A 72,089-nucleotide genomic window follows, 5' to 3' on the forward strand; every position below is an offset into this window, starting at 1 on the left:
AACGTTTTCCAGCAGACTGTCGTCGCTTAGTGAGCGAAAAGATGGTCATTTCTCGGAGCCGCCTGCCACACTTCGCGCCCCTGGTTGTCCCTCCGAAAGCTCCTTGAGTCCTAAAAGGCTCTCGTGAAACGGGCGCTTGATGAGGCCTCGTCATGCAGTGTCCCGGACTAGGGACGCCGAAAATGTTGCGGGGCCACTCCCAACAGATCACCCGCCTCGGTGGCTCAGTAGTTAGGGCGCTCGGCTGCTGATCCGGAGTTCCCGGGTTCGAACCCGACCGCGGTAGGTAGGTACGTAAAAACTCTATTGGTGGACCAATTAAGGCAAGGTGATCGGGGAGGTTTGGTTGGCTTGGTTCTTAGTCTCGGTAGGCATTCACCAGTCCATGACTTATGGCGACCTTTTCCGCCAGTTCCACCAGCCTCTTCTCTGAGGCCAGCTCTGAGCTAGAGATCGCGATCTCCCAACCCAGTAGGTCGTTGAGGTTGCAGCGAGATTTTTGTTGGAGTTCTCAGAATATGAAGACAATGTGTTCGAAGTTTGCTCTCGGAGCCCCAGAAAGCGAGCATTCGGCTTGTATTGACGCGGGTGTATTTGTGCCAGATAGGCCGGTGAAGGGAACGTTCTGGACTGGAGTTGCATCCATATGGCCTGTTGTTCCTTCGTGAGGGTGTGGTGTGGTGGCGGATATGTGAGCCCTTCCTCCCTTTAGCGTAGCGGGATTTCATTCTAGGTGATTAGTCTGTACCGCGCGCAGTCCCTCTCGACTGTTTTCCTGCTCAGTTGATGCACGCTCGAGCAGTATAGTACGCCTCCTCGTTTCCGGGGGTGCCTGCGTGGGCTGGCACCTAAACTAGTTTAATTGCTCTGGGTTCGGGAGGGGGGCTTTATTGGAGAATATTGTAGGTGGCAGAATGGATCTCTCCCTTCGCAAAATTCCTCATTGCGGTATTGGAGTCGCTCATTATGAGTGTGGCAGTGGAAGATGTTATGGCCAGTGCTATGACCGCCTCTTCCGCTTCGAGGGAGGTGGTTGCCCTAATCGAGCCCGAAGCCTTGCGTTTGAGGCCATGTGACACCAAGCGCAGGGCTTTAGGCTGGGTTGCTTGAATATTCTGCCGCGCCTACGTAGACTGCGTGTCGTTGTCCGCGTGGTTTTCTACAGGGCTATTGCGCGTGCTTCGCGTATTTCCAGGTTGAGGGTTGGGTGTACGTTATGGGGTAGTGGGTGGACGATTAGCTTTTCCTTGACTTGTTTAGGAATGCTGTGTGTGTTGTCCGGAGGGGGACCCATTGGTTGAATCTTTAATGCGGCTAGGATGAGTCTTCCCGTGTGCTGTGCGGTGGGCTTCAGTCAGTTCCTTTACAGTATTGCGGACCCCCATGCGGAGGAGTCTGTTGTTTAGGTTCCTTGTGGGAGGTTTACGGCCGGTTTGTAGGCCTGTATAATTAGCGAGTTTACTCTGTTTCTGCCTTAGTGAGGTGAAGATAGGGGAGTGAGTATACCATCCTGCTAATCACGAATGCAGCACTATCTGCCTGAGGTCGTGTTTTTTGCATGCATCGGTGCTTGTTTGCTATTCTTTCGTTTAGCCTGATGGTTTTATATGTCATGACCACGAGTTTGGACATGGTCTCTGTATTGAGGCCGTTGCTTTGGATAAATATTATCAGAATGCGGAGTTTTGATACCTCCGGTACAGGGAGGCCGTCTCCCTTCAATTTTATAGAGGGTTTCCCCTTTTTGTGACGCTCTGCGGTCGGATGCATAAGCAGGATTTCGGATTTGGTCGGCGAGCATCGAGACCTATAGAGGCCGCGTACGCGACTACAGCATTCGCTCCCGCTTGGATGGTTTGCTCCATTTCGCCGACATTTCCCGTGTTCGTCCGCAGAGTGATGTCATCTGTAAACAAGGAATGGCATAGATGTGGGATAGATGTGAAAGCGCAGCCGACCGCGGCGGCTTCGTTTCGATGGACGTGAAACGCTAAGGCGCCCGTGTGCTGTGTGATGTCAGTGCAAGTTAAAGATCCCCAGGTCCTCGAAATTATTCCTGAGCCCCTCACTACGACGCCTCTTTCTTCCTTTCGTCTTTCACTACCTTCTGTGTCCCTTCCCTTAAGGCGCTGTTCAGGTGCCCGCTGTTATGTGAGACAGATACTGCGCCATTTCCTTTCCCCAAAAACGAATTTTCATTTTTTTTCAACCCGATACAGTGGCTTATTGGTTAGGGCGCTCGGCTACTAATACGGAGTTCCAAGGTTCGAACACGACCGCAGCGGCTGCGTTTTTATGGAGGCAAAATGCTAAACCGTAAGTGTGCTGTGCGATTTCAGTGCACGTTAAAGAACCCCACGTGGTCGGGATTATTCCGGAGCCCTCAACTACGGCACCCCTTTCTTTCTTTATACTTTCACTCCCTCCTTTATCCCGTTCCTTAGGCGCGGTTCAGGTTTCCGTCGATATATGAGACAGTTACTGCGCCATTGCCTTTCCCCCCAAACCAATTATTTTTTTTTCATTTTCCAAACAGATCCTCTTCCATGCTTCTTGACCCGCTCTCTGTCATCCCCTCAGCAGTTATCCCACTATTGTGGCACCTCCCCTGCATGTTCCCTATGCGTTGACCCTCACGGCACACTCTCCCACCTTTTCTGCTGCCCTGCTGATTCTCATCCGTAGGGACAGCACGCCAAATCGAGCCGTGAGGACAGGGAGGTCCTGCTCACGTCTTCAGACCCGACATGGTAGCTTGCTGCGGTGACGGGCTCCCGATGTCATGTCCCGAAATGACCTACATGACGCAGTGCGGGACTGCGGAGAGCCCCAGAAACCCAGCAGCGTCTAAAACTCACTTGCAGAAATGAAGTTTTTCTGCCTGTCTGTCTCTGCCTGTGGCTTGCTAACTCTATTCCACCAAATAAGAGCTTTCCCCACCACCACATCCCTTTCTCACCATGGCCACGTACCTGAAGGCTAGATTGAGGCGTCCACTGACCCAGCAAGCCAGTTAAGCTCTTCCTCTCCTCAAAATCATCAGAATCTAGGACGTTGTCCACGCCAAAGTTTATGAACAACCTGAGCGCCGAAAGTGTTTGCTTTGTATATCTTGGATTAGCTGAAATAATCGATGGCCTCAGGATGACTACGCAATTCCTACATAAATAGTCAACAAACAGCTGCCACTCTTCCAGTGCTGTGTCAAGCGTGGAGATGAATTTATTACCGATTATATTTTGCAACTAGTTTAGAAATTCTTTCTAGTTCAATAGCTGCAGATTTCCGCGCTGTCTGCGAAGACATGATGTAGCAAATTGCAGTAGCAGTGCCGCCTACATATCTCCATTCAGTATTATTTGGCTCCTGTGCTCTATTTAGCAGTCTCCGCAAGTTTTTGACTACTGCGTGCAAACAGAACGGTTGGCGCATCATTTCTCATGAAACTTAATGAACTTCACAGCACGAACTCACCGCATTAAGACCACAGATACCCTCTCCCGTTCAAGTGGTTGCTTCGAGCTTGCATTGCTTCCGAACACGGTGCTTCAGCTTCTCTCGAACGCACCGTTGTCCGCGTTCTTAAAGCGTCTCCTCCTCTCCGATATTGGTATGTTTAAAGCGAAAATCTTCGCTTCTGGCAAGCAAAGCTTAAGGTCAAATGACGCTTAGATTTCACCGCTTACCGGAGGCTCACCACAGGTGTGGATGTGACGTCATACCACGTGACTTAGCGCTAGTTATCACTAGTTGTGTCACATGACTAACGACATCAATAATGCCATCGCTCGCCACTTAGACACCGCAGACGTGGACCCAAGTATGGTCACCGGAAGGAGCTCTTCCACAGAGCATTAGAAGCGCTGGGATGCTGCTTTCTATCCCTGTGACAGAGAGCGTCACGAAGCCGCGTTGGCTAGATAGGTCACGATAACGGGCTCGTCGTGTTGGTGAAACCGATGCAGAGCTGAAGGCAGGTATAGAGAAGCAGCGGCACAGGCCACAAGATTCCCTCAGGTGGAAAAGGGCAGCGGATGCTGCCAACATCTCTGCGTCCACATCGGTTGCCTTTCGATGTGGAGCTCAGCAGCCGTTCTGCACACACGGGCTAATCGCTGTGCTGCTGAATCCCACCATCGTCTCACCACCTGCCTGGCTTCTGTACGGTGGCAATTCTCTACTCTTACTGAGTGAAGTTCCTACCCAATAGCCAGCTAGTTATGGCGAGCTTGTCAATGATACTGACCTTCGTAAAGGTACATGCTTGGGCTCGCTGGCTCCTTAGCGTATCCCGTCTCTTTCGATTAAAACCATGTTTTGAAGGTTTAATTCCGTGTACTTTCATTGCATTGCATTCTTTGGATTACACCGAATCAATCGTTTGACATACAGCTGTAAACTTATGCTTGTGTTTGTTTCGAACAAAATATGCTGCATTGTATATTCTGTGCATATTTTTTGTCCCCTTCCTTCAAGTATGTCATATCATTATGTTGTAACTCTCCCCACAACTGCAGTGTCAAACAGGCGCTGAGGGTGATAACATAAATAAGGAAATAAAAGTCCAAACCTCTATTTATGGTGAAGTTTTAAGCCTCCGGTAGAAGTAGTCGCTATCAAGAGCGAGTAGCCGCGGTGACGAGACCGCCTCGCACTAGGAACAAAGATTGCAGGACACGATGCAGAAGAGAACTAGTCCCGACACAACAGATACGATAAAAGAGATATAATACCTCTGTTTATTAAACAAAATAAAATAACTGAAGATGGCGATCACAGGTCATCTATGAAGACACGGTTTGTGTGCCTGATGTATTGACAGTAATTGCTTACATTACAGATAATAAAGCAAAGCGCTCGTTTGTTCAAATGCCCAATAAGCCTCTTTTATGGCTCCACTTCAAGTCTGCGGTCTTCAAGAGATAAAATTTAGCTCTATATCAACATCGCTTCTATGAAAACAAAAATAAACGTAACCAATGCGTTTAGACGTTTGTAGCAGTTTGTAAAAACAATTTTTCGCTAGTTTCATGGGCAAACCTTCCAAATGATAGCAGTCTTGAAACACAATCAACTGTCAGTTCGCTATCTAGTAAGCTCGCAATTTTGTTGTTTGCAGTGAATCTCAAAATACTTCCAATTTTTTTTCTTCCAGTGTGCATTTGGACAACCTTGTCCCTTCAACATCGGATTTACAGAGCATTTAGGCATAGTAACAGGGCTGCGTCGACTCGCAGAACCGCCGATGGCAGCAACAGCGCCCCCTTGAGCACGATGTTCCGCAGCACTAACATTGCCTCGTCGTTGTCCATGATGCCCCACGTGACCGGCCCCCTGATGAAGTCCTCGGCGGTCATCGTCAGGAAGCGCAGCTTGGAAAACAAAGGACGCATCATCACTTTCGGCAGCAGCGGGGAACCCGTGCCCCGGCTCCTGACGCACTGCTCCTGGGCGCAGCGCTCGGCGAGTTCTGCCATCACTATATCTGGAAAGTACCTAATGTGGCCACAGGAAACATCACAGAAAGAATGAGTGTTTTTGTAGCGATGGCTACATTACGGTAGCATTTCGAGCCTTCAGCGTGGCGGCGCCGTGGCGGTGGCTACGCCGCCACGCTGTGGCTGCTCTGGCACGCTGTAGCGTGGTTGGTCACGTGGTGCGGAGCGGCTGCCGGCTGCGCGGCGCCGTGGCTGATCACGAGGTTCGCCACGTGATTGGGCACGTGACCAGACTAGTGGTGCGGAGCACCTGTTGCTGCCGGCGGCGCGGCGCGTCGGCGAAACCGAGCTGCCACAGCTTTGCGCATGCCCGTTGTCAAGTGGGATGAACATGAAGGAGGAACGCCCAGCGAAATGGTGCGACGAAAGACTGACTTTGCAATTCAACTGATCAAGTTCCACTCGGCCAGCTGTAGCTGTCGCGTCACTCCAGGATGAACCAGAGCGAAATCACCGCCAATTTTTTCTCCAAACGAGGACGGGGAAAGCAGTGAAGTTCGCAAAACGCATGGCGCCGACGAGGAGACTGCGCTACATATGTGTTGCCAGTTTTCAAGTGCAATGATTTACAGCCCTTCAACTTTCGACAACAAGCGCACAAAACCGTGCAAGAGACACCAATGTGTACCCGCCGCAGTGGCTCAGTAGTTAGGGTGCTCGTCTACTCAGCCGGATTAGCCGGGTTTAGAACCCGACTGTGGTGGCCTCGTTTCGAAGGAGGCGAAACCTAAAAGGCGCCCGTGCGCTGTGCGATGTCAGGGTGCGTTAAAGATCCCTAGGTGGTCGGAATTATTCCGCATACCGGATCAAATACGACACCACTTACTTCCTTTCTTCCTTCACTCTCTTCCTTACGGCGCGGTTAGGGTGTCAACCGAAATATCGGAGAGTGTTACTGCGTAAATTACCTTCCTCAAAATAACAATAATTCGTTTTGGGGGAAAGGAAATAACGCACTATATGCTTCATATATCGTTGGACACCTGAACCGCGCCTTAAGGGAAGGGATAAAGGAGGGAATGAAAGAAGGAAGGAAGAAAGTGGTGTCGTAGTGGAGGGCTCCGGAATAAATTCGACCACCTGGGGATCTTTAACGTGCACTGACATCTTACTGCACACGGGCGCCTTAGCGTTTTTCTTCCCTAAAAACGCAGCCGCCGCGGTCGGGCTCGAACCCGGGAACTCCGGATCAGTGCCCCGCCGCGGTGGCTCAGTGGTTAGGGCGCTCGACTACTGATCCGGAGTTCCCAGGTTCGAACCCGACCGCGGCGGCTGCGTTTTTATGGAGAAAAAGCGCTAAGGCGCCCGTGTACTGTGCGATGTCAGTGCATGTTAAAGATCCCCAGGTGGTCGAAATTATTCCGGAGCCCTCCACTACGGCACCTCTCTCTTCCTTTCTTCTTTCACTCCCTCCTTTATCCCTTCCTTGACGGCGCGGTTCAGGTGCCCAACGTTATATGAGACAGATAATGCGTCATTTCCTTTCCCCAAAAACCAAATATTATTATTATTATTACTCGTAAAAAATTGGACCGACGATCAGACAACACATCCTCGATTTCCTGGAATGCAGTGTCGCCTCGCAGGCCATAAAATCGAGCATGCTTGCGCTGGCGTGGAAGAAGGCCTCTTTCAACTCTCCAGAAAGAAGGCAGGCCCGCAACTGCAAAACTAAATGCGCTTTAGTATTCAGCGTCCGCACGCCATCGCCGCCACTGCCAAAGTCACACAGGTATTATTACTTCTTATTACTATTATTACTTCTTACGCTCGTTGCTAGCAACCTTTCTATGATCGTATATAATTGGTTTCTGCGCCATTTCCTTTCCCCAAAAACCAATTATATACGATCAGAGAATGGTTGCTAGCAACGAGCCTAAGAAGTATTAATAATAATAAGAAGAAGTAATAATACCTGTGAGACTTTGGCAGTGGCGGCGACGGCGTGCGGACGCTGAATACTCAAGCGCATTTATTTTTGCAGGTTGGTGAATATTTTCTTTGTCTTCTTGTAAACGGCGTCATCGCATCGCCGTCGCTGTAGCTGCCGAGTGTGTTGGGGTTTGCTGGTTGTGGTTGGAACTGGGCTGTTGTTCGATTGTCTTGGCCGAGTTACTAAGCGCTAAAATGGGGGACCGTAACACGGGACCACTGAATGAGGTCACTAAGGCTCTTGCAGAGAAACCTCCAAGTAGCATTAAAGAAGTTGTGAAAGTGCTAAATGAACTAGTAGCTAAGCTGAACGCGTTTGCCTTTGACTAATGTAGAAAAATGGGAACACCACTAGAGGAATTTGCGCAGAACCCGCGGGCATAAGGCAATCGATCGATTTCATGAATGAAGGGTTCGAGTGTTTTAAGGGTGATGTTGAAACATTTCGTCGTGAGCTTGCTGAGGTGAAAGCGCAAAATGTTCAGTGCCAAAACAGAAATGAACTGCTCCGCACAGAACTAAAAGAAGCTAGGAAAGAAATCCTGGAATTAATGCAGCTCAGTCGAAACTCAAACCTCGAGATCAAGGGTCTCCCAGTTGTTCAGGGTGAAAACCTTTTAAATGCTGTACAGAAAGTGTCTACTTCCCTGGGCGTTGAGATTGCCGAATCAGATATAACATTGTGCATAGAGTTCGCTCTAAAGATAAAGACAAGCCGAATGTCGTGGTCAAGTTTGCAACCAGGTCATCCCGGGACAGGGTGCTGAATGCCGCTAAAAAGACTCCACTGAACGTAGACCTTCTTGGTTTTGATGGGGAGCAGCCACTGTATGTCAATGAGCATCTTTGCTTAGAAACTAAGGTACGTACTCCTCACTAAAGCGAAACAAGCAAAGCGGTACAAAGGATGGAAATTTGTTTGAGTGACGCAGGGGAAGGTTCTGATGCGCAGAACAGGAAATTCTACTATATTAACACGTGTATTTATCTTTATCGGGCGACCACGTTTCGCCGCCTAACAAGTGTTATCGCACAGCGCGGGACGCGCCTGCATCTATCTGAAGTTTCTGGCAAGTCATCGATGCTTCTATTCGCTGTCATTTGTAGAAGAACCTTATGTTATCTGATTTCATCGACTGACGCGAATGGTGTAGAACTTTGTGGAAGACACGCAGGTCCCAACTATTAGTCTGGAACATTCGACGAGTGCTATATAACAGCTGATGCGCTTGACCTGCGGATCAGATTTTCGACGATCGCCGACCGTGTTCGCCGCTACCGTTATTCTGTAATAAGGTGCCGGTGATAAGGTGCCGGTGCTGTGTCACGCGGCGGGCCATAGACGACTGTGAAGATGTGGCCCTGCTGCATGTGTTTTCGCCACAAGTTCATCGGTTGGTGCAAGCACTGTTGGTGGCGGCAAGCCCAGGTGTGAGTGGTATGTGTTGTGTGTTCACCATGAACCAGAGCGCCCTGCGCTCCACACGAACCATGCGTGCCACGGACGCCTTTTACGGCAGAGTCAGGGAAAGACACTTCGCGGACCACAACCACGTAGCCTGTGCTATAGCGTCTACAGGGACTTACCTACTATGGCAGCATCCTCGAGCCACCCAGGTCCATCGCCCGTTCTGCGACCACCACCGCACCACACGACTTGTGAGTCGGTCAACGCTGCACTTTTGTTGGTTGTACTATTTCCCAAATGTTAATGGTTTTGTTCTTTTGGCAAAATATGGCTGAGATTCATTTCATTACCTTCAATGTCAGAGGTTTTCGAGCTCTAGCCAAGCAGCTAGAAGTTATGCACCTCGCTCGCTCAGTAGGCGCAGATTTACTTTTCTTGCAAGAATGCAATTTTTGTACCCCAGCAGATGTGTCAGCATTTCGTAGGAGATTCCATGTCGACGCTTTTTTTTCGTTGACCACCTCTCAACCATGTGGGATTGGTGTGGTTTCTATTACAAACACCTACAGGACGAGCGCACATTGCACTTTCGGTCCTTATGGTCGCGCCATAATTACTGATATATTCATGGACAATCAGAAAACTCGTTTCATTAACGTATACGCGCCGGCCAGACGCAGTCTGACGAATGATTTTTTTAAAACAATTGGTACCTATATCGACCAGAACGTGCAGTGTGTGCTCATCGGCGACTTTAATTGTGTACTAGATTCTTGGCGACATCTACGCGGCCCAGGCCAAGGTTCCTCAAACTACAATGCCAGGGAACTCGAGGGTTTAATGAGACGCTTTAAGCTAACAGATGCGTGGGTTGCCCTTAATGACGATGACTTCGTGGCCACGTGGAAGCGAGGCCGCTCTGCTAGCCGTCTTGGTCGAGTTTATCTCCCTCCTGCCCTCGTACCACTTCTCCGCGCGTGCGAGACTGTAAGCCCGCCGCCAGGCGTCCAGGGCATCAGCGACCACGCATTTGTGTCAGTACGCTTGAACGCATCGCCCGGAAGGTCGGCCGACCAGAGTAGGTAGAGAATGGACCCCGCGCTTCTGGACGATGAAGTTAGCTTGGCCTCCATTCGCCAAGTACTAGCAGAGACCCTCCCAAAGGTCGAAGACCTGACTCCGGACGAGTGGGATGAACTAAAAACCAGTTGGCGTGAGATTCTAGTAAGGGAAGGCAAAGCCAGGCGCGTTAGTATAACTGCCGAACTTAACGACTTGATGCGGCGCATTCGCATCGTTGAGGCCGGAGGCACTCTGACGCTCTTCATGAGCGAGTACCTTGAATCGCAGCGCGTGCGATATTACAGGCTCCTAGCTCGGAGCTCGTGTAATTCGCCCGACCCAACAACGTCCCCTCGAGTAGCAGCAGAAGAACTCCGTCGCGCCCGAGAGGGGGAACACGACAACAAAGGACTTTCACGAATTGAAGGCGTGATCTTGCCAGACGGCCGGCGCTCCAGTGCCCATTCAGATATTGATCAAGTTTTCACGGCCCACTACGCCTCGTTGTTCTCCTCTGAGCACACCAGCAGAAATGCGGATTTAAGAAGCAGGGTTCGGGACTTGTGTGGGCGATACACGTGCGCGGAAATAAATGAAGCAGCGCTCTGCGGCCCAGCCAGTATGGAAGAAATGCGAGCGGCGCTAGCTCGTATGAGGGCGTCCGCAGCTCCCGCCCAGGCGGAATTCTTGCCGGGTTTTACTCGACATTCTTCGAGATTCTGGGCGAGCACTTGACAGCCATAGTGAATTCAGTGCTTCTGGAGGGTGTGAAGCCGTCGTTCTTTTTTATTGGGGCACGTGTTTCTCATCCCCAAGCCAGATGAGCCCCTCTCAGACCCAAGTTCGTGGAGACCAATAACGCTCATCAACAAAGACTACAAAGTTGTCGCTACGGTTTTAACAGACCGCTTGAAGCCGTGCTTAGGCGATGTGGTCAGCCCTCTCCAGAGCTCGTCAGTCTTGGGTAGATCAATCTTCACTTTACTGGCTCTCACACGTGACCTTTTTGCGTACGCTCAGTCAAAAAAACTGAACGGTTGTTTCATCTGCCTCGATCAAAGCAAAGCCTTCGATAGAGTCGAGCATGACTACTTGTTGACAGTCTTGTCATGTCTGGGCCTTCCGGACAAATTTACTAACTTAGTAGGTGCTCTATATTCGGGGCTGTCTAGTCAGCTGGTTTTAAATGGGGCGTTGAGCGGGGAAATTTGTGTGACACGAGGAGTTCGACAAGGTTGTCCCCTCTCTCCCGCTCTCTTCATGCTCTCGCTGGACCCCCTGCTCCGTGCAGTTGAAGACCACCCATCTATCCGAGGTTTTCCCCTTCCGGGGCAGGAAAGAGTTTCTGTGTATGCTTATGCGGACGACATCTCGCTTTTCTTGCGAGATGCGAACAGTTTCCTTGCTTTCTGGCAAGTTTTCAACGAGTATGCAGCCCTCTCAGGGGCGCAATTGAACACCACAAAGAGCGAAGCCCTGAGCTTTGGCGCGTTTCAGGACCCCTTGCCCGGTGTAATCCAGTTCGTCGATGGTGTGCGAGTTTTAGGAATCGTGTTCACGCCAGCAGGTGTGTCACCGAGAACGGGGGACGACACTATCACTCGAGCGCGACGGGCCATAGATTCGATTACACACCTAGAACTAACTTTGAACGCCAAGGCACTATTCTACCGTACGTGCGCATCTGCGTACGCTTGCTTCGTTGCGCGTGTTGCTCCACTGCCGCGTCGCGTGGCAGGGAAGCTGAACTCGCTCGCAGGACAAGTCCTGTGGAACGGAAAGCCGGCCCCAGTGTCCCCGTCAAATGTTGGCCGCGGAACGCGATAGAGGAGGTTTGAACCTGCCCTCCTGACAGGCAACAGCGCGAGCTTTCGCCACCAAGGCAGTTCTCGACCTACTAGCGGCCCAAATGTACAGAGGTCGATCACTAGTCCTGTATTGGTTTGGTACTGGGAGTCAACTGTTCCTAACGCAGCGACACACGGGGCCTCAAGCAGAGCAACCTTTGCCCATTTACAAAGCGGCAACTGACTTTTTCCGGTTCTGGCTAAGCCAGTTCCCGGACACGGATATACGGGAAACACCAGTGGCACGCGTTAGTGCGGCGGTTGCTGTTTTGGATTTCAGTATTGATCAGGCAGAAAAAACTTCTCCTAGAAAATGGCAGGCCTTTGCATCGAGCCTGTTGCCAAAAGAAGTACAAGACTTCGAATGGCGTCGCCATTGGCAAGCACTGCCGACGAGAGAGCGTCTCGAAAGATGGGGCATCGTGCCAAACGCGCGCTGCACCAACTGCGGCGCTGTTGAGACACAGCGGCATGTGTACCGCCGATGCCCATACCGCGACCTGCGATTGCGAGGGTTCGCCGTGGACGCACCGCGCCCTCGGGGAGGCGAACGCCCTCGTGACATCGCCGACTACCTCGCCGCTACTCAGTGGAGCTCTCGACGGCCGTCCCGGTCGCCGTCACCAGGCCGCTACCTGTCGCCGAAGCGCCGTCCATACACTGGCCCAGCACGGGGCCGCTCTGCGAGCCCATATCCGGAAAACTAAAAGCAGCAACCGGTGGAGGTGCAGTTGCCGTTCGTCGAACTGACGAAGATCCTCCGCCGCCGACGAAGACGACGCAGAGACCATCTCGACGACATAATAACGACACGCCGCCGTCCCGACGAAGTCAAGAAGCCAGGACTACACCGACGAAAGAAGACGTGACGACGCGACGTTCCAACTTCAGTTCAACACGACGCAGACGTGATCCGGCACCAGGATGTAACTGCAACGCCAGTCAAAGAACCACCGACCTCGACGTGCTTCTCGACGGCCACGCAGTTACCGCCTTAGTGGACACATGGGCTGATTACTCCGTAATAAGTGGACACATCGCCGCCCAGTTGAAGAAAGTTAAGACCGCATGGGAATGCCCTCAAATTCGGACCGCTGGAGGACACCTCATGACGCCGACTGGAATCAGCACGGCAAGAATAACCATTCATGACCGCACTTACCCTGCCACCTTCGTTATCCTCCAACAGTGTTCACGAGACGTCATTCTCGGTATGGACTGCCTGAACCAACACGGCGTGTCATCGACCTGAAGTCGAAGTCAATAACGCTGTCGGAAGATAAAGCAATACCGCCGGAGAGCCCTCGTAGTCACCACGCCTTGAGTCTGCTCGAAGATCAAGTGAGCATCCCGCCTCGCTCCAGCACTGTTGCTTCGTTCGGCACCGAAATACCGGCATACGTATATGTAATCGAAGGCAACCAACGTCTACTGCTAGACCATAAAATTTGCTTCGCAAGAGGGATCGCTCGACTGCATGGACGGAAAACTGAAGTGTTGCTGACAAACTTCAGCCAGGAGTTAAAGCACATCAACAAGGGCACGACGATCGCGTACTTCGAGGAAATTCTGGAAACCAGCAATCCGTTTGTCCTCTCGGATTCCGCCGCATCTACTCCGACTACCATGGTTCCCAAACCAGACTCCGACATTAATCCAAGTCTCCCCGTGATTAAGCAACAGCAGCTCAGAAGTCTGCTCTGACGACACAAAAGCTGCTTTTCGACGTCGAGGATTCGACAAACACCAGTCGCCGAGCATTGCATAATCACTGAGGAGTGCGCTCGACCACTCCGACAGAGCCCTTACCGAATTTCGCCGCGAGAACGTGAAGCTATAAGAGGACAAGTCGACGAAATGCTGCGCGACGACATCATCCAGCCATCGAAAAGCCCGTGGGCATCCCCTGTTGTCCTGGTGAAGAAAAAGGACGAACCCTCCGTTTCTGCGTCGATTATCGTCGTCTGAACCAGATCACGAAGAAGGACGTATAACCCCTCCCACGGATAGGCGACGCATTCGATCAGCTCTGTAACGCAAAATACTCCTCGTCGATGGACCTCAAGTCTGGATATTGGCAAATAGTAGTCGACGAAAAAGATCGCAAAAAGACCGCCTTCATCACCCCAGACGGCCTCTACGAATTCAAGGTTATGCCATTTGGACTGTGCTCGCCGCCTGCAACGTTCCAGCGCGTGATGGACACGGTTTAGCAGGATTGAAGTGGCAGAGCTGTCTCGTTTACTTCGATGACGTCGTTGTCTTCGCCGCAAATTTCGATGATCACCTTAGGCGACTTCCCACGGTACTAGAGGCCATCAAGTCATCAGGGCTCACTCTGAAGCCAGAAAAGTGCCGCTTCGCTTACGATGAGCTTCTGTTCCTAGGCCACATCATCTGGAGTCTGGAGTCCGCCCTGACCCGCAGAAGACAGCTGCCATCGCACAGTTCCCGCAGCCCACCGACAAGAAGGCAGTGCGTAGATTTCTTTATATGTGTGCCTACTACAGGCGATTTGTCAAGGATTTTTCACGCATCGCTGAGCTGCTGACCGAGCTAACTAAATGTGACGTCGAGTTCAAGTGGGAAACGCCGCAGGCCGACGCATTTGAAGAACTCAAACGATGCATGCAGACGCCACCCGTTCTTGCGTACTTCGACGAGCACGACGATACCGAAATCCACACTGACGCCAGTAGCCTAGGCCTCAGTGCCGTCCTAGTCCAGAGAAAAGATGGGCATGAACACGTGATAGCTTACGCTAGCCGGTCGTTATCAAAAGCGGAAGGCAATTATTCTACAACCGAAAAGGAATGCCTCGCCATCGTTTGGACCACAGCGAAATTTCACCCTTTATATGGCAGGCCATTCAAAGTGGTCAGCGACCATCACGCATTGTGTTGGCTAGCTAACTTAAAGGACCCTTCAGGACGGCTGGCACGGTGGAGCCTCAGTCTACAAGAATACGACATCACTGTAACCTACAAGTCCGGAAGAAAACACTCAGATGCCGATTGCCTATCACGCGCCCCCATTGACCCGCCGCCGCAAGATGACGAGGATGACGACGCCTACCTTGGAATAATAAGCGCGGAAGACTTCGCCGAACAGCAACGAAGAGACCCGGAGCTAAAAACCCTAGTCGATTAATTGGAAGGGCACACCGACGTTGTCCCTAGGGCATTTAAGCGTGGATTGTCTTCGTTCACGCTTCAAAACAACCTACTCGTGAAGAACTTCTCATCAGTCCGCGCCAACTATCTTCTTGTTGTTCCGTCGGCGCTGCGTCCTGAAGTACTGCACGCCCTACATGACGATCCGACCGCTGGGCACCTCGGATTCTCCCGAACGCTATCAGGGATACAAGAAAGATATTACTGGCCGCACCTAACCGCCGATGTCGCCCGTTTCGTCAAGACATGCCGAGACTCTCAGCGACGCAAGACACTACCGACAAGGCCAGCGGGATTACTACAGCCGATGGAGCCTCCTTACCCACCTTTTGAGCGGATCGGGATGGACTTGTTGGGACCGTTTCCGACATCAACTTCCGGAAATAAGTGGATCGTTCTGGCAACGGACTATCTCAGCCGCTTCGATGAAACTTAAGCTCTGCCGAAAGGCAGCGCAGCCGAAGTGGCGAAATGTTTTGTCGAGAACATCCTGCTACGACATGGTGCTCCAGAAGTCCTCATCACCGACAGAGGAACGGCTTTTACAGCAGAGCTCATGCAAGCCATTCTGCAATACAGCCAGACAAGTCACAGGAGGACAACTGCCTACCATCCGCAGACGAATGGTCTCAAGGAGCGCCTAAACAAGACCCTCGCATGCTAGCAATGTACGTCGACGTCGAGCACAAGACATGGGATGCGGTCCTGCCGTACGTAACATTCGGTTACAACACAGTGGTGCAAGAAACAACACAGATCACGCCATTTAAGCTGGTTTACGGCAGGAACCCGACGACGATGCTCGACGCCATGCTGCCGCACGTCACTGACGAGGAAAATCTTGACGTCGCTCCCTATCTCCATCGTGCCGAAGAAGCCCGACAGCTCGCCCGCCTACGGATCAAGAACCAGCAGCGTACCGACAGCCGACACTACAACCTGCGACGACGCTTCGTCGAGTACCAGCCCGGCGACCGTGTTTGGGTATGGACCCCGATACGCCGACGAGGACTGAGTGAGAAACTATTGCGACGCTATTTCGGACCTTACAAGGTCATTCGACGTATTGGCTCACTGGACTATGAGGTCGTGCCAGACGGCATTTCCCATTCACAGCGGCGCCGCGCACAATCTGAAGTGGTCCACGTGGTGCGCCTTAAACCCTTTTACGGACGCTGACGAAATTCCATATTTTCGTTGTTCTCTTTGGTACGAGTGCATTTTTTTTTTATTTCGTTTGTTTGCAGCATCCGGTCGATGCTTTCCAAGACGGGGTAATGACACGTGTATTCATCTTTATCGGGCGACCACGTTTCGCTGCCTAACAAGTGTTATCGCACAGCGCGGGACGCGCCTGCATATATCTGATGTTTCTGGCAAGGCATCGATGCTTCTATTCGCTGTCTGTTGTAGACGAACCTTATGTTATCTGATTTCATCGCCTGACGCGAATGGTGTAGAACTTTGTGGAAGACACGCGGGTCCCAACGATTAGTCTGGAACATTCGACGACTGCTATATACCAGCCGACGCGCTTGACCTGCGGATCAGATTTTCGACGATCGCCGACCGTGTTCGCCGCTGCCGTTGTGCTGTAAGTTTAGCCTCTTTGGTGGGCACAGGTTCGCCCAATAAATGTTTTGTCTTTCACAGTATTGCTACTGTGTTCTTTAACGTCACCGCCACGTGACAATATTGCACGTCACATGTGAGGATGTTCTACTGAATCTTGTGTGAGTCTGCTTTTCCTATTTTTTTGCTGATGTGGAATTTTCTTGTCCTTCACCATGGCTTTTTCATTTTCTGAAGTTGAGGCATTGATGCGCGATAAAAAGTTCTTTTCAGTTTTTCATTGCAACGTACGCAGCGTTAGAAAAACCTCAATGATTTTGTTGCACATTTGTCAAGGTGTGAATAATCTTTTGATGTCATTGCATTGAGTGAAACGTGGCTCAATGATGATGAATCAGTCTGTCTTCCTGGTTATAAATTCTTGTCTTGACCTCGTGAGTCGCATACGAGAGTAGGCGGGGTTGCACTCTTTGTTAAAGTAACCTTGTCTACAGGTGTGAAAGCTGGTATTTGTGTTGATGTGATTGCTGACCACCTGCCGATTTTTGTCTTATTTGAAACAGAACTACGTAAGCAAAAACATACACCACTCAGCAAAATGTGTACTAAACTCAATTACGTTTTACTGCGGAAAATGCTTAAGCAAACCACTTTTACTTCTGCCTATGACAAGGATGTTAATGTTGAGTACACACAATTCGTAGCGCTTCTGAAAACCGCTATTACCCGGAGCTCTACAGTGTCCACTAAAAAATACAGCCAGCCAACATGTCACTGGATGACAACTGAGATCTTAAACATACTAAAGGAAAAGGACAAATGATACCATAAATCGAAGCAACTAAGAACAAACGACTATTATCTAAGCCAGGTTAAACGCTACCGCAACCTATCTGTGTCTCTTATGAGGAAGAGGAAAAACGAATATTTTTCGTCACTTGTAGAGTAGACTCTGGGTAATACGAAAAAAATGTGGGACATAGTTAATGAGGCAATTGGCCTTCGTTCAAGAGAAGATGTTTGGCCTGAATCAGCTAACGAGCACACGGCTGAATTATTTAATTCCCATTTTGCCTCCATAGGACCTTCGCTGACTTCACGGATTAATACTGATGTAGCCTCGTTGAGAATGCCTGAGCGTGTTCCCAATACTTTCGCATTACCTGACTTATCACTAGAGGAAGTGATAGCAGCAGTCTCTCAATAGGCAAAGCAGTAGGGTTAGACGCAATAACTGTGAGACTTATCAAAAACAATATTGATATTCTGGGTACTGATTTGTTGCCTCTTTTTAATAATTCTCTGAGAAGTGGAGTGTATCCTGATGAGCTCAAAGCCGCTAAGGTCACGGCTGTCTTTAAATGTGGTGAGCGGTCCATTCCATCAAACTATAGGCCAATTTCGGTATTAAGTGTAATTAATACAGTATTCGAAAAGCTGCTCTGCAAGTGAATACAGAGCTTTTTAACTAAGTACAATCTCCTCTGTCCAAATCAGCACGGCTTCCGACCCCAAAGATCCACTTCCTCGGCAATTCAGGTCCTTACACAGCTGACGCCCAGAACTGTGGGACTGAATGCGTTTGTGCTTAGTTTTGTACATTCGTAAACCTATTTTGTGTTGTTTTTCAGAATATGTATGTGCTTAACATATTTGCAATGCCTCTATTGTAGCATCTCACGTCTTTTTGTACATGTATTTTGAATGTCTGCCAATCTTTAGTGAATATTACGTATTTGGACCTTTCACTAGCCGAGCTGGCTATTGGCCCAATTAAGGTTTGATGTATTGGTTTTATAAAATAAAATGATGATGAGAAAAATATTAATCCTTGTTTTTTGGGGAACGCAAATGGCGCAGCATCTGTCTCATATATCGGCGGACTTCTGAACCTCGCCGTAAGGCAAGGGATAAAGGAGGGAGTGATAGAAGAGATGAAGAAAGAGGTGCCGTAGTGGAGGACTTCGGAATAATTTCGGTCACCCGGGGGTCTTTAACGTGCACTGACATTGCACAGCACATGGGCGCCTTATCGTTATGCCTCCATAAAAACGCAGCCGCCGCGGTCGGGTTCAAACCCGGGAACACCGGGAAGGAGTGTTGATTTTGTTATTATGCTTTTGATGACTTTTCCAAATGATGCTTTTGAAATCTTGCCACATCGAAATGCCTGTACATGCGTCATATCATTCGATATTTACTTTTGATTGTTTACCTAAACAGGCCGCAGTAATGCTTTGATTGGCAGGCTTCCCGTGTCTTGCCGCAATGTTGTTTGCGATGAAAGACTAACCGTAATGCCTACCGCTGTTCTTTTGCTGCTCGGTGGGGCGAGCACGCCGAACTGCCTCTGGATCCTCGCTGGCGTCTGGCATCGTTCCTCGCTGGAATGCTGGGGCTCGGCCCGGGGCGCGGGAGCTACGAGTAGAGAGGGCGCTTAACAGGAGCTCACAAAAGCGCGCGAGCACGCAGTTCTCGGGAGAGAAGAAACCCTTCCGCAAGCGAGCGACGTTCTTATAGCAAGAATGGCAAGAGACCTCGGCGCGGCCGCACCTCTTTATTGACGTTATCGATGGCACCAACGCCACCATACGTGAAATGCTAACAGGCGCAGCAGCTTTCCCCCTTGTCACCCTTGCTTCTCTCCACCAGTGTCTCTTGGGGCTCTCAAGTGATGTTATTGCAGACGACCACCAGAAGGTCAATTGTCATTCGATGTTTACTGCCCTCGTTAGCTATCGACGTGCACGAGGCTTCACTTCACCCTGACGTCAGATATTGTAAAGGGAGGGGGAAGTACAGTAACAGTGCTGCCGCACTAAAATGTATCGATGCCCGAAAAAAGCTCCTCACCGAGCTGGCTTCGAGCAAACGCCGGTACGGACAGAGCACCTTCCTGACATGTTAAAACACTCAGCCGAAGCCATAATTTTCTTAGCATGGATTGCTTTTAGCTCTCATTCTGGCGCACCGTCATTAAAACATCAATAGAGCCGCAAGATTCGAGAGCCAACCAGCCTCTTCAAGACCTGCGTGAAGCGAAACGCGTGTTTTAAGGCGGAGCAGATAAGCACTCCACTGTGTCAATAGCATCAACTTTAAGAGACAGCACGCAAATATCAGAAGGCAGTCAAAGAAGCCGAATGCTTAGATGTAAATGAAAGCGAGAAAAATTCGCTCTAAATATTATATCATCTCGCCGGTACTGCAATAATTAGGACAGATAGCATTCTCTGCGACCCGTACTGGCATGTGTCAGATTGTGGTCCTGTAAATAGTTTTACGCCGACCCCTGTACTCCCAGCGGCCAGGCAGACTACCTTTCTTACAGGCCTGAAGACGGTTACTTGCGCATTGAATAAATTTAAGCCGTCTTCGTTTTGGCTACAACCATGTTTGAACAGAGGAGAGGAACTGTGAGACACAGCCCCCTTGGCAAATTTCAGTATTATCGAAAACACTTCAAAGCAGACGAGCCTGTGAATCGCGCAGAGGGCCAATAGAAGCTAACAACGAAACGAGCAATTAAAGGGACACTGAGGAGAAATTGAAGTTGGCTTGTATCGATAGAATACCAGCTCCTGATCACAAAAACGCCGCTCTTACTGAAAACAAAGCTTTTGTAAGGTAGAAAATAGCAAGAACCAAAATACAGGTATCGCCACCACAGGCCAATCTCGCAGATACAAGCGTAGTGACGCCATAGGACAAGAGACGCCACCTTAGAGGAATTTTCCATCCTACTTGGCGTCGCGAATCTCTGAGGCTGACAAAGGTAGGTTGCGCATATCAATATTGAAGTAAGTTTTGTTTTAATACCAATAGTGCACTTTTATCACACAAGGAAGGAAGGCAAACGACAACCTGAATGTTGGAAGCAAAGAAAACGGATGCTTTGCGGCGCCACAGGCGGCCAGGAGAGTTTCGATTTTTTTATGGCGCTTCGCGTCTATGAGCTTTGCGTGCCCCGTGGTTTTGGTTTTGACGCGCTTCGATTTACAAGCGCCGAACAGCAGAGGAACTCCAAGTACCGCTTCAAGTGGTAGTTAAACTGTGAAGGAGCCCGTTAAGGCTTGTCAGATGATCGCCACTGTCGATGAAAAGCTATGATGGCACGATGGTCGGTGATCGTACAAGGCAGCACTTGTGTATTCGCACGCTTGCCCGGCAAAACATTCCCGTCTGTGCCAATCAAACTACTTAACGGAAATCGTTTATCAGGGACGGGAGACAAGGTACAAGGCAGTTCAGAAAATTGCTGATGGCCTAGCTCTGTTAGGCCAGGATATACCTAGCGAAAGCGCGGAGATTTCTGCATCAGAAGAGTGCATTCACTAGATGCGCCTTTATTGACTTGTGTAAGTTGAGCCGTCGTGGCGGAGCGGTAGCGTTTCCGCCTGAAACCTCGAAGGCCCTGGTTCTATTCCGAACCTCGGCACCGGACTTCTTTTCTTATATTTAGTCAGTGGGCGAGGTGTTTCAGTGGCTCCCATGGATGTCGCAGCTGAATACGTTGGTTAGCGGTTAAGCGCAGGCTCTGTTAAAGGGACACTGAGGAGAACCCTATCAGAATTTTTTTGTTAGCAATATCTGATAGTTCGGCATTTCATGGCTTTGTTGACGCTTGTCCGGGAGCGAAAGATGCATTTATTTCAAAGAAATTTGGATTTGAAGTTGAACACTTTTTCCCGCCGCTCAGATTCAAACTCGAGAACTCTTATGACGACACGGAGAACTCTTATGACGACACAGAACGGAGTGACGTGAAACGAGACGTAAACGGAGACTCCGTGATTTCTGGCGGCTAGCGGTGCGGTCTAGCAGCTGCCGAAATGAAAGCTACCGCCGCCGCACGTTGAAGGCATCTATCGGGGGTCGCCACCGTCGCTTCGTTTACGTTTGCACCGGCGTCTTGCCAGCGTTACGATGGATCCCGTTCCCGAACCCGACGACGTATTTCTCGCAAAAACTCTGGCCTGCATTTCAGCGACCTCATCCCCACAGAGCGTGCGATGCTTTTGAGGGAGCACGGTTAGGTTAGGCGCCGGCGGGTGGTTTCCCCCTTCCTCAGAGAGCAGCCGTTGCAAACTAAATATCATAACCCCAGTGCGGGGAGTCGCGAGGGGTGCGTTGCGCCCATCGGAGGCTGGCCGGGGCTATGGGGCCAACGGATTGTGATTCCTTGAACAGAGCGGTTGCACGGCGCAGCAAGCAGCGTCGAGGTGTCCCACGGTTGCAAGACCAAGTTATTTATTTTCTGCCACAAAAAACAAATGGGTGCTCGACGGCGGTCGCGTTTAAAGTCGGCGGCTTGAAACCAAAGCCGGCGCACGACCCTTCAACGGCTTCCGCTAGATCCAACGGGTCCACTGGATCTGGCTCTCTCGCCAACTTGCATGTACCTTCAGATATGTACTGTGAATGGATTAAAATAGCCGAACTCGAAAAGAACAGCTCCGCCGAACTGCCGCAGCTATTGAATATAACGCGCACCTCGCCGCGGAGCCAAATTAGTCTGGCTGGGCCGGCGGCGGCTGGCGCACTCGGCGCGAAATAGATACATGCTCCAATCTCCCCGCAAGTGACGTCAAGGTGCGCCGAAGCCGCCGAACGCGTCGGCGGTCAAGCGCAGTTGGAGTATAGAGGGTCTCGCTTTGACCGACGTGACTTCGCCGTGCAGGGTGCGCGCGCGCCTCGCAGCAGCTAAACGCGTGAGCGAAAATATATGCTAAGTTAGAAGACAAGGGACGGCGCCGGGATATTCAATTGGGTGGCACGAAGATACCTCCGGAACGGGGGAGGGGGGGGGGGGGGGGTGGAGGGCGAAAGGGTACAATTAAATTTTAGGTAGGCACGGCCGTTGGTTTTGGCATGAACGTCAACACGAGTTCAGGACGACGTTTGAGATTGCTTGTTCTTTGCCAAAAACAGGCGCTAAAAACATTTCATGCCTGATGCCCGAAAACCGAGAGTGTTTCTGTTACCTTTGAAGTTCCTTATTGAAGGACACCAAGCGGTATTTGCAACCACGTCATTTCGCTGCTAAATATTTACCACGGGGTAGTTTTGAATGTCGGTAGAACTCTGGGCAAGGTTTACGGATGCTGGTTATCTTTGAGGAGAATAAATACAGCTTTGATTATTGCCGTTATTGATGATTACTGTTATGATTATGATTTTGCCTTTATAACATTTTTAAATATACATAAAGAGCGCCTAAAAAGCAGAGGTTCACAAAAGTAACTGCCCAAAAAATAGTATATGCACAAAATAATGGGACCAAGATACGGCAAGAATTTCTCTCCAGTTCCTCACGGACGCTTGTTTAAGCGAGGCGATGAAGAGAATGAGCATATCATGCTTATTGCGCTCCAAAGAGCAACGAAAATTCTTTGCAGGCTAGCAATACCTGCCATACCTAACGTTCTCCAGTATGTAGTAGAAGGTGTACCGCTCTGCTAGCTCGAGGTCCTTGATCGACATCACTGGTATTGGTGTCAACAGTGGCCAGGATCGCATTATTTCTGGAACAAAGTCATCCATGTTTGGCTCGCCGGTCACCTCGTAGAAGTCTAGGTACGAGCACAGATTTACGGCACTCAGATGGTCTTGGACGTAGTCAGTCCATCCTTCCACCAGATACATTCTGAGCTGCTTTCTGGCCGCCGCTTTTGTATGTAGTGCATCGAGCACACTGTCCATGTGGGCACAGCCAGAGTACAGGTACCTGCATCATGTATGGATGGACGGATGGATGATAAGAGCGTTTCCTCTGAATAGGAACCATGGCAGGCGCCATCACTTTTTAATGCGTCCGCATTATAAGCCGCAGTTTGGGTACTCTCCGCTGTGGGCGTATGCCAGGATGTGTACGCAGAAGATTCCTCTATCATGGTTGGCTGATGGCATAGTGAAGAGAGAAATTGTCCTCTCCAGATTTAGAGAAAAGGACGGGATGATGCTTCCCAAAGAATGTTTAACTCATTAATGAAGAGAATTCGTAAAACGGATTATGACTAAGAATTCGTAAGAATGACTCAACAAAACATCAAAATGACTAAGAATGACTGAAAGATTAAGTAAATTGAGATCATGACTAAGAGGAAACCAGCTAAGAAGATGAATAAATAAGAGGCGATAGCATTCCCACAAATAGGCAAAATCCGCCCATAAACTTCGCAGATACACAAGTAGCTACGCGGTGCCCAAACGCCTCTAATAGAAACACACTGTAGCGGGGTAACGAAAGTAAGCTCCCTTAATTTTTTAGACCTAGTAAACGTTTGCCGGTGGTGTTGGTCCGGTGATTATCAGAAACTGGATACACCGCCTGAAGGCTTCTCGATGATATGACTTGCAGGCGAAGCGATTGAGTGAGAAACGAACTTTTATACAGGCTATTTACAGATGGGTACAAACAAAAGTCAATATACGGCAACAACTATCCGCGGCCGGCCTAGCCGACCGCCTGCACAGAGGCGAGGGACACCGCGTCCCAACAGCCAAACTGGTGCGTCTTGCACCAGCTCTCAACGGTCACTCCCTCCGCACTCGGCCAGACCGAGCGCCTGCGAGCTAGGAGTAGCTAGAGACAAAAGCACACGGGCGCGGCTCCCTTCGCTGGTACACCCCAAAGATGCCCGCGCCCCTTTCCACACGTAAAAATAAACTGCTAGCTGCGACTCATCCGTTTTGACGAATAATAAAGCTCAGAACTGATGTCAGCACTTTCCCTTACCCCCGAGTTCCTCCCTAGGTGGTCTCGCAATCCTTCTCCAATGGGACAAAGGTCCAAGGTCGAGGCCGGCAGATAGCCACGCTGTCCGGAGCGGCGAAGGAAACCGCAAGAACGAATGTGGAGACTAACCAAAAAGGCATGAGTCCACTTCTAACGGCGTGCACCAAAGCAATACAAAATAAAACAAAACCGGACGCGCAGCCTAGGTGACTGCCCTCTCGCGGAATATTCGCAACACATGTACAAAAAGATGCGACAGCGCGCCGCACCATACAGACCTCTTTATCAACCTTAAAACACAGCCTGGAAGTTCACGCTTCTTTCAGATACAGTCTAAGTAAACTTTCTGGCTATGCCAAATATGACTTCCAATTACGCGAAAGACAATGGAGGAAAAGCGCACCGGACCATCAGTCACTACTGTTCCAAGCCTGCGTTTAAGAGAGACACATTTATTCATAAGAATTGAAGGGCCCTTCACCTGTCGCAATGGAAATACTCTTCATCATTTTACATAGTGCCCAGCACATTTAATTGTCGGCGTCAAAAGGTGGCCTACAGGTGAAGATAAAGGCGACGAGGATCTACCGTTCAAATTTTTCGAAGGCAGGCTGAAAACCGTTCTAGAGCTGTCTTTCAGCGAATATCGAGTTAATAGTGACTGGTAGTGTCTGTTTCTAACAAGTTTACGTTATGAACTGTAGCCTTTCGCCGAATAAAAAGGGCTCTGTTAAGGCTGCACGATTGGAAGCACTTTGTATTCTTAGGTGGTTATGATAGTGTTCACAAGCGAGAGCACGACTGAGCTTTTTTTTTTACATCTCTCAATAAGCACGAAATTTCGAAGGTATCTGCTTTTCGTGACTTAGGCGCATTGCTGGATGCTAAGTGGTACTTGTAATTCTCCCATAGATAATGCCGTGCGTTCTCTGCGTGCCCGCTGAAGAAAGAGAAATTTCTCGAACGGACACGAAAGTGGCTGCCAGCTCGTCCCATCCCAAGGCCCAGGTCCTCCTCTCCCCGCGATCTTGAGCTATGTACTCAAGTGTTCCCGCTATCTGCGACCGACACTGTAGCGCGGACTTCCACAGACAGCCACCATCCCGTCAGGATATGACGTGACGGAGATGCGGCGGCGCTGGCGTGAGATGTGACTTTCGTAGTGTAGGCAAAAGGCAGGGCCGTCCGCCTTGGGTGTGCCGCGTTTTTTTGTTTTTGTGCATAATTCGCGGCGTGCTGGCAAGGTGTGGTACCGGTTGTTTGTGCCACAGGACAGGAAGCGGCATAATATTTCGCAATCTTCTTGCAGTCAAAGATGGGCGAAAGCGATGGGCAGCAACGTAGACGGGGGAAGTCTGCTTCGAGGCTAGCACTGCGCTTCTGAATTGAAATCTACCACAGTGGCAGGTGGCACTTCAATTAATAATTAGTCGCAGTAATTGGACCAAGAGGAGCAATCTGAGTCACCGAAGCCCCACCGATGGCAGCACCTGCCATCGCAGCGCCATCGCTTAACCGCTGTGCTATGAAGACTCCCGGAATTTATGATGTCGAGAAGTACCAATTCTGCATGCATGGGCGTTAACCGGCTAAAGCTATCGCGTCTTACCCTTAAGGCGGAACTTAAGTGTGCCTTCCAAATTTTTATCCGCTTGGTTTCTCTTCAGTAGCGTGATGCACGATTCAAGAATTAACGTCTACACCTCGTTCGCCTTCTGTTATGCTGTGAGCACGAGAAGTTTAGACACGATATTCCGGGTCTGTTGTCGGGTCCCAGTTACTCTCACTACGTGCCGAACACATCTTCGCGCAAAAAAAAGAAAGATAAAGCGCTGCTGTGAGTTACATTCAGTGATCGCAGTGGCGGCAGCAGGGACACGTCGACATTCCTTCTGAACCTCTGGTTTCAATTCGCAGTTCCCTGTTCGTGCCGCGGCAACGATACATCGGACCACGCCATAGCACCGATCTTCAGGGAACGTGCGGTTCAAGAAAGTCGTCTACGTGAACACCGCTACAAGGAAATCACCGCGGCATACGACGCTTATCTTGGTGGCGTCACTTACTACAGCGCTGGAGTGGCCGGACTGCCTATAAAAGCAAGACGAAAATCCTGCGGCGCTCATTTTGGCAGCAGCGGGGACACGTCGACATTCCTTCTGAACCTCTGGTTTCAATTCGCAGGTTAGTCTTTGGAAATTATTTTTCAATTTAGCTTGTAACCACTGTCCTTGCTGCTGCCAAATGAGTGTCCAATGAGTGTCTAGTGAACATGAGTGACAGTGACGGTGTCTCAGAGTGTATAGTTTGTGCATCTGAAATAGATGCCGGCGATATATATCTGAATTGTAGTGAATGTAATTTCAGATATCATATAGGAAAATGCTCTGGTATGACCGAATCTCAGTTTACTTCTATGAGAGAAACAACTAAGAAAGCATGGCGTTGCCAAACGTGCCGTGTCGGTAAGACTCGAGGTGGGCAGAAAGAAAAGCCTAAATCGGACGTTTCATCGAATACTGCAGCTGGCAAGTGTAGTGAGGAAACGGCTAATTTGGCCATCGCACTTGCAGACATTCAGGCTAAACTTTCAGTCCTTCTAAGTCTAAAGGACACTGTTGACAACATTGACCAGGCCATTCAACTAATGTCTGAGAAGTATGACAAAGTCCTTGCTGACACGGCACGCCACGAAGAAAAAATTAAAGGGCTGAAAAAGAAAGTGCACAAACTTGAGCTTCAAGATCACTCAGGGCTGGACTCGGTGAAAGAACAACTAAATGACCTAGAATGGCGCAACCGAAAGCTAAATCTCGAATTCCATGGAATCGAACAAACGGACCAAGAAAATTTATTGCAAAAAGTAAACGATGTGGCGAACACGCTAAAGGTACCAGCACTTGATAAAGATGACCTACTTGCTATTCACCGCCTCCCGACGAAACCCGATAAGATTCCAGGCATCATAGTCCGCTTTGCTAGGCAAGAAACAAGAGACGTCTGGTTTTAAAAGCGAAAGGTTCTTCGTGATGCTGAAACTGCTATCTATCTTCAAGAAAACATAACCAAACAGTGCAGGGAACTACTCATGGCAACAAAAAAATATGCAAAAGACCACAACTTCAAGTTTGTTTGGCACCGTAATGCTAAAATCTACGTCCGGCGGAAAGAGGGAGATAGCGCTTTGCGTATCGTCTCTGAATGACCTGCATATGATAGAATCTGCCACAGAGTAAAAGGCCCATCAGCGATGTATTCTAGTTTCCTCGCTTATGCACTATGGCTCGTCACAGTTACATTTTGCCCAATGAGGCAATCAAGTTCACTGGTTCTGATTTTAAATCGTCTTTCAAGGTGTTTCATGCAAATTTGCAGTCCGCCAGAAATAAGAGCACTTCTCTAGAATCCCTCTTGAGTCAAATAAATGTTCAGTTTGATGTACTCATGTTAACAGAAACATGGTATGACACTGCAGATTACCCTTTTTGCTTGCCCGAGTATGACTCTTGTACTCTCAATCGAGAGTACGGCCGAGGAGGTGGTGTTATGATGTTAATAAGAAAGGATATAAAGTATGAAAGACTACCTGTATATACACGTTCTTCAAGCGACTTTGAAGTTTTGTCTGTTCTCTCGCACCGTAAACTTTTTGTTACGATATATCGCCCACCAGCAGGCAACCTTGGCACATTCTTCAACTTCCTGGAGTCCCTTTTTTCATACACAAATGACAACGACCTAAGTCTCGTTTGCGGAGGAGATTTTAACATAAACTAGCTTGACTCGTCTAGTCCTGTTAAACACTTTAACCTAATGCTAGAAATGTATTATATTAGAAATACGATCAGTTTGCCAACAAGAGTCACGTTACAATCATCTACACTAATTGATATTTTTCTAACTAATTACCAGTCGAATGAGCTTAAATCTGGTGTCTTAGCTTACGATATTAGCGACCACCTGCCGATTATTCTATGTGTCAAATCTCATAATAAAGAAAAATTAGCACAGCGTAAAGTTACGTTCCAATGGATTTTGCCCAACCAGCTGGAAGCATTTCGCAGGGATGTCATGAGAGTTGACTGGTCAGATGTTTTTAACCCTTTCGGCCCTGGTGTCCTAAATATAGGACACAATGCAAAACACGCGACACGAGGCTAGAAACCAACCAAAACTACCGAAACAAGAACCGAAACAGAACTTGGGACATCGCTGTTGACATGGGCATCAATGCCGATGTTGTTGTGGCGTTTGCAACGACGGGAGACGACGACGAAAATGGCGGACGGCGCGGGCGACGGCAGTGAAGGTAAGCGAGATTTTGCGATTGGTTTACTCAACGACTAATTTTGCATGCTGCCCCTGAGAATTATATACGTTCTTTTTAAGACCTTCGAGATGCTAAAATCATAGAGCAGCTTCTACATTGGGCTGTATGTCGGTCACAAGAGGCCACGAATGACGTGTCCTATATAAAGGACACCAGGGCTCAAGGGTTAGCGATCAGCGTGAGGTTTCACTGCGGGGCGTTCGGTGTTTACTTTTACGGGAGCAATAATTTCGCGTTGTTTTTTATGTAGGTGCGACAATACCTACTGCGTTGTTCTACTCGGCAAGGAGATTGCCTCGCTCAAGAAGGCCACGTCTCGAAGATCCGGATATTATCTTTGCTGCACTGGGCAGCGGCGATATATCGGACATCGACGATGACGAAGAAGAGGTAGACGAAGCAGGTGAGCTAGACGATGCAGTGGACGGCGACTGGGACAACCAGCAGGAGCTATCTGACTCGTCTGACGAGGAAGAGCCGGATAAAGAGAGCGCTCGAGAGTAAGGCTCCTGGTGCAGGAAACCATTTGAAAAGCCAGCTGCTGAATTCAAGCCGGTAGCTGACGAGAACGAAAGCTATCGCGATCCTCTTCTCACGCCTTACGAGTATTTTTCAAAGTATGTGCCCAAAAGCGTGTTTATTGAGTTAGCCGACAAGACCAACACATACTCAGTTTTCCAAGATGGAAAATCAGTGCTGACAAATGAAGAAGAAATCAGAAAACTTATTGCACTTCGTTTGACAATGGGTGTTCTGCGCTATCCATGGCTGCGCATGTATTGGAAGCCTTCAATGAAAACAGAACTTTTGGCATCTGTAAACATGTGCAGGAATCGCTTTGAAAAGCTCAGGAACTGTCTTCATATTGTAGATGTAAATGGAGATCACAACAATAATGACCGCTTGTGGAAAGTGAGGCCACTTCTGAATTCATTTTAAGAAAGATGCCATAATCTTCCTTTGGAGGAGCGCCTATGCATTGATGAACAGATCATTCCGTTCAAAGGGAAGCTTGATATCAAGCAATACATCAAAGGCAAGCCAAACCCCTGGGGCGTCAAAGTGTTCATGTTGTGTGGTGCGTCGGGAATAATTTATGATTTTCTCGTCTACCAAGGCTCCACAACAGAACTTAGCTCAGAAATCAAGAAAACGTTCGGAGTAACAGGCGCCTTTGTTCTCCATTTAGCATCCAGGATACCTGATGGCATCGGGCACAACTTGTTTTTTGATAACTATTTCACCTCCCTGCCTGTGCTCCGTGTGCTGCTTGAGAAAACAATTTATGCTGCTGGCACTATTCGCCAGAAGAGAGCTGAAAAATGCCCTTTGAAGACGGAAAAACAACTGAAAAAAGAAGGAAGAGGGTCATCAGACTACCTCGTGAGCAGCGACGGAAAAATTGTGATCACACGATGGATGGACAATCGAGCAGTAAACCTGGCATCGAATTTTGTTGGCGTTGATGATCTAGGCGATGTGACAAGGTGGAGCAAAGCAGACGGGGCTTTCATAAATGTGAAACGCCCAGCAGTTGTGCAGCAGTACAAAGAAAGCATGGGGGGAGTAGACAAGACAGATTTTTTGGTGTCCCTCTACAGGACCTCAATTCGATCGAAGAAATGGACACTGCGTGTAATAACGCACTTTTTCAATTTGTGCGTCACAAACTCGTGGTTGGAATACAGGCGCCATGCCGAGCACCAAAAAATCAAGATGAAGGATCAAATGGATTTACTAGAGTTCACTCTGAATGTAATAGAGAGCTTGGCAAAAGCTTGCTCTGCCGAGTTGCCACGGAAGCGCGGACGGCCATTTTCCTCTCCACTTCAGCCGCTGAAGAGGCCGAACTTGATTGAAGTGAGGCCAATCCAAGACATTCGGTACGACCAAACTGGTCACTGGCCTTCAGTAGAGGAAGAGCAGCAGCGATGCAAGCTTGAAGGATGCAAAGGCAAGCCCAAGGTGAAGTGCCAAAAGTGCAATGTGCACCTTTGCTTATCTGCAGCAAAGAACTGCTTTCGAGCCTTCCATACGCAATAGCCTAAGCCTTTGCTAGAAAAAGCTCCAAACAACTGTTTCTCTTTGAAAATAAACTTCAGATTGCAACTTTGTGTTTTGATTTCTGACAACCTCCAAGCCCTGATGTCCTATATATAGGACATGATCCAATCTCGAACACCAATGAGTCCAAAAGGTAATATTTGATTGTAACATGCTTTTTGTTGGGTAATTAGAGTACTTAAGGCAAAAAAAAAAATTTTCCGCGCCATAAAAATAATTCAGGGCTGAAAGGGTTAACAGTTCGGATGTAAATTCTGCTTATGATTGTTTCATTCAAAAGTTCACTGACATTTATATATCTTGTTTTCCTTTTGTTACTATCAATTTATCCAGAAAAATAAGAAAGCCATGGATTAATGGCGATCTAATGGCAAGAATAAAAATAAAGAACGACATGTTCCACGGGTTCATTCAGACCAAAGATATCATCCTCCTGAGAGAATTCAAGAAGTATCGGAATAAGCTAAAAAAAGATATTAAGAAAGCTAAAGCACATTACCTAGAAAAGTCTTTAAGTGCAGTTAAAAATAATAGTAAATCAACATGGAGGAAACTAAATGAAGTTCTGTGCCGCTCACAAAGAACTAGCCCAGTGGAAGAACTTATGATAAATGGAATAATAGTTAATGGGGCTTCCCTAGCCGACGCATTTAATGATCACTTCGCTAGCCTCCCAACCCCTCAGCTATCTAGACATACAAAGCTCTCTAATAACCCTCCTTGCCCACACAGCTTATTTCTTCCACCTACTTCAGACGAAGAAATTTCTTCTATATTCTTGAATCTCAAGAATTCACGCAGCGTGACACTCAAGGTATGCAAATCGGGCCATTAAAATACGTTATTGATTGTATAGCACCTGTACTAACGCACATTTTCAATCTGAGTTTTACTACAGGTACCTTCCCGAAACAGCTTCAAGTCGCGAAAGTGAAACCAATTTATAAAAAAGGAGATCACAATGACCTCGGCAATTACCGTCCCATATCAATTCTGCCAGCGTTCTCTAAAGGATTAGAAAAACTTCTTCTGGTTCGCCTTGTTTCCTTTTTAGATACATTAGATGCATTGTCGAGCGCACAGTACGTGTTTCGGAAACATCGGTCTACCCAATTAGCTCTACTTGATCAAAAGGAGTATATTTTACATAATATCGAAGCAAAAATACCTGTGTTGGGTGTTTTCATTGATTTCACTAAAGCTTTTGATTACCTGAACAGAACCTTACTCCTCGAAAAGTTGGAATCTTATGGCATTCGCGAAAATGCATGGGAATTAATTAAATCATACCTCTCTCATCGTTGTCAATTTGTTGAGGTCAATGGTCACCCTTCACATATAATACACTCACACTGGAGTTCCTCAAGGGAGTATTCCTGGCCCCCTTTTGTCTAATCTATACTTAAATGATATTGACAGTCTTGATGATCGAGCTAAGTTTGTAATTTACGCCGATGATACTAGCATATTCTTTTCTTCCGATGACAGCACTGAATTGTTTATGATAGCCAACTCTGTACTCGCTAAGGTAGCTGCTTGGGCACAGGAAAATGGCTTGGTAATCAGCATTCCTAAAACAAAAGCGATTGTTTTCCGTCCTAAGACACGACAGATTCCACCTAATTTAACGCTTAGTTTAAATAATACGGAGATAGAAATAGTGAGTGAATTTAAAACGTTGGGAGTGATCTTCACGGAACATATGTCCTGGGTCAGACACGTCGATTACATCTCAAGTAAGCTCGCCTCGATTAACGGCATTTTGTACAGACATAGAGATTTCCTCCCTAAAAATATTTTGTTACTACTATATAATTCCATGTTTGTCTCTCATTTACAATATTGTAGTCTGGTCTGGGGTACTACTACCCTAACTAACATAAACAAGTTGAGTATATTACAGCGAAGGGTTCTTAGAATTATTACACGCTCTCAATACGATTGTGATATATACTCTGTAATGCAAAACCTTGGCATAATAAGTTTTGAAAACATGTGCAATTATCACCTGTGCCTTGGGCTTATCAGGCAAAAGAAAGCTAAATGCAATAGTTTAATAAGGTTTGCCGAATTAGCCACAAAAGGTCCATCACGCTACCCCACACGCAATCTCGAGTTTTGGAAAGTGCATTCCTTCCGGACTAATTATGGATTTCAGACACTAAAATATCGAATTCCTAATATACTAAACACATACCTAAAGGATAACATTGATATTCTTGATCTTAAGCCACGTGAACTGAAATCTTTATTCCTGTAATGTTACCTTTGTGTGTCCTATATATTTTTTACTTATACTTAGGCTTTGCCTAATTCAGTTGTCATGAATGCATACATTTGTGAATGCTTTCTTTGTTATGAACTATCAACCAATGTCGCCTTTATGTTGCTGTATTACATTTGTGCGCTCCTTTTTACCATTACATTTTTCTTAGATATTACTATCTAATCTTCCTCCCACTTAGAAACTTGTACGAGCAGTACATCCCATACTTTATTATGTATTATGTTTTTCATGTACGAGTAGTACATTCTATACTTTATTATGTATTATTATGTTTTTCTTCGATGAAAGATGTGTCGGGTTGTCGGCGTGTACTGCTGCTGCTTTGTAGGGGACGAGGACTTGTCAAGCTGCTATCGCAGCTTTTTGCCTCGCCTCCCCCATCTTTGATGGAAATAAATGGAAATGGAGCCGCCAGTCGCGATGTTGCCAAAGCAGCTCCAAACTCTGGAAGTAGTGCGACACGTAGATTCCATCTCTTTTCACTTTCACGAGCTAACAAGTGTCCCCTTCTAACATTGGTAACAGAAAGCAATTAAACGACTATAGGATCTAGGATCAAGTTGACTAGCGTTATTTCCAAGATTATCTCGATTTCATAATTTAAGCTCCCTCAGAGGCTGGTGGACGCAGCAAAAATACCGCACCAAAGCCAACTTTCATCAAGAAGAATGTGTAGTGCTGTTGAATGCATATCTTTAAAATAAAAACTTAATTACTTCAGACATTCAACTCAGCGCATTGAGCCGTATTTTCTATTAAAGCTTGAGCAAAACGGTGCATGCACGTGCTTGCTCAGCCCGCCTAAAGTCGAGAGAGTAAAAAGCGATCCTTTATGCTGACCTCCGTACATTGCCTGTGCAGAGAGTCCTCGACTCTCGTCACAAACGTGTGCAGGCAGAATTTAGCGCAGGTTAGCTGTGCACTCGATCGATAAAGTTCCAAAGAAAACAGAGACCACACTTGCGTCATTCAACGCACCTGTATCAGTAGTTTCCCACGTGCTCCGAAGCGAAGGTTTGTCATTTGAATCTGGGGGCAAAGCTGATTCGCGTCGTTCCTGGGTTTGTACTAGTAGCAGTCGGGTAAGTGTGCTGTATCGACCCGGAAGTTGCGGTCTGTAGACGATCCCTTTATCAGTACGCCGCGAGATTTCTCGGTTTCATCATTCATTGTCATTTATTATAACTTTAAGGGCACCCAAAGGGAGAGGATGCGAGCACAATGTAAGGAGAGGGGGGCGAGTATCACGTTAAAATAATGCCAGAACGGATGGCCAGAACGAAATCTGTCGACTGGTGTCATTTAATTAGTCGACGACACAGTCCCCCGCCACAGCCACGCTTTAATTTGCTGGAAAATAGGAGTGGAGAAGGAAGCCGAAGCAGCACCTCGATTGGTAATTTCGCCTGGCGAACAGATTGAAAACGATCAAGATACTCTCCAGACAAAAACAAACGTTTGTAACGACAAGCTACGCGCGTACCTTCAACTATTCCCACACGCGAATTGGTTTCGACTGCAATATCGCTTGGCACGGTTGCACTGGCGTGTGTGCGTCCTGCCTTTCGCTTACGTCGTTGCCGAACGCTGCGCCGCCTTTCCATAAAAGCATGACGCTCGTCTACGCTATTTCAGCTGCTGAGGAGAAACCTGTGCCATAGAGCGGCGAAAGAGGCGGAATCTATTCTGGTCCTCACATGAGCATGATAGCAAAGCCGTCTGGGTGGATGCCCGTTACATCGACTACGCCCTGCTCAGCAAGGTTCCCGAAAAACATGGCGTCGAAAAACTCGCTCCTATAGGCGAGGAGGAGATTGTGGGCGCGGAAGGTGAGTTCGCCAGCAGTAGGGAACATATCCGTGCGAACCGTGAAGTCTATGCCAGCCACGCGACAGCTGTCGAGAGATGCTTCCACCTCGATCTACGAAGAAAGTACTGACGCAGAGGAGAGTGGGAGGCCGAGGAGAAATAAATATTAAATTCGTGTAAAGTGCGCGAAAGCAACAGGGACAAAGACAACAAAAACGTACACACAAAGAGCTCAGACTTCCCACTTTTATTAGATTTATCATTTTTATTCGTTTATCGTGCATACATGTTTCTTGTCTTTGTCCCTGTTTCTTACGCGCAGTTTAATCATGAACGAGAAGCACCAACTAGCTCGCCATAAAACCCTTCGTGTAAACCTACAACTACATAGTGATGGTGCGAAGAAAATGTTAATTTAAGGCGCTCAATCTCGCCCGACCGAACATTACTAAAGAGCCCAATTGGAGATGATTCTAGGCGCTGTACCTGCATTGCCTTGACTTGAAAGGCTCATAAAATGAGAGCAAGAAACTAAATCTCTAGCACGGACACTCCTCTTCATTCGAACGAGTGTTCAGTGTAATCTCGATTAGGGGAAACAATGGTGTGTATTCGACGTTCCGCAACGGCTGCAAATCCTATAGTGCAAGTACTAATTGAGGAACATTTTTTGCATTAATTTGCCAATGACATTTTATTTGCGACGCATACCACTATAAAGCTGTTGGTTCCGTACTCACTTGACGCTCATCCCTGGGGATGACATTACGCTTCCAATGTCACAACCGTCGTCACAACCATGAATCACCTGTGGGAGAACGTATCCGTTCTTTCTGACAAAACATTTTAAGAAAATGGTCAGCACTTAAAACTGCTGCTTTTCCACTTGGCAAACTCATGACAGTTCTGAGGTTAGTCCTTGCAATGTCATTGTTACGCCTGGAAGGTGTCTACTGCTTTTGGACTCGACTCGCAGTTTGTGCTTGAACTTAAATTCTCTTTTTGCTATGTGGAAGCTGCAAAAAGAGAATGAGGCCTCAGCGAGACCAGCAACTTCTTTAGCCGCACAAGAGGAAATTACGCTAAAATCGGTGACATAATCAACAGTACAATACAGCTGCGACGCGAAACACACAGCAGTGCCTACGTAATTGCTGATGGTAAATGCAAAGTAAACAGCAAATAATGATCAATATAATGACAGCAATTGTGTAATGAACGCAAACAAACCCACAATAAATGCAAAACACACATGATACATTAGGGTGCAAAAAAAGTAATAAAAGTTCATATTCTGAGTCACATAAAGGCAATACCCAAATTTAGAGCTCTCAGACTGTGGGGATCTGCCCTGGAGCCCCCTTTGTTTGCTTTCCGCGAGGCACCGTGCAGCGGCAGTCTCACCTCGAGGAGGAACGCATTCTATTGTCAGTTACAGTAACTGGCAAGAGAGGGCGCCAGCGTCGCTGCGCGGGAGACTACTGAAGCCCGCGCGCGGGAAAGGGGGCATAGGGCGCTTCGGCTGGGATCGTCGGCGCGAGCGGGTGTGTCTCTCGCGGCTCCGCTCTTCACCGGCGGGGCGAGGAAGCGGCGGGGAGACAGGCTCCCGTACTCGTCCCGTCCGGCCTTCGGAGTATCCTTTGCCCTAGCGTGGACGAACATTCGCTCGGAACGTTGCTGGTGAGCTGGACGACCTTGATTCATTAGCATAACTTGTTTCTAGCTGGCGTTATTGTTTCTGTAGCAATAAATGCCTGTTTGTGTCAGCCAATGTGCCGTTCCTTTGTTCCTTCAGAGCAAGGCCCACCGTATGTGGCGTGCGCTCGGTAGCGTACGCGATCACGGGGTGGGGTCCGGGCGGCTTTGAACCGTGTCAGCCGTGATTGAGCGGGGAGAACGTACTTATCTCCCCAAGTCAACCCCACATCTGGCAACCCAACGTGGGGCCCGCTCTTGGAATATTGGACGACTGTCGGTTCGGTTGGAGGAACGCTCTTTGTCCAGACTTGACAAGTGCTAGGCCTAGAGTGAATTTTGATCGCTAGGACCTGCGGCATGCTTTCTTGAGTGCGGGGTGTATTGCGCTGCAGCAATTTTGAACTTTTCGACATGCTAAGCACGTTTTTTTCCCTGGAGTTTCTTCGCGAGAATCACTTGGTCCGCATCGAGGGAGCGTGAGGCCTAGCGCTCGCGGAGTTGCCGAGCCCGAAGAGAGTGAGTACGGAAGCCGCGTGGGTGGTCCGAATTTCTGAATATATTTTCTCTACTCTCTGTTTTTCGACTCTGGGAGTCGCGGCTCCGGAAGCCGGGTGCCGCTACGAGCTCGCTGGTATTGCAGCTCGGCACCGGGCGCTCCGACATCGTCCGGTACGGTGAGCGCCGACCGCTCAGAACCTGCTTTGTGCAGTGAGCGGGGTAGGACCACCCCACAGAGCTGATGTCTCCTCGCGGCTGCGCGCACATAACCCGTTTCGGGTCTTTGTTGTATTCACGGTCATTGTCGGAGTGTTAGCTAGGCCTAATGCTTTTCGAAGCTGCCTGCACCACGTAAAGAGAGGCACGACCACCGGACCGTGGTGTTGAAAGGGGGCGCACTTTGCTGCCCGCCCGTTTTTTGTAACCTCGCACGAACTGAGCAATCTCATTGAAATCAAAAATAGGGTTTGTTCACTCGAACTTCGCGTTTGCAGAGCCGCCCACACGTTTTAGCGAGTTAGCTATTGTAATACGAGGCTCTTGCGGAAGCCGTTTCCCCTCCCGTGACCGACGTTAAAGGCACTCCGAGAGCGTTTCGGTTGCAGATCCGGTGGAGCCACCCAGGCTTGCTGTCCGGTGCACATCGGCTCGCTGCCGCCTGCTGCGATGGAGCGGCCTGTATCCTGTTCGCCGCATCCATCCGAGGAAGCTGTGGCGAGACCAGTCAGCAGTCACATCCGGCTGCTGCTGCCCTGGCGATTACTGCAGGATCCTGGCCTGCAGCTTTCCCACCGGCCTTCTATTCGCGGGACTGCGGACGCGGTAGTCCGCGGGCCATGCGTGCCGTTCCAGCGGAGACCTTCACGTCGCCTTCGGAACGCCGCGGAAGTCTGCGTGGACGCTCTCGGTGTGACCTCCGCTGCAAGACGTGCCTCAAGGACATGAAGACCAGGAGACTCCTCCATAGCACGTACTTTCAGGCGCGTGGGTCATTTAATGTTGGGGGGATGTGGGGACGTGCTCTGCAGCCCCCTCTATTTGCTTTCCCGCGAGGCACCTGCAGCGGCAGTCTCACCTCGAAGAGGAACGCATTCTCTTTTCAGTTACACTAACTGGCATGAGAGGGCGCCAGCGTCGCTGTGCGGGACACTGCTGAAGCCCGAGCGCGGGAGAGGGGGCTTGGGGCGCTTCGGCTGGTCAGCTCGGACCCTAACCTTTAAGTACGGGCAATCTAGCGGGCCAGTGAGGTCGCCGCCAGCCATGGGCTAGCGGCCATCTAGTATGCGTCTCCTGCAACCTGCTCTCGACGCAATAAGTGTTTTACAAGCAATCGGCTGGGATCGTCGGTGCGAGCGGACGTGTCGTCGCGGCTCCGCTCTTCCCCGGCGGGGCGAGGAAGCCGCGGGGTGACAGGCTCCCGTACTCGTCCCGTCCGGCCATCGGAGTATCCGTTGCCCTAGCGTGGGTGAACATTCGCTCGGAACCTTGCTGGTGTTTCGGACGGCCTCGATTCATTAGCGTGTTTTGATGTTGCAGAAATAAGTGCCTTTTTGTGTGAGCCAATGAATCGTTCCTTTGTTCTCTCAGGGCAAGGTCCGCCGTGGATGACGTGCGCTCGGTATCATACGCGATCATGGGGTGGGGTCCGGGCGGCAATGAACCGTGTCAGCCGCCATTGAGTGGGGAGAACGTACTTATCTACCCAAGTCAACCCCACAAAATATATTCGTGTCCTAGAAATAAAAGGTGCGCAAATTTATTCCGACTTGCGTGCTCAGAGTCCTGTGCGAAGAAGTTTAGTCTATACAAGGCCTGCATCTATGGCTCATGTGCCAGCAATAAAGTGAACATGCCATTCACAGCAATATTCATTCTGCTTCACGCAATTAAAGAAAATTGCGGGATTAATAATTGCATTTTTAACAGCTGATTTTATTAAGCCATGACAAAGCATAAAAAGTCTAAACCACCCTGTATAGAAGTATGTTGTGTTCACAATCACACGACGGGCTTCCACACTGTTATTCATGAAGCAATCACAACGACCCTTGAGGCATAATGAAGGTTGCCCGGCAAGTGACAACCCCGGTTGGCTTTTTCCTTTCAAAGGGCGCTGAGGAAAACAATATAAATTCGTGCTTACGAAATGCTGGAATGCAGGCCGGTTTATCTGAGCAGCCATGTCGTCTGGATCATTGAAATGAAAGCGCTGAAAAAAATACAAACGATGATCGATTTCCGTAGTTATGCAAAATGTGAGTTAGGTGCGATAGCAGTCCGGTTTTCTGTTCCGGTGTTCAGATCCAGTGTTCACGGATGGCAGTTGTTCGGATAGCGATAGTCGGTTAATGTGCATGAACGCGGAATTGGTCATTCATAGATCACTGGGTGTCTTCCAACCATTTCAGGTGCATCAGTGTAGCGTTGCTCCACTGCCCTTCTATGGCAGGTGCTGCCATTGGTGGGACTTCTGTTGCGATCCAGGTCGCTCTTCCCGAGCAGCTTCTAAAGATTGATTGCACTATCGCCTGACACGGTAGGCAGCCTGCCCTATCCAGATATATGTGTGGGTTTTCCCCCAAACGTAGTACTTTCTGACTTACTTCCGTTCACTATGAGTTACTGCTCTTACTGTACACTTGTGAGCGATAGAAGAGGGAACATACTTCGAGCACTGATTTATTGATCACTGCAAATTAATGTAAGACAAGCAGAGTTTTTCTTTTCTTACTTCTAAGCAGTTTTTTCTGTTGGCGTATCATATCCAAAAGACATCTTCCAATTTAGCGGGCAAATAACCAGGAAATTGGCACTGTTCTGCAGAAAAATTTTTCCTTATAGTGTTCTCACGACTGGAAAAATACGGACGGCTTTAAGTACTGTCAATTCGAAGGGCACTTAAAATTTGAATAAAGCTGCGCTAAGGTTAACCACAGCCGGTTCGCGTTGTTCACGCGGGGCCAAAAAGTGATGTTAGAACAAACACCGTGTTCAAATTAAAATGATTCTAAATCAAGTAGTGCCTACCGTAGATAAATATCTCAGCTGGCCGTTTGTTTTCATTCGCCGCGATCATGCATTGTTCATTGAGAATACTATACTCTGCGCCTCCCGCTCTTAAACCGGCGTCCAGATTCTGGCCTAGCGCACAGCCTCAGTTTTGTAACTCACAAATCCACCACGCGCCACAACGGCCTACTGCAATCATGCTTCTTGCGCTCTTGGCCAATCAACGTCGAATCCAGCTGCTACCGCCTGGAGCAGGTCTTTACTATGGCCAGGTCTGTACTGCGCTGGAAGCGATGCTACTTTTTCAGAAGAACGTGCCATGTTATTGTAAGACATGTTTTCGAGGGTGTGTGGCTGAGTGAAATACTTACTGCGATAGATGTTTCAGATTTGTTCTGAACATTTGATAACCCCAATAAAATCTTCGCGAGGAAAGGAGAATACCCAGAAACGTTCTCATTTCTTGGTGCGCACATCGCGTTGTGAGGAAAGGGTCTGTAGCAAAGTATTTTCGACGTGGTCCTTTTTCCAGAATTTAAAGCTCGCGAAATATGAAAAAAACACGTGACTGAGCGATTTTGCTACCCTATTGTAGCACTGCCAAGCACGTTCATAAATAAACAATGCGCGCGCGCCCACCGTTCCGAAGTGGCGGCGCCACTCTCAATGTAGTGTTAAAAGAGTGTTAGCACATTCTTCTACAGCATGGAAAGCTCATGGTGTAATCTGCTATATATTGTAGCGATGAGAAAGTTGAAGTGCGATTGCCGCGTGCCGAAGACGACGCTGCTGCTGGCGGACCTGTGTTCTGGTTCGTGAGTTCTTGTGCTTCGGCTAACGCCAGCTGTGCTCGCCGCCGGCCTCTACGTCAAGCAAGCCGTGACATTTGGTGGAGCTGCTGGGCACGCATCTCATGCCACACACCCCGCCTCGCAATTCGAGCGCGGTACTAAGTCCCGGCCGTCGGGTTTTCCTAGAGCCCTCGGGAGAAACAGTGACTCGCGCTAGCCGACGGCCGCAAGGCCAAGCGCCGGAATTCGGACTCTTGCCAGCGGGATCGAAGACATATAGGACGACCAACGCCACCATGCCGTCGCAGTTACAACAAACCGACCCCGCGATTGCGCCGAGGATCGTCTACGTGCCTGTCACCCCAAGATCTGTCACTCCGTTCCGTGGCGATGGACTTGATGATGTTGAAGACTGGGTCCAGCGCTATGAACGGGTAGCTCGACATAATGGGTGGACACCCAACCAATATCTGCAGAACCTGTATTTCTCCTTAGATCCCACAGCGAACTACTGGTTCGAGAACCGCGAGGCGTCGCTAACATCATGGGAGATATGCAAGAGTGAACTGGTACGCACAACTGCAAACCAGCAACGGCAACAGCTTGCAGAAGATCTGCTCCACGCTCGTATCCAGGCTCCCACCGAGAGCGTGAGAAGTTTCGTCGAAGACGTGCTGCGTCTGAGTGCCAGCGCTGACCCTCGGGCTACTGAAGAGAAGAAGGTGCGGGCCTTGATGAGGAGTATCTGGAATGACATCTGTGGAGGCGTCGTCCGCAATCCCTCACCACAGTAGCCGAATTCGTCGCTGAAGCTACCAACATCAAGCACGCATTGCTGACAAGAACCAGTCACTTTCGGCGACTAAGCGCCCTTACTGAGGCGCGATTACGGATCGCTCTCAATCGAAACTGTCTCAAAAAGTGTCTCATTTGCCCCTCTCCTATTGGTCGGCCGGGGGCGGTGGCCATTTTGCTTTTTAGCGTCACTGACTGACGTCGTAGATGGCCCAGAAGTGTTGACGTTGGCTACCTAATTAGGCGGGCAGATTGAGACGATTTTTTGAGACTGGGAAATGTAGTCTCAACGCGTTTGAGACGCAAAGTGGCGGCGGTTTATTTTGCCATACGCGGCTGGCCGCGCGAGCAACGGCGTAGGAGAGTGCACGAAGTCGGTTTTGACTTGCCAGACGAGCTGCTTCGTCGCCAAATTCGACTCAGGAAGGAGACTGCACAGTGGTTGTGCGACCAACTCGCTGAACTGGGAAGTGCGCGGGCGAGTGCGCTGTCAGTGCAGCGACAGGTGTTGTGCGCGCTGCGCTTCTTAGGCACCGGCGGATTTCAAGGCGCCGTGGGCAACGTTGCTATATCCCAGCCCACTGTCAGCAAGTGTGTGCGGCGGGTGTCAGCAGCTATTGTCAAAGTGGGGTCGCGGGACGGTTGGGTGCGGTTCCTGGCGAGCCCGGAAGAGAAGGCGGCGGTGAAGGAGGGCTTCGTTCGCCACGGCAGCATCCCCGGCGTCGTTGGGTGTGTGGATGGCACACTTATCGCCATCAAGGCGCCATGGGGCGATGCTGCACACAAGGCCACCTTTTGGAGTCGTAAGGGCTTCTATGCCCTCAACACAATGATAGTGAGTAGGCTTCGCTCTCCGTTTCTGATTGCATTTTCGGCTGCAAGCTCGGGCCTTGACGGCGGAAGTTCACAACTAAGCTTGTGGTGTGCTTTCTCTCGCAGGTGTGCGACTCCAACATGAGAATTATAGCTGTTGACTCCCGCTGCCCAGGATCGGACCACGACCTTTTCGTGGCGCTATTCGTGGTTGCGGCAGGAGATAGAGCAACGACTGCTGCGAGGTGGTGAAATTCTCCTGGGTAAGCAATAAGAAACCCCCACCTCGGTTACAAATTCCGTGGTGAGGCAAAAATGAAAACCGAAAGAGGTTATCGAGGCTTACATCGCCTCCAAAGGGGTGACAACTGTGTCGGTTCGTCTGAATTATGTCTAGCAAAGAAACATCGAAATCTTACATGGGTACATTAGGGCTTTCCATTCCTACTAATCACACATGGCCCTGTCGATAATCTATTCGCAATGCACACGGTGTGTTTGCGTGTGTACCTTGTTTCCTCTTCCTTTATAAGTGTCCCTGTTTCCAGAAAATAGTCAGTCGCAAGTTCTGAGCTTTGTGTGTGCGTATTTGTGCCTCTTGTTGACCGGTCGTCTTCGCACTTTGTTTTTTGGACATTGCTATGAATCTGCTGCCATTGTATCGAGGACGACTGAGGCCACGCTTAACTGCACACCATTTCTGTTATGCAGGGGACAGTGGCTACCCTTTGGAGCCCTGGCTTTTGACACCTGTGCCAGGACATCCCAGTCTGGCGTCTCCAGAGGGGTTATTCATCTCAGCGCATAGCTCCATGCGATCCGTTGTGGAGCGTGCCATCGGCGTGCTGAAGAGCCGCTTCCGGTGCCTGGAAAGGTACCGGACGCTACAATACGAGCCAGAGCAAGCGGCCTTCATAATCGGAGCATGTGCTGCGCTGCACAACCTGTGTTTGAATGACCCCTTGCCAGAAGAAGGAGACGTGGATGCCGCTGACCCGGACGACGACGAGCCACCTCCGGCTGCAGTCCACACGCAAGGCGCTGCAAGCCGCCTTTCCTACCTGCGAGGGAGAGCCGTGCGCGACGGTATTGTCGAGGTTTTTCGGAGGACCCGTCTCCAGAGGCTGGCATACCTGCGCACGGTGCGTCGTCAGTTGCGGCGGCAACTCCAGCGTCGCCAGCACTGAGCCCATCGACACCACCTCGCAGGGTAGCTGGCCAAGGTGTTCATTTGTGCAACACAGCAGCCACGGTTACTGTTGGCAGCGTCATCCCCTCGTGTCAGTGTACGTTTGTGTGTGAGCAACTCTGCATTGTGGCTATGCCCTTAGCCGCAGCCCGCAAAGTGCCGACTTTTATTTTTTTTTTCCTGTGTGTGCCTACAAGCTGCCGGTGCCGAAGAAGCGCAGCGTGCACAACACCTGTTGCTGCACTGACAGCGCACTCGCCTGCGCACCTCCCAGTTCATCATCAGTGAGTTGGTCGCACAGCCACTGTGCAGTCTCCTTCCCGAGTCGAAATTTGCGACGAAACAGCTCGTCTGGCAAGTCAAAACCGTCTTCGTGCACCCTCCTACGCCGTGTGTGTGTGTGTGTGTGTGCGCGTGCGTGTTTGCGCGCGCGTGCTTAAGTGGGTGAATAAAAAGTGTACTGTGAAACAAAGCACCGAATGTTTGTGATGCTTATTGAAATGAGGAAGTCCCACTGAAGCAATTTTTTTGCTCGATATGCATTCATGGGCTGAAATAATTTCGATGGACATATTGTAGTGTGAGAGACGTCAAGTGCTCATTGTTAATATTTCAGTGAAATTTTAAAGGTGTGCTTGAACCCTGTAATTTAAAAATTAATAAAAAAGACACAACCTACCTGCTGACAAGGGCAACGCCACCGTCATCCTAAACCACAGCGACTACGTTGAGAAAATGACGAAGCTTCTGGAGGATGATGGCACGTACATGCGACTCAAGCGGGGCCCTACACTCAAGGTAGAGCAAGAGTTGCAAAGGCGTCTTCCAGACAGACGTCTTCCAGTTTGTTCCACCACAGCACAGGTCGTTATACTTCACGCTCCTCTGCCACAATGGATCTGTCCCTGCTTTATATGGCCTCCCGAAGATCCACAAGCCTGGCGTAGTCGAGGGTTTGACGGCATACCGTCTTGTCAGGAATCATGTTGATGCAGATTACTGGTCACTGGCCAAAGTCAAAAGATGAAAAGACGTTTCGGGAGCACTACGGCTCCCTTGTTCACTATGAAGCAATCGGCGCACGGACTCGTCCTTTTGTAGCACCCAGTAGCGTTTTTAATGATTTAGCATAGATAGGATGTAGAGTTCCGTCGTTCCTGTTTAATGTGTTAGACGATGTCTGTATGATAAGGGACTCAAGATTCTGCCGTGCTGATGTGTTCTTTTCTGTTGTAAGTATCTTTGCGGAAAGCAGCATCTAACGCCATCGCCGAGCATGTGCAAGAATCCGGCCACGAGATTAACTGGGATCAAGCAAAGATACAACAGAAAAGAACACATCAGCACGGCAGAATCTTGAGTCCCTTATCATACAGACATCGTCTAACACATTAAACAGGAACGACGGAACTCTACATCCTATCTATGCTAAATCATTAAAAACGCTACTGGGTGCTACAAAAGGACGAATCCGTGCGCCGATTGCTTCATAGTGAACAAGGGAGCCGTAGTGCTCCCGAAACGTCTTTTCATCTTTTGACTTTGGCCAGTGACCAGTAATCTGCATCGAGCCAGGCGTTCCAATGCGACCAATAGTGGATTTTACCCGCTCTCCCTTGTACCGGCTTTCAGGCTACTTGCACAAAGTTTTTTCGCCACTCGTTGGCAAGAGAACGACTTTCGTACGCAACTCCTTTGATTTTACTGAAAAAATACGCGAAATCACGATTGACAGCGACGAGATAATGGTGTCATTTGACGTCAGATCACTGTTTACCAGCGTCCCCGTGGATCTGGCGGTGGAGGTATGCCGTTCAGCGCTTCGAGACGACGACGGACTGAGTGCTAGGACACCCATCGATCCATCGGACCTGTTGAAGCTTCTGCAGTTTTGCTTGAAGAACACGTACTTCATCTTTCGGGGCACTGTCTACAAGCAGGTTCATGGCACTGCCATGGGAGCATCTATCTCGGTCACAACCGCAAACCTCACAATGGAAGCACTGGAAAGCCGCGCTTTGGCTTCGTTCGAGCCGCGCCCGAAGGTCTTCCTGCGGTACATACATCGATGACTGCTTTTGCATAATCAAAAAGAATGCCTTGGCTGCTTTCACAAACCATTTGAACAGCATGGAAGATTCCATCCAGTTTACCGTCGAGGAGGAGATTTCTGGCCGTCTTCCTTTTCTGGACGTCATGGTGGAGCGACGTGATGACCGCCTATCATTCAAGGTGTACAGAAAGGACACGCACACAGGCCAATACCTTCACTTTAATTCAGTCCATCCTACGTGCCATAAGCGCTCCGTCGTTTCTACCCTCGTCCGTCGTGCGGAAAGAATATGCTCGAAACCCGAAGAAAAAGCCCCTGACATACGCCAAGTGCGACGCGAGCTCAACAATTGTGGCTACCCACCGCACTTCGTGAACGCTGTAATACAGCAGACAACGAGACCAGCTCAGCCCGTTCGCCTACCTTGCCGTGCCCGAGCTGCAATACTCTATGTGCCAGGCGTGAGCGAGTCATTGGCCCGCATTTTTCGCACCTACGATGTGCATATAGCTCACGTGCCTGCGTGCAAGCTTCGTCACGAGTTGGTGTCCGTAAAGGACAAGCTAAAAAAGGAAAAGTTTCCCGGAGTAATTTATAAAATCCCCTGTTCAGACTGCGATCACTCCTACATAGGTGAAAGCGGAAACTTTGAAAGACGGCTGAATGAGCACAAGAATGATGTCAAGAAAAAGAAGGCTTGTTCCAACGCACTGACTGAACACGTTGAAAACACGAAGCATGATATCGCTTGGGAGTAAGCGGCAATTATCGGCCGTGAGAAAAACTGGATGTCACGCCAATATCTGGAGTCTCTGTTTATCCAGACAACAGATCAGACGCTCAACCGTAACATCGGCAATCTACCGCCCTCGTACGCTAGATGCCTGCGACGATTAGCACAACGTACTTAAGCTTTGTGTGCGAAATTTTTCCATCAGTGAACAAGACTTCCGTGTGGAAGTCGAAACGTCCTTCCATCTTGACAACACCTTTTGGTTGGCGCTTCATTATTTTCGCCAGTGTATTCACCCGACCAGACGAGATTTCGTCGAACCTTAGATTTCTTCCACAACACACCTCACAGCGCATCCCCTACCGTGATGACATGAGTGGGCAGAAGGGCCATCCTTTAAACTTACCCAGTCTGGCTACTAGCGTCATCGAGTAAGGGGACACGCAGTGAGGTGTGTTGCCCCTTTGGTTATGTCCTACTGTGAGGAGGATTTTCTTATTTATTCCTAAATTACAGGGTGCAAGCACACCTTTCAAATTTAACTACAATACCAACAAAGAGCACTTGACATCACATCTCTTGCACTACAATATGTCCATCGAAATCATTTCAGGGTTCCATTCAGCATGCACTTTTTTTAGCAGCATTTATCACAAGTGTTTTTATTTGAACAGATAGGTGCAAAATGCACTGCTTGCAATACCATGAATAAGTAACATCTTCACGTGTGGTACACAAATTGCAACATACAAACATGATAAACAAACATGACAAGACTAGCGGCCTACGTGTTGCCACAGCTTCTACGTGAGTTATGCAAACAGAAAGCGCACTTCAGCACACATCTTAAACCATGGTACACATCGAAAGCAATGCTCTATAAGTGTGTAAAACATTTTGCCTTACTAGAAAATGTTTATCACCCACTTGCATGGGACGAAAGATTAAGAGAGTTCGCAAAAAACTTCGGCGAAGCCAGTCGGCAGTTGATGCTGCTAAACTGTCTGATATGCGCTTGAACTTAAAACAAAGTATCAAAAAAGCAAAAGAGTATCACTTTAGCGTATCTATGAAAAACTTTCTTGTTTCGTCCCCTGCAAAGTTCTGGCGGCAGTTATCAAAGAAAAAGAAACCTGTGTACAGCGTTGTCATTGACGGCGAACTGATTACTGATGCGACACAGATTGCTTCGTCTTTCAACCGTTTCTTTTGTACTGTGTTTACGCACGATGATGGTAGAAAGCCTCATTTTAACTAAGCTTGTCCGCCTATTACTGATGTTTCTGTAACTGAAGAAGGTGTTTTCTCTCTGCTTCTCAGTTGTGACGCAAAAAAGACGCCGGGAATTGATTACATACCAAATACGATTCTTGTGAGATATGCCGAATGGTGTTCCAAGTACTTAACGCTCATATTTAAGAAGTCTCTGTTAAACGCCGAGCTCCCGGAGGACTGGAAGCACGGAAAAATTATTCCTATTCCCAAAACTGAAAATTCTTCTCTACTTAGCTCATATAGGCCAATATCTTTACTGTGTACTTCTTCAAAAATACTTGAACATATACTTTTTGGGCATATATCAGCCTTCCTGGAAACCAATCACGTAATTGACGACCGGCAACACGGTTTTCGCAAAGGCTTCTCTACAGTGACCCAACTTCTAGAGACGATGCAGGATTTTGCCGCAGCCATTGATAATCAGTGTCAAATTGATGTCATTTTTTTAGATTTCGAAAAAGCATTTGACCGCGTCTCACACAGAAAGTTCTTGCTAAAGCTAAATACTATCTTTAAAAACGATCTACTGTTGGCGTGGGTACAAGCATATCTATCGTCTCGATATCAGTCCATATCAATCGGCAATGCATGTTCGAGCCCAGCTTTGGTAAGCTCCGGTATCCCACAAGGCTCAGTACTTGGGCCATTGTTCTTTTTAATTTTTATAAATGACATTGTTAAAGAAATTCCTGTCAAAATCAAGCTGTTTGCCGACGATTGTGTATTATATCATGAAATACGAACTCCTGCTGACCAGCTTCTTCTTAATGACGCCTTGGCTAAAATTCATGATTGGTGCTCAACGTGGCAGATGAGTATTAATACTAAAAAAACAGTTTCAATGTCTATTACGCGGAACAAGCGGCCATTAAGTTTTGCCTATACTATTAATAACCATCCCCTGTCTACCGTGGACAGCTACAAGTACTTGGGATTAACGATTAGCTCTGACCTACGGTGGAACAAACACATTTCTAATATTAAAAATAAAGCTATGAAAAAACTTGGCTTTTTAAGAAGATCTCTCCGGTACTCTACGCAGGAAATTAGGTTACTAGCTTACAAAACTTTTATCTGACCTGTTTTAGAATACGCTTCTGTTGTGTGGGACCCTTATACTAAAGAAAACATTAAAACACTCGAAAATATTCAAAGAAAGTCAGTGCGATTTATTTATAATTCATACAGCTGGCAGACGTCCCCTACCATGCTACTTGAGAAAGCAAATTTGGATTCTTTGCAGCTCAGGAGATACCGCGAGAGGCTTAAATACATGTTCATGATTGTTCACAACAAATTAGGAATTAACAGCAGCAAGTACATTGAGCTCGTCCCGGGTCGTTCGATACGATCCTACCATTCTTTAAAAGTGAAGGAATACTCATGCCGCACTGAAACATACAAGAATTCTTTCTTCCCCCGTACTGTACGGGAATGGAATGTCCTCAAAGCGAATATTGTAGAGGCTTCTACTGTGGAGTCATTTACGGAGTCGCTTAGGAATTCGTAACAATTTTGCAGCATTCAACATTTTCCTTTTTTTTTTCCCCAGTGCTCATTTTGACGCCAGGCGTCGTCTAATATTGTATAATGTTGTTTCTTTTCGTCGTTCATTTTTTCGGTATTGTGTGCTGAGTTGCGTGTACCTCAGGGAGGTTTTCTTTTTGTCAAAGTGTATTTTACACCCACTCCTGCTTAAGGCTTTGCAATAAAGCCAGCAGTCTTCTGTAAATAAATAAAAAAAATGCATGAATATCAATACGACGACGGGTGAGGAAGTTCTGCTCAATGGCAAACCCTAGCAGTTCCGAGAAGATTGACACACAACGGAATGCGTCATGAATATGGCAAGTTGTGCTGTCAGAATGACTTTAACATGACAAAATTCTCGTTCATCATCATCAGCATGACTACACCTATTACAGGGCAAAGACGTCTTCCATGTCTCTCTAATTAACCCTGTCCTTTGCCAGCTGCGTCCACAGTGTGCCCGCAAACTTCTCTCATCCGCCCACCTAACTTTGTTCCGCCCCCCTTGCTATGCTTTCCATCTCTTGGAATACACTCCGTTACCCTTAAGGATCAGTGGTTATCTTGCCTTCCAATTACATGCCCTGCCCAACAAATATTGGTAAACTGCCGTTCATGATCTGAGAGAACCGGCCATATCCGCTCCACCCCCTTCTTATCCGTCTAGTTTTTTTCCATCTCACGATCAGCTGTCATTGCCAATTGTGAACTGCTGTTCCCTTGCTAGACTGTAGAACATTACTTTGGCTTGCTGCATGTTAATTTTTAGACCCACCGTTCTGCTCTGCCTAACTCGTTCATCACCTGAATGGCTGAGCAAGGCAATGTCATCAGCGAATCGCAGGTTATTTAGGTACTCTCCATTTACTCTTATTCCCAACTGTTCTCTATTCAGACCACGGAATACCTCCTGTACACCGGCGGTGAATAGCATTGGCGAGATGGTGTCTCCTTGCCTGACGTCGTTCCTTATTGGAATTTTAATGCTGACTTTATAGAGGACTATGATAGCTCTACAGTTCCTATATATATCTTCCAATATTTTGGCACAAGGCATGCTAAGCCCCGTCGTGGCACCTCAGTGTTTGTTTGAAGTATTATGCTACCGATGTGGAGCAGGTTAACTGTCAGCCATGGCAGTCGCCTTGCGACGGACAAACAGTGTGCGTGTGCTACGCAATGTGTAGACACGTTCAAGAACCCCGTGCTGTGAATTAACTCGGAGCCCTCTACAACATTGTCCCTATAAGCACGTGTGTCACAACGTGTTGCTAAAGCACACAATTAAGTGAATGTGCGAAAGAGGAAAATTAATGAACATATGAAAAACCAAACACTGACTAGATATAGCATACATTGTGTGTCTTGCAGAAGATAAAAAGGTAACATCTAAAAACGAAATCGAAGTAAACAGTACATATAAGACACCCTGTGTGTGTTGCAAAATGTTACAAGGTACCATCCCAAAAAATTTGCACACACACTTCTGTCTGGTTTTGTGCAGGAATGTGAAAGCACGTGCGTATGACACCACCTGGAACACTGCACAAGAAATGGTTAGTTGCAATTTTGACACGAATGTAGCAGGGAAAAGTTGAGCCATATTGAACTCAGCCAGTGGGGGGTGTATATGGTGAATGTCAAGTATATGACCGTCAGGAAAGGCAGCCCTCGGCTTGCCGTGTTCGCCATGCGACCACGTGATGACGGCAAATTTATCCTGACATGACTGCGATTTTCTATACCGTCTGCGAGTGCTCATACATGCCGTCAAGTTTTCTCGTAATGGGACTAGCAATGCTTCCACATTGAAACACGAAACCAAAGTGGACAACAAATATTTCACAGCCTGTAACTTCACACAAGCTAAAAAGTACAAAAGGAAAAAAGACATTAGTACATAAGCCTCGTGCACCTGGCAGGCAAATAAAAAAAATATTCTGCACCTTGCAGAAGGAAAACAAATATATACATAACGCCTGCACCCGGCAGGGAAATAAAATATTCTGTACCATGCATAAGGAAAATAAATATATACATAACGCCTGCATCCGGCAGGGAAATAAGAAAATATTCTGTACCTTGCAGAAGGAAAATAAATATATACATAACGCCTGCACCTGGCAGGGAAATAAAAAAATATTCTTCACCTTGCAGAATGAAAACAAGTATATACATAACGCCTGCACCCGGCAGAGAATAAAAAAAAATATTCTGCACCTTGCAGAAGGAAAATAAATATATACATATGCCTGCACCTGGCAGGGAAATAAAAAAATAATCTGCACCTCGCAGAAGGCAAAAAAACAGAAAAGACAGGTAAAAAAGAAAAAAAAGCCCCACCGAACAAGTTGCTGCGCTGGCTGTACCTGATTGTTCAAGACACGTACAATCAAGGCCACCGCAAGTACCACTTGCTCGGTGAGGCACACTGTGTCGGCCCTTGCAGCATCAGCAGTGCGCATCATGTAGGACCGGTTTCTGTGACGGCAGCAGTCAATTGTGTCACTGCCGCCGTGAGGCTTCGCACTGCTGCTGATGTTTGCCTCTGTTCCTGCACATAAAAAGAGCTTCATTTGCACACTTTACATACATGGAGGGCTCATTTCACATAAAGATGACCTACTGATATGTCTGTTGAGGTCAGGCATAGGTTTAGAACTGTGAATGTAGATACATGTTGCATGCAACTGCTTCTCCTTCACTAAATCTGGTGGGTGTTGTCTGCACATACCTCCAGGAGGCGTGCATGAAATGTGACGTCCTCAGAACTGCGGGCTTCGAGGAGGCCGTTGGTGCGCCGCGTCTGTGCTAGCAGCTGGTGGACCTCCTCCGCCCGCGTGCTCCGCTGCTGCTGAGACGGACGGCCCGCCACCACAACTGGCTGCTCCTGTGTAGCTGTCAAAAAGAGAAAGAGACTGAATGTACACTTGTCATATAGTGGCGCACGATGTGCAATAACCTGACAGTTTGGTGCAGTATCTCAGAGGGCTGGGGAGCAGTACATGCATACTGGGGAGCAGTAGATAAAAGCATTCATAATCAGCGGTATGACAAAAACAGCATTGTTTCAATGTGCACATTTGTGTGCCCATCGCAGACACCACAGTTTCCATTGTAAGAGGAAAAAAGCTTGCACAAGGTACCAGCGGAGCATATGAAAGACACTTCTGTGGGTGGCCGCCATGGTGGCTGAGTGGTTATGGCGCTCGGCTGCTGGCCCGAAACGCGCGGCGGTGGAATTTTGATGGAGGCGAAATTCTAGAGGCCCCTGTACTGTGCGATGTCAATGCACCTTAATGAACGCCAGGCGGTCGAAATTCCTAAAGCCCTTCACTACGGCGTCTCTCATAGCTGGAGTCGCTTTGGGACTTTAAAGCCCCAAAAACCAAACTAAATTTTGTGGGTATTCTAAAGTGATACTGATAGTCTGCTACTGCGAATGGTATTAATGTTAGGTAGCTGGCGAAATCGATAATGTGCAGCCTAATATTGGAACACCAACTCACAGGCTGTGTCACAAGGTGCGCCCTCCTCCTCCAGCTCCTCCAGCTCTTCGTCCGGGGGGGGGGGGGGGGGGAGGGGGGTGTGCCATCTATGTGAATTCATTTCACAAGACAGCACTGCTTAGTGGACAGTTTCAGCAGAGCGTGTATTGGTGCAAAACACACGGTTACTAGGTACTGAGACACAAGAATAAACATAGCAGTGTCAAGAGGGCAAGATAGTACAAGGTACATAACTCGAGGTTGCATTTGTTAGCTCAGCATTCGCATCCCTCCCTAACTAAAAAGAAAAACCACATTGAGGTCAACAGTGTGCACAAGTTGTTAGGTGTACATATCAAATGACTAAAAATTCACTTACCAGATGGAGAGCGCGCCTCTGCCTACTGCAGACCGCTCGTTCTGGCATCTCCCTTATAGACACACGGGGCTGGTTCTGCAAGAGGCACAGCGCCCCACGTTCATGCACGAGTGTCTCGAAGTTCATTCTGTGTGTGCATTGCTCACAGTACATGGCCCCGATGTTGACATTCATTATTCTTCATTAGCCTCCCCTATCATTCCCCCTTCATTATTAGTAACGTCAACGCGGCTTACCACACACCTGGCTGGACGAAGAAGACATAGGAGCTGCGACGCCTTGCACGAGGCCCGGCGACCGCAGCTTACACACGCGGCCTGCCAGCCCCGGCAGCCTGCCGCCTCCAGTGCCCCTGCGACAGGATGCGGAGAGACATATTCAAGGGCCATTCGACAGACCGTTGTTCACAAGCTCACCTTCCCGCTGCCAAAAACTGCGCCTCCTGCTTCTTGCAGCGGGTGCACCACACTTGCCAAGTGTGGCGCCAGCGGAGCACACTTTTGGCAACGGGGCCCGCGGCATTCAGCAGGGCCGCAAGCTGCTGCCACAGCTCGCGCCTGCGTGCCGCCGTGTAGCCCCAGAAAGGGGTGAGGCAGCGTGGGCGAGCGCCGGGTGCTGCTCCATAAACTCCACCATTATCAAGTATTGTTCTTTTGAGACACGTGTGCAGGTCTTCTCAGACATGCTGGCCGTTTCAAATGATAACGGTCTATAATGCCAATTCCGCCAGCGATTTCTTGGTATCGGTCAGGGAATGAAATAGGGAATAATGGGGAATGTACAGCTTGGCTTCACAAGGATGTGCGCTATATATAACTTGGGTTCACACAACAGAGCATAGACGTGCGCTCTACTGCAACAACTTATACAAGGTTACGAAGCAGCAAGGACGAGCAAGACGGTTGGTAGAGTGCGCCTAATCGTTTTTCTCGTCCTTGATCGTTCCTTACTTACACGCCTACACACAATGAACTGACGATCACGCAGCCATAAGTCACACTTCCCCGTCGTCTTGTATTCAGCAAACAAAAAACGGAACTACACATCCCACACGTCAACCGAAGAGCATCTTTGGTCCATTGTTGTCATCGATAATAAGCAAATGACTCGGTCTGTGCGCCCGGCGTCGTGATTTTTAACCGGAAAATGGTATGCGCACGAGCGGCGGTGGCGGCTGCAGTTTGCCAGCTGTCGAGCCCCGCCGAAGTCTCCTTCTAAATATGGCTCACAGACAGTGGTTTTGTCGTATCCTCGCCCGCTTCCTTGTGCTACGTTACCTTGTCCAAGTGTGCCTGCATACACCTGACCGTACCAAAGCAGCATCCGTCCAGCACCAGATGGTCTCATACGTACGCGCGACGTTGCTTTGCTTGCTACGTTTTTTCGCCCGCCATCCGCGATCGATTTGGATCAGAGATTTGCACCTCCCTGCTCTGTAAAAGCTAGATGTCACTTCAGACAAATTCAGTGCAAAATGCCACGCGTGCGGCGACGTGCATGGTTATCTATCTCTATGGCTATCTGCAGTACATCTACCAGTCCCCCAATTTTCCTTTGCAAACATATCCGGCCGCAGTAGCAGCGGACCTACGAATGCCGGATGCATGCAAATTGAGTTTTGGCCCACCGTGCACGGTAGTTTTGGTTATGACTTATTATGCCACACACTGCACTTTTGCTTAATGGAAAGAAATAATTATTATTGTTCCGTCTGATAAATTGCCGGAAAATTGTAGTTCTACTTTACCACTGTTTCCTCGCATGCCTGGCTATGCTTTTGCATTGTGAACTACTAGAACTTAAGGGCACAGGGTAAGGTAAAATTAGAAAAAAAAATCGTTTTTTTTCTTTTGGAATTTTAGAAGTTCAATTCTTTCTACACATGTTCCATGATCGCACTTTCCTCAGAAAGCCATATTTACGGCTGAAAAACGCTTTTTCCGAAACCAAGTAGTGAGCGGCCACGCCCCCTTTCAGGATTAACGTCAATTTTTTCAACCAAAAAGTCCACCACCTGATTTCAAAACTTGTCTAAAATCAGCTACATATAAAAAACTGTCTGGCAACTATTGTACAGCTCCTCTTTTTTAGCCAAGACAATCCTGAGACGCTTTGCACGTTTTTTCCACGTTTCTGCAACCTTCATGCAGCTGCGTCCGAGTGCTATCTCTTTCGATCAGTATTGTAAATTGTGCCGGTGTTGGTTGCTGCTGATAAGTTGAGATGCCCAGGGCAAAGAAGGCCTTCGTCAGGCGTGAATTTCACGGCAACCCCTACGCTCATCGTGAAAAAGCAAAAGGATGTCCACGACCGAATGAGATCCCGAACGCCGAACGCACCAGCTCCTCGACATCGAAGCTTTCAAGATTTTCTCTGTGCTTCCAGGAAGAGGATGTGCTACAGAGCTGCAGCCAATATGCCTTAATGGACATGGACGGCATTTGTGCCGCAATTACACAGATTTGTGTGTGCAGAGAGTGCGGTGGAAGTGTTGAGCTCATCGAAATTGTGACAAAACGGGTAGGTGTTGCAACCGTTTACAGTTTGAACTGTGAAGTGTGTAGTGCCGCACAACGATTTGAGACGTCGAAGAAAACTACTTCTGGCCTCTATGAAGCCAACCTCAGGTTAGTGTATGCCTTGAGGTCCATTGGTAAGGGAATGGCTGCAGGAAATATACTCTGTGCTATGCTAAACCTTCCTAAGCCGCCGACAAAGTTTGCGAAATACAATCAAGAGCTTCTAGGTCACATCGAAGCTGCTGCTCAGGAGTCGATGAAAAGGGCAGCTGACGAAGCTGTGCAGCTGAATGAGGGGGATAAAGACACTGCAGTTGCTCTTGATGGAAGCTGGCAGAAGCGAGGCCATACTTCCAATAACGGCATAGTCTCTGCGACCAGTGTAGACTCTGGGAAAGTGCTGGATGTGGAGGTTTTGTCTAAACGTTGTCCAAAGTGCAGCATCAGGGGTACAAACAGTGACCCCCTTCATAGAGCGGTGTGCCAAAGCAACTACCAAGGCACCAGCGGTGGAATGGAAGTAGCAGGAGCACTGAAAATTTTCGGCAGGAGTGAGGAGCTTCACGGCGTTCGATACATCAAATACCTTGGGGATGGTGACAGTAAGGCTTTTATGGCTGTGAAGGCACAAATGCCATATGGTGATTCCGTTGAAATATCCAAGGTTGAGTGCATAGGGCACGTGCAAAAAAGGATGGGCACAAGGTTACGAAGGCTAAAAAGAGGAAACAAAGCAGGAAAACTCTCTGATGGAAAGAGCCTCTCGGGCCGAGGCCGACTGACTGATGCAGTAATAGACAAGCTCCAGACGTACTATGGTTTGGCCATCAGAAGAAATGTAGGAAACCTGGATGAAATGCGAAAGGCCGTTTGGGCAACCTTCTTCCACTTATCGGCCACAGACGATGACCCATGCCATGGACTTTGCCCAAAGGGACCTGATACGTGGTGTGCCTTCAACAGAAGTCAGTCAGAGGGCAAGCCATTTTTCCACAAGAAGAGTTTGCCTGCATCTGTCTTGGAGGCTATCAAACCCATTTATAGGGAGCTATCGAAGGCTGAGCTCCTAGAGAAGTGCCTGCATGGGCGAACTCAAAATGCAAATGAGTCGTTCAACCATGTTGTTTGGAAACGCGAGCCAAAGAATGTGTTTGTTAGGCTTCGGACCCTACGGGTGGCAACACTGGATGCTGTTCTTTCATTTAATGATGGTAGTATCGCACGGGCCAACGTTTTGAAGGCGTGTGGATTGAACCCAGGGAGCAACACCATCAAGTGGCTGAGGGAAGCTGACCATAAGCGCATGTACTTTGCGGACCGAGCAACACGACAGCTTACAAAAGAGGCCCGACAGTCAAAACGACAAGCCGAAAAGCGAAAAAATGACGGCGACAGTGACTACGAAGCAGGGGGCTATTAAACCAATTACTATGGAGGCGTTTCTGCGAATAAAAAATGGTTTTTCACATCTTTTTTCTCTTTACGCTCTATTATCTCAAAACAGTGTTTTTTCTTACAAAGGTACCATTATTTCCAATGCCTTCCAAGACAGACGGCTGATTTTTTTTTGCAATCATCTACGTAAGTATTGCCAACTACTGAACTAGAATTAAGCAATTTCACTGAGCAGTTATTCTGTTATGAATTTTGAAATGCGCAAAGAAAGGCCAGATTTGTGTACTACCGGAAAAAATTTTATTAAAAATCGAATTTTCAACACATTTCAAAATTCTAGTTCAGTAAAAATAGCACAAAATTTGGCAAACAATGATATATGTATTATTAGGCTACTGTTATTAGTTAGTGAGAAACATGTACCTCAACATGGCCTAAAATGCATGGGAAGTATAGGGCTTACCCTGTGCCCTTAATGTGACAGTCTTTAAAACTTAAAGTTGCACTTCACACGGCTCCACGATTCCAGGTAGGCAGCCACTTCGCTGAACAGAGAATGTAGCATTGCTAGAAAAGCAGTTATAAGCTGCTCAGTGTTAACTCGGAAAGCAGGAATGAAATGATTAAGCATTTTATTGGCACAACATTTATTCGAATGCACAGCACTTGGGACAAAACCACGATCGCCCAATATCCTCCTTCACAGATACGCATGACCTGTTGCAAAACAAAAACAGCATTTTAGTACATGTGTATGACAAAATTGTAATTGTGAGGGCAAATTATTACCAGTGAAACCTTTCGAGGCATTGGTCACATGCAATCATCTTCAACTCGCCATCATCCTTCTCTTTGCATTGTCCGCAGCACCAGACATCTCCATTTTTCTTTGCTGCAACTGTCAACAGGTGATAAATATTTACTGAGACAAAGTATCACAGGTACAAATGTAATCAAGAGAAAACATTCTTACTAGATGATGTGAGCAGCAGCCATGCATCTGGCACAAAATACTTTTTCAGTTTTGGGTAAAAATACCCTGTAGTCGAGAAGGGCACTTGGCAGCTGCTCAAGACGGAGTTCAATGTCCTGCTCATCCAAGAGGCCCTGCCCAGTAAGGACATGTACTGCGGCATCCTTGCCAGCTATGCCAGCTAAAAGCACTGAAAAAAAAATGAACTGAGAAATATAATTCAAAATTGTGTGCACCAGAAAATTTCAACAAAAAGACAATTGTGTAGCCTTCTATGAACACTTTGCTTTTTGTTTTTCTTGCATGACACCAAATGGCACCGCAACATTTAGTGTTCAGAGAGAGCTTGGAACAGTGGCAAAAGAGTTACGAGGTGAGCGATGCACGCAGCTGCCTATGACTTTACACGATTCCGTAGCCGACAGCCGATACATGCCAAAAGTTAGGAGAGTGGAGATGTGATGCGAGTGCAGAGCCGGTTTCCTTTAATGCGATACAGCGCGAATAAAGACGGGGACGAAGCGAGACAAGACACCACAGCGCTGTGGTGTCTTGTCTCGCTTCGTCCCCGTCTTTATTCGCGCTGTATCGCATTATGGAAAATTACCAACTAGCCCGATCTGCCACTCTTGCGGTTTCCTTTGTCAGCAGTAGCTGTAGAGGGGTACACATGCGAGTAGTGGACATCTCTGATTCCCACACTTCTCTCATGGTTATGCGACTGCATGTGTAAGCTCACGTTATCTGTCGATTGTATATGTTTTAAATATATTCCGTAAATTTTTGCAGTGCACCGTCAGCATACTAAAATTTCAGTACTTCACTTATGAAAACATTTCTGAGCTTTGGTGGCTTCAAGTAACATGTTTAGTGTAAATGCCTGCTGTGTGAATTATCTAGCATTTTCTTTCTGCTTTAAAGTCTCCATATGAAAACTGCATGACACGAAACGTGCATATACCGAAAAATTGCACGTTTTTCTCAGCTGTACTCAGTTTACTGCTAACAAATTTTAAAAAAGACTGCTGGCAGTTTGGCATGGATAAGCACAAAATATTGTGTGAAAGCACGGATTTTTCTTCTGGTGGACACCACCGCTACATACCTCAAAGGGTTATTGAGGTGTTCACTGGCCCAGGGAGACAGTTATGTGCCTTTCTGTTCCTTAAAATGAAGGGGGTCTAAGCCTTCCAATGGTTTTGATAAAAGTAAAGGCGCATAACTGCCTCAATTTGTAGGTGGATGTCACCACATGCACAAGGAGCGACTGAGGTGTCCACTGACCCAGTGAGCCATTTACATTTGCTACCAGAGGATTCACACAGGCATACAGGGGGAGTGCGGCTAGATGTGCTTTGGCACTAGAAAGGGCAAGTGCCAGCCTTACTGAAGGGCAAAGCTGCACCGAAGGCCTGCTACGCTTTTGCTATTCATCTGATATCACGCTTGTGTGGGCCATTTTTACGAAGCACATTAAAATATCTTACGTGTGTCTTGCGCCTCAGCTGTCAGTTCCTTAAAAGGTACTGGTTCTCCCTGTCTCTTGAAGGCGCTTGGTGGGACACCCTTTGGCTTAGACAATCGGAAGTTTAATGGCACATGCTTCTTCAGTCACTTTTTCCGCCACTTCTTTTGTGACCGTTTTTTCTAATGTACTATTATCGCTTTCGGGTGCCCCCTCATCTTCACTGCTGCCATCGGAATCCATAGAACCGTACATTGTTTCCGCCTGGCTTCCCTTCAGCCATGGTGTGTTCATGTCTTCAAGAATCCTTAATCGCTTTGCAAATGTTTTCGGCTTGCAGTCAGCCAAAGTGTCAGCAATGGCCTTCATTGTTTGCATTGCAAAATTATACCGCTGATTTCGATTCATTTTTTCAAAGCTTGGTCCACGCATTGAGAGGATTTCAAGATCTTCTGTGGTCCCATGGTATTCATTGCTGGCTTGCTCACTAGATGACACGAAGTTACTCTGATACTATTTAAACCAGCGTTTCGAACTGCCTGTTGGAGGTCCGGCTCAACATCAAACTTTATGCAAACGGCCAAGAAATGGCGACACAGTAGGCCCATCTTGAAAAAGAAAGTGCAATCACATTTTTTCTTTTTCCAGCGATATGTGATGCCAGCCTTCGCCAGTTGTAGAAGCCACAGCATACTGTTTTTCAGATGTCTGTTTCACTTCGGCATCACTGTCTTCAGCTTTGATTAGCTGTTTCCTGATCACTGAGCAAGCATATGGTGTCAACACTTTTAACAAACTTCTTCAACTTTGTGCACTTTCATGTGGTTTAGAAACTGACAAGTTTTCAGCAGGGTTACTGAGGGGGCCGCTTTTCGTTGCATTATCGTTGCTAAATTCAGTAATCTGCTCAAGGCATCGTGAAGCTTTGTGGAGGATGAGAGGGCTGTTTTATGAAACTGTTATGTGCTTCTACTCGGTTAGTTGTGTTTGCTCCACAGGTAAATTCTTGGTCACAGATGTGACGGGCCCACATGTTCTTCATGGAGTTCCAATTATTCTCGAGGTATTGCACAGCTTCTTTACTGGCAAACCTTTCAAACTCGCGTCTTGCTTCAACGTACTTGTTTGCTGTTGGTGCATGCAACATTTGGTTGAATACCACCATCATAAGCTCTCGTTCTTCAACAGACCTTGGAAATTGGCTGGCTGCTGTTCTGAATGCCTTTACAGCATGAAATTGGCACAGTTGTACCGATGGCGCACTAGGAAAAGTGCTCCAAACTGCACTGATTTCTGAAAAGTCTTTGTCTACGACGATTACATCTGTCTTTTCAGAACATGGGTTTTCCTTCACGAAAAGCTCCAGCATTTTCGAGACATGGTGACACTGTTCAGAAGCAACAAAAGCGTATGCGACCACCTGGCTGTCTCCACAATCGTCTTGTACAAACAAAACAAAAAGTGACATCTTAAGTTTGTTGGTTCTGTAAGTCGCATCTAGCAGCAGCACTTCTGGAAATGACTGGTATGCCTGCTGCATGTGCGGTGTCTGGATCAGGAGAACCTGAAGTTGTTTATCATCATCAGTGACAGGTATAATTTTTGCTTTGTGTTGTTCACGGCAGTTCTCAATCTCTTTAACTAGTAGTTGGGCCTCATCCGCTCCATATATTGAATGCTTCAGGTTGTGCAAGTCTTTAGTCGTGACTCTTTCCTGAAAGTAATCTAATCAATTCATTACAAAACTATTACTTTCAAAGCAAGGCTGTGCTAGTAAAAGAGCTCATCAGAAGAAAAATCAAGCACATTCCTTACCTGTCTTTTCGACTAGCTTTACAACTATTACGCTCGGCAGGACGTTTAGTTCCATCAACGGAAGCACATACACCTTTTCTTCTGTCAGCCGACGACGCTCTGGATATGATTCAAAAATTTCTTTGCTGACTTCATGGTTGTGGTTGCAGTCAAGTTTTGTTATTTCGAGCTGCTGGCTTGCGCATCGTGCTGCAAATACAACGGTAGCTGGACATCCTTTCTTCATTGTCCTGCACACAGTTTTGAAACTGTACTCAAACTGACATGATTGCACTCTTGAAAAGTTTCAATTCCATGTGGCAACAATTGGGGCAAGCTGGTAATCAAACCTTAAAACATGGAAAAGCGTGCACAATGCAAGAGGGCTGTAAACCCTTAGAAGAGCAGAAAGTAGGGCAAATTGGTTCATATTCATGGCTGGTACAGCACGAAAGGAAAGACATGGACAGAAAGAAAGACACGGACAGGACAGACCCTCTCTTGTGTCTTGGTTCTCCTACACAGGTTACAAAAATTGCAGACGGCTCAACATGGCTAAGCACAGAATATTGTGCAGTAGCACTATAGTTACGATAGGCACTTAACATCTTTACATTCTGCGAATGTGAAAGCATCCTTTTACCTAAAGGCTTTTACACGAAATGCCTTCACAACAAAAGCATTTCACCTAAAGACTTCGAGACAAAGGACTTTACCCTGATGGCATTTACCTTGACGACCTTCACCCAGGTGAAGGCCTGCCAGGTGTACCTACCTGGCAGGTTGCCTACAACTCTGTGGGCCGCCTGCCTCAAAGCAGGCTTCATGGACGTAGGGACGAGTATTTTTTTTTAGGAACGGAACTGGTGGACACCGGAACCGCACCGTAGGGGAAGGGAGGAAGGTGGGAGTGAAAGACGAAAGAGAGCAAAAGGTGCCGTAGTGGGGGGCTCCGGAATAATTATCTTTAACGTGCACTGACATCGCACCGCACACGGATGGCTTTGCATTTCGGCTGCATCGAAACACAGCCGCCGCGGCCGGGTTCGAACCCTGGAACGTATGCCGGAAACCGGAAAATGCGTCTAGTAGTGCCGCTGCACTAGAATTTGCATCAGTTGTCAAAAAGTTCGCACAATGCAAATAAATGCAACCTGACTTTTTTTCTTCTGCCAGTTGTTAACTCCATGAGAATATAGTAACCATTATCAGTACACAGGCCTGAGCCCATAAATTGCTCTATAGACCGAGTCGCCGCTACCAAGAAAGTATTCAATCTCACCTTTGGCGACGTCGTACGCCTGTTGCTGTGGACCTGAGCTCTCCTCCATGCTTGCAATGTATGTCGCATTTGCATATTTCAGCTTCTTCTCAAATCAATCCAAGCCAACACTGAGCCGCGCATTCACCACTTCCACCGTCTTTGTAGCTTTAACTACGAAGAGGACATTGTGCTGCACTTGAAACTCGCGGAACGCTCTGTCGAACTCGGAAAGGTCGTTGAATCGTGCTCCAAGCGCGATGGCCATGCTTGGGCTGTGCTAAAATAGTCGAGCGCACCGCCAAGGCATGCGAATTTCCCGCTAATGGTACAGCGTCCTCCACTACCGGCCGTTTCTCCGGGTGATAATCACAGTAGCCCGGCAAGATTTTCCCGCCAAAACTCGCGAAACTAGACTCCGCGCTGCAGCCTATGGGGAGAGGGGTGGCAGAGGGCCAATCAGAGCGCAGCCCGCGGTCGTGGTTGCCGCCGCAGAACACGTGACCAGCTACATGTGCCGAGCCACGGTGTTAAGCATGTTAGAAGCCCACGGCGCTGGTGAGCCCTGGGCTCCGCCCACTTGTATGTACGGTGTCATTGCACTGCTGTTGGTTCAAACTGGGTGAGAGCTGGTTTAGTAAAACTGCCCAATTATCGAAGGGTTTAAAACCCGCTGCAAACAGAGTTGGAAAGAGCGCGCCGAGTCTCGGCCGCTCTTAAAGTCTTTTCTCACCTGCCTTGTACTTCGATCTCGTCGTTAATAAATCAGTTTTGCTTGCTAAGAAGTCTGAGTTGCTGCCCCAACCGGCAACGTTTCGCCGGACGAGCGGACGAAGTCCTGAAGGCTCTTCGTACTTCGATCACCGGCCAACCTGCCATCGTCATTCATCGCTCGGGATGCGCAACCCACCAGCACCAACTGGCCATCACCGAAGCAGAAATATTTAACTGGTGCCGTGAGCAGGATTGAGGAAAGATTAACTGACGGGTAGTGGGAAAACTCGTTCATTACGCTTGTAGTTCGCCGCATGTGGACAAAGTGTTAATGCCGTTGTTTTTATCTTGCTCTTAGGCGTCCTTTAGCTATTTCACTTTGAATACGAACCAGTCAGCTCCCTTGAGTACAGAGTCGATCACACTTATCTATAGCGCTCGAGCGGTGCCGCCCAGTGGAAATAAAGCGAAATTCTGAAGTAGGTATTGACTTTCACACATAATAATTGCGTTGTAGAGAAGCCTCATAGACATGTGAACCGCGCAGGCACCAGTGCCGTATCCCCAGCAGAGCAGCTGCGATAATCTTTAATTTAATTTGCTCCGCAGCACACCACTCAGGCGCTCTAGACAAGTGTGATCGACTCTGTACGTACTATGCCGCTCGAGCGGACCACTTGGAAAAGTGCAGGAAAGCTGACTTGCAGGAAGGTGTTTTCCAACCAGAAACCCTCTTTCACAGACCACGTTTTCACTTTCTGTTCTGCTGACTGAAGGGGTTAGCGCGAGGGGAGATGAAAAACCTGAAGCCCCGACGGTCACCACCGGCTTTGGAGACAACCTGTAAACGGAATTTGTCGAAAGGTAACATTTACAATGATGCATTCCCTTGACGAGTACTGTCTCTACCCGCTCCTCGCGCTCGCACTTCTGCGCTATTGTGCCATTTCAGCAACTTCCTTTTCATATAGATAAATAGACGTCTTCCCTCTCCTTTCGAAGAATGCGAAATTTGGTGTGGTTCTTGTTTTTGAAGGAAATTTTTGTGCAGGGCGTGCAACTGTCTCTGATGAGAACACCGCTGCGCTGCAGAGGGAGGCGAAGCGGTGATAGGGGCAGAAAGGAGGGATTGTCGTCTCCGAACGACGGTTTTCGGTTGGAAGATTGTACGTAGTTACGTCACCATATGTCTTCACTGTTCACTGTGAAGGAGTGGGCGGGAGAGCGGTCGCCGCCGTCCAGACAGACGGTCCAGCTGCCTGCCGTCGCGCCCATGTTGACAGTCACTAGCAAGGCGTCGTATGCTTTGCTACATTCTTTAGCTCGCCACTCTCACCCGCAAAGCGTGGCTTTAGGAAATCAGGTGCGTTACTTCCAGAACGTTCGCGTCATCTTCAAAGGTCCACCGTGAGATCGACGTGCCGGCGCGCGCGACCATACTCGGCGATCGCAAATACGCGTCGCTGAGATCTGTTTATGAGCTGACACACTGAGCGCCGAAGTCTGCCTGATTCGAAGGATCAGAACAAAAAACACGCTGTCCCTATTCCAATGCCCATAACCCCTTTCCCGACAACCTTACAACCTATCCATTTCACCCATCCTTTCCGCTACGTCTCAAGAGAGATCATGGGAGTCTCCCCGGGCCCGTTCACCCGGCTGTGGGTCGCAATGTAGCTGTTTACCAAGTTACGCTGAACTTACATCGGAATATCGCCTAAATCACCGCATTCCTCCCATTCCCAAACGGATGCACCCGGAACACCACGCCGAGAGACGGGCCGACCGGGCTCGTCAGTTCGAGAAACGCATCAGCGGACGTCCGGACGTCACGTATACGGACGCCTCTTACCATCCATCGAGGCCAGCGATGGTGGCGGTAGCTCTCGCCCCTCACCGCAGCTGGTACACAGCCTGCAGCATTCGCAATGCAGAAACAGTCACCGCAGCTGAGGAGGTTGCCATTGCGCTCGCGCTAGCCGACCCTAATACCAAAGTCGTCATCAGTGACTCTCAACAGGCTATTCGCAATTACGATGCTGGCCGTATCTCTTGCCAGGCGTTACACATTCTACGTTCTACAGCACCCTCTTCCACATCTCGCTTACTTCTTTGGGCTCCAGCCCACGAGTCGCTCAGCGGAAACGCCCAGGCACACACTCTCGCTCGAGATCTCAGCTGCCGAGCCGAGAGTATGATCAGCCACCCTGCTTCCGCTGACACTAATATCCCACGCGCTTCTCTACTCACCACTTACACGGACATACTCCAGCACTACCGACTCCAAAGGTGCACATATCCTCCCGCACACCGCGATCTAACAAGACGCGAGGCCGTCCAATGGCGCAAACTACAAACTGGCAGCTTGCCACACCCCCTCTTATACAGCAGGATCTTTCCGGAACAGATAGCCCCCATGTGTAAACACTGCTCAACTCCGGCCACACTGATACACATGGTGTGGACTTGTACACATTACAACACAGACAACGCAAACACCCCAGAGACAAGGGAGTCTCTCCTGTGTACTTCCAAGCCAGCAGACCAACGCTGGCTTATCCAGCGCGCGGTGGAGGCCGCGGCATCCCAAAGGATCCCCGCCGACCTCCTCTAAGTCAGCGCAACCGGTCCTTTGACTGGTCCCCTGTTTCTGGGCGCAATAAAAGAGTTTACCTACCTACCTACCCCCTCTCCTTATTTTTTTTTCCATTTTCCCCACCCACGGGTGGTAAAATTATCGCTGCCCTCGGTCCTTTTCTTTTATGTTCAAATTAAATTCAGCCTGTTATACGTCAGTCGTACAGGCAGGGGCTTATTATTTTTCAATCTTTTTAGGTTACCCCAACTGTTATATGGCACCTAATCACAAGCCCATTATACTTAGTGACACGGGCAGGGAAATTTTATTTTTCATTCTTTTTATTGTCCCACGAAACTTTTTGTCATCTAATCGCGGGCTCGATTTTCGGATGCCTGATCAGCGTCCTTGTTTTCTAGTCCTTATCCTTGCGCTGTGTTGCCTCCGTCGTTGAAGTATGAGCATCCTAGCACGAAGTACATATAGCCCCAATGTGAAGCTAGCTAAGGAACAGTCATGTTGCACAAAACAACCAGTTCTGTTACTCATTCACAAAAGTTAAAAATTTCTCATTCCTCCAACAGAACAAAAACTAAAACAAAGAAAAAAGTGCGTGTCACTGTGTCACCACTTCGCGCACTTTTGCGTGCGCTCCCAGACACCCTTAGAGCGTGCGGGGGTAGCGGTCTCGGTCACAAGACAGATGCCCTCGACTCAGCGTGGCAAACTCAGCCGGAGACCAGATACCAAGTGTCAAGGTGTTGGTCGTTTGGTGCCCAGCTTTCGCCGGTCGCAAGCCAGAGAATGGGTCGGATTCAAAGGTTCACAAAAGAAAACAAAGTTTATACAGCGAAGAGAGGATACAAAGGATTTTACAATCACTCATAAGAGCACATACAAAGTGATTCACAAAGACAATGCAACTCATGCAAAGTCACAATAGAGAGGGATACAATTCAACAAAATCTTTGGACCTAAAGTGCACTAACACAGAGAGAGACAAATAAACAAAACACAATTTGTTCACCGGGCACTGCGACAGCCCGACGACCCGAGGAGCACGACAGGGCCGATCCGCAGACTGGCGCACGTTGCCTCGTTGGTCTGTCCTTGGCTGGTCGAGTGGTGTTCTCCCGGGAGTCGAGCGGGCGCGCTTCTCGGAAGTTTGAACGCCGGCTAGGGCTAACAGACGTCTGTCTGTTACTGCCAGGAAGAAAGAAAGTGCACAGGCCTGCTCACTGGCTCAAGCGAGCCACAATCGCTACCACGTGCAGATAGAAGGAGTGTTGAAAGATGGGATAGAAAGACAGGATAGTACAGACGCGCTAAAGAAAAGGCCGATCCCGGAGGTAGTGCAATACCGGACCAACCGGTGGAGGGAGTGAAGCATTCTTCAAACTCTCAGCCACATTTCCAAAAATAAGTCCAACTTGGACCCATAACAGATACTCCACGGGTCCGGACAATCGCGCTAACAGACGGCGGTTGCAGCCTCTCATTTATAGGCGCGGACCGCGTCTGTTCTTCGCGCCATGGCAGGCGCGCACATACACGCAGCTTCAACCGCACAAACTCCTTCTCCTTCTTGCGCCGGGCGCACGTCCCCATTGGTCCAGCTCGGAAACCACCTTCTAGAACAATCTAGGTCATTCGCGGCACGATGAGTCATCGACGCCGGAGCGAAGTGGGGGGGGGGGGTATCCTTTGGAGCGACAGGTTACCCCCTTTCCGTCGACAACAAGCAAAAACTTCTCCAACATTCGAGAAGAATCGCCGCCGCGCGTGTCTATGTTTACATTGGCGCTCCGACGGCGAGCTGAGTGAAAAGCGCCGTGTGCTCCCGGGGATCTTCCCCGCTGTTTTTTTGTTTTACTTTACCGCGCGCGGGCGCGATTGCTTAGGCGCAACGCCGGTTTGTTTCGAACATGCGCCGAATTTTGTGACACTAATACTTGTGAAGTTCTCATTGGTTGAACGTGTTTCGTTTCATATTGGGGGTACTTTTAATTGCAAAGACAGCAGCGCCTATAGACAAATGCTGCGCTTGCTTCGACCTGACGTATGTCGCTGCTGTCCTAGAGTTTATGACTGCTGTTATATGTGATCAGGAGCACCTACCGAAAATCGAGTCCCGCGCGCGAGTCCGCCCCACGACGATTACGGTCGGGGTTGTAAGGGATGTCAGTTCTGATTCGGAGCGATAAGGCACGAGCACGGCGTTGCGCTTTTGAGCACAACTGCCACGAATCTCGCTGCCAGCGATTCGGGTACCCCCGTAAAAGGACTTCAGAAAAAGCGGAATTGCCACAGCACATTCGCTTTATATACAGAGTGCAACGCCAGCGTGCGCAGGCGGCAGCAGCGCACGATGCCGCGCCGAGCAGTACGTCCGGCCACCGCCACCGCCGCTGAGGGCGCTGAGGTCGCATCGTGCGCATACCATTTTCCGGTTAAGGATCAAGACGTCGTGCGCACAGACCGAGTCTTCTAAGCAAATAGACACTTACCACAATATGTTGTCTTCGTCGATTTTCCAGCCCAGCGCTCCTTGTAAGTTGATCTCCGCAGGCCCGTAGCATTCACTGCCTTCAATCAGATTTTTCTGCGCACTTGAGACATCCGGAAAGTACCTTGATTTTAGAGGACACGCAAAAAATCGGGAACTAGCCGTGGAATCAGCTGTTTTCTTGCAGGCCGCCATGTTCACGCGATACCACTGCCAGCGCGCCCTCATGGCGGAAGTTACCCTACAGCAAAATTATTTGAAAAAATGAGAACGCTTCTAATTTTGCTTCCTGTTATTAACTTTACAACACAGTTTACTTCCAAAATAAAACATTACTTGTTTTCTTCATTGCGTTTTTGTTCATTTTCAGACTAACATGTTCACGCTTTACCGCTGACAGCACACCTTCGCGGCAAAAAAAGTGAATGAACAGCAAACATAATTGCAAAAATGGCAACACTGCTTTGTTTGGTTGGTGCTGTTCAGTTTGAAATACAGTTTCTTAGCAAAATAAAACATTACTCGTTTTTATTCACTGCGACTTAACAGCAAAACATTAGTCTACGGTCCCTTGTGCGAATAGTGGTTTCGGGGCGGAGCCCTGCTACTAGCCACCGCAACCTTGCTCCGCATTGGCCGATTCGGCGGTCGGCATCACTCGGTGTCGTCATTTTGACGTCAAGATCTCAATATTGACAGCTTTTGAGAGCGATCCGTAATCGCGCCCCAGAGCTGATAAAAACCTAGTCGCAGAACTAGACTAAAGAATATGACCTAACAAAATGCGCGCCCGTTCCTCACTCGACAGCGAACACACGCATCTCCGCAGATAACTTCGACGCCCGCGATCGCACTGACTGCGCAGATTTCGTTGCGGCCGAAGATTCAGATCCGCTGGGCTGCTGACGGATGCTCGCGGCCGAAATGTTTCCGAGGCCTCGCTGGGCGGTTTCTTTCCAGCAAAGCCGAAATGTGACGCGGAGCTAGGGCGAAGAATTTGCGGTTGGTGACGCACTTCGCGAGTTCCGTTTCAACACTCGCGGTGCTGCGTGCCGGGTTTTTCGCCCTCTGTATTGATTAGTTTGAAATAAATATGTGGACGCTCGTCTTTATTTCAGCCACTGCATATCTTCAGAAGTTAGATGCTATTTAGTATTGACCGAAGCAGACGGTCACCTAGTTATTTGCCCTTCGTTTTGTTTGTCTTTGTCCAGGATCCGTTGCCCTGTTATTATAGGGAATATGCCTCAACAACACCTATTCAGTGCTTGAATTTTCTATTGGCAGCCAAAACCACTATTACTACTTTAGTTACAGAACACTAGCAAGCATTGCTTTAGCGGCGACCGCTGTTTTACTGAGCCAACCCCCGAGAAGGGCTTCAGTGTAATCCGCCGACTGTGCTACTGCGACAACCGAGCCATCGCGTGTCCTAAGATAGACCTAAAGGCAACCAGATGGGCAAATCAACATAGAATGACTGGGAACGCCGGGAGTGGCATAGCATGTGGCTGGAGCCAGAGTTGCCGCGATGCGATAACCTATACACAACCTGAGATGGAATAAAGTGGAGGAAGTGCTACGGCCGCAGTAGCACTGCCCAGCGGCAGCGCTCAACAGAATGAAAGTAGTCACCGCAGAGAAGACCGTGCCATGTGTCAAAGAAATACAGAAAAAAAAGTTACATAATATCGGTTATCCGCACTCTACGTACAAGCGTAGCACAGTTCGATTGTGTATAATGTAGCTGTTTTGTACTGCATAAGCAAACATGCAATGCAGCTCGGCACAGCGCGCAGTAAAACGACTGTCGGCGGAATATCACGAGCTAAGCAGCCAAGCTTAGCACTGCGAGGATATTTTTTTTCTGTATAACTGAATAAATTACTGCGCACAAAGCAGCTCACTCCCACCACTAGCAGATGCTCATTCGATGTGGCCGGAGTTAAAGCCAATGCGGTCCGCAACACTAAGAACACTGGACGCCTTGCGGAACATTGGCGCTATCGAAACGGAACACACTTCTTCACCCTAAATGTGGCAAAGTTCTTCGTGAAAGAATGAACAAGTGAGAACGCTAGTACTCAAATACCGATTGCCTCGTGGCAACTAGGGAAGTTTTCCGCAGGTTCGCAAGGTCGGAGGCAGCAGGGCGGCTGCCCTACCGCTTGTGGTTATGCAAAAGCTGAATCAGGCATGCAAGACACTGCAGAACAGCTATCCTTAGAACCGAATATAAAAGCGTTGTGTATGCTGGGTGTTGTGGCACATCAGTAGCTAAGGCTACCATGCGCCAATCACAGCCTTTGAAAAGCGCCACTTCGATCTTCAGAGTTGCACTCGGTTCTTCGGGGACTACGTTGTGCGTGATTTTGAGCGATTTCATAATACTTGCCGTACAAAAAAAATTGACATTTTTACGTAAACAGTACGTATGGGACTGCTAATTTTCCGATTGTAAATTGTAGTCGCTGTTTTACATTCTTCTAACACGTCTCGCATACTACAAACAGGTCACGTTTGACCTGCCGTACTTGGCCAACCTGGGAACTTTCCGCTATTCTAAGCACTCTCGTGAAGTGCCAATTTGTCTACGTAGGCAGTCGCAGAACCAGGATTACACATATTAGCGGTTAAACATTGGCACTAATTTGCCTATAAACAGACAGGCACCATCAACAGTAGCGTCGATCCACGAGTATCAGAAAAATTAGAGGCCGAAAGAAACAGTCTAGCTCGATCGTTATTGTCGCAGTTTGACCCTCCGAAGACCGTTACGAAAGCGGACAGAGCGGTCACCCTACTGTTCGAAGTGCTGGGATGAAAGGCTGAAGGAGCTCGGCACAGAACCTGTGAAAACGTCAGCCCGAAGGGCTCGCCGGTTGTGAACGTAGTAGTGAACACCATCAAAAATTGAGTTGTTAGCCATTCGCTATTTTTGCTGGCTCCTGTGGATATGCGCTTACTTCACGCATGGAACACAAAGCTGCATCATGACGACGCCCAACTTGGTCCGGTTAGAGGCTGAAGAAATTCGCGATCTTCAACTGGGAGTACCCTAGGGCCGTCATCTTGACCATGGAGGATCGTGCAGCGCGCCTACGCACACTCTTCGATGATATCTCCCTAGGAGCAGGCAAGTCGGGCGGGGTTCGCCTGCACATAATCTTCCGGAAGCTGAGCGCTAACAGTGCCGCTTCTCGGAGCGGACGTTAACACAAGGAGGTTCACAAGGATAAAACGAGGAGGTCCTGCTGCTCATCAGTGAGAGGAGAGACTACCTGCTGTTGCAGATCGCAAAGCCCTTGTTCGCGACCAAACACACCGTCAATCTATTAATAGCGACAGTTTGGGATTGCATAATGCTTTCTATGGGCGACATCGAGAGAGAAATAATGTGCAGAACACAGTCATGTACCAGATGGTGTTGAGCGCGAAGGGTAACGCCACAGGGATGGTCAGTCACTCGTAAAAAGTTGTCGGAAAAGCTGATTCTCGGCCAGTAGAAGGCAGCCGTCACTTATGGTGCTTCGATTGCCATGTGATCACCTATCGTCGTGCTACCCGCAGCTCCTTAAATTGATCGCGCCTGCGGTTACAAGCAAGAAATACAATATACACCATCGTGGCTATACCCGCGAACACAAACCGAAGGCACAGGCCTGCGAGCAGGTGACGCGCGCTCGTAGCCACCACTGCATAGCCACAGAAAGCAGTCACTAAGTATACCCGCGCCACGCGTTGAGAAGTGTATTCTATAAAAAACCAAATGTCATTAATGGACAGCTTAAACCGATGACAGAACTATCATTTAAACCAATGTCTATGCTATCGCCACCCTGGTTGTCTTGTCTATTGACAATAATCATCGCAAAACAACGCACGCGCCACTTTAGATGGAACCATTTGA

The 72,089-nt window shown here is 48.4% G+C and overlaps 2 pseudogenes; one reads left to right on the forward strand and one right to left on the reverse strand.

Annotated features, from left to right (window-relative positions):
- The first annotated feature begins 28,788 nt into the window (after positions 1-28,788).
- LOC144102763 (uncharacterized) lies at positions 28,789-43,511 on the forward strand (annotated as a pseudogene).
- An 8,060-nt stretch (positions 43,512-51,571) lies between these two features.
- LOC144102764 (uncharacterized) lies at positions 51,572-60,494 on the reverse strand (annotated as a pseudogene).
- Between the last annotated feature and the right edge of the window lie 11,595 nt (positions 60,495-72,089).

This window comes from Amblyomma americanum, chromosome 8 (genome assembly GCF_052857255.1).
Source record: "Amblyomma americanum isolate KBUSLIRL-KWMA chromosome 8, ASM5285725v1, whole genome shotgun sequence".
Lineage (NCBI taxonomy): Eukaryota > Metazoa > Arthropoda > Arachnida > Ixodida > Ixodidae > Amblyomma > Amblyomma americanum.